Raw genomic sequence first — 72,089 nt, 5'->3', positions numbered from 1 at the left:
GTGCAATGATGTTTACTGTCTGCTATGACAGTCAGTAGACACGTGGCTGTTGAACACTGAAAATGTACTAGTGCAACTGAGAGACTGAATTTTTATTTTTAAATTTTAATTAACTTATATTTAAATACCCACAGGTGGCTAAGGATACTATTTTAGACAATATAGCCTTAGAGTTTCTTTTTGCTGCCTGGAGAGGGAACTATGAAGAGCAACAGTAACTAAGGGCACCTGTGATTTAGGGATGCTTTACCTAAGAGGAAAATCCAGCCAGCAAAGATAGAAAGGAACAGGAAAGCACAGTGTTGAGATCACTGTTGAAAGCCAGTGTGCCGGCGAACCCTGTATCTACCTCTTATCACCGTTAGTCACATCGTGGCTGGGTCTTCTGATAGGTAATGTAGGGAAAATGGCTATACTTATAGGGTATCAAGGAAACTAATATTTATAATGTCCTTTGAAAAAATGCCTGGCCCACAGCAAGTGCTAGTAAGAATTCAATAAATAAATCTATAAATAAAAAGTAAATTATAAAATAGGTATCTAAGGTTCTGGCTGACTATATAAATGCATATTATGCTGCTTACCTATCAGGATTGATATAGTTAGTTGTTTTTCTAACTTACAATTTGAGATTTCTGTTGTTTTTATTTTGTTGTCTTGTGTTTTATGGTACTGGGGATGGAACCCAGGGGCATTTGACCTCCGAGCTACGCCCCCAGTCCTATTTTATTATTCTTTATTTTGAAACAGGATCTCCCTGAGTTGCAAAGGGCCTCACTAAGTAGCTGAGATTGTCCAAGTACCACGATCCTCCTGTCTCAGCCTCCCAAATGCTAGGATTACAAGCCACCAGACCCGGCTCAAGATCTGTTTTCTTTTTCTTTTCTTGATAATGACAAATACCCACCTTTTTTCTTTCTTTCTTTTCTTTTTTTTTTTTTTTTTTAGCTTTACAACAAATACCCAGATGCTGTGGCTACATGGCTAAAGCCTGACCCATCTCAGAAGCAGAATGTCCTAGCACCACAGGTATTTTTAAATTTCTCAAAACTAAACAACAAAAATGTAGACATGAGACAGCTACAAGCAGTATACTCTCATAGGTTAAATGGATCTCATTCAGCTGTTGATAAATGTATGTTTAGGGCTCCAGTTGATATGCCATTTTGGCTTCTTCCCACCTTAAGGCATCCACCAATAAGGCTGAAAATTGAGACCTACTTTGGATCATAAAAACCAGCTTTGGAATAAAAAAAACTAAGCATGTATATGTCCACTAATCTATGCATTTTTTTCAGAATGCTGTGTCCTCTGAAGAAACTGACAACTCTAAACAAGAGGTAAGGGTAAGTTCTCACTTTTGCTCAGAAAACCATCACTGAGACATAGTAGAAGCCCTAGTCTGGGTTTTCTTCTGAGGAAATTCCATTAGCAAGTTTTCTGGTAAACCCCAGTCTAAAACTCTCTCAGAAATATGACACATATTTACTAAAAGTCAGAAACACAGGCTTCATCGGGTAAATTTAGTGTTGCAGAAAGTATCTACTAATACCTGTTATTTGAAACACTGAACTTCCTACAATTTATTTAATGTATTTTAACAATGTCTTATCTAACATCTGATATGCATATTATTAATGCCCATGAAAGCCAAGGTTTTGCCTTTAGACTGTTTCTGTTCCTCACATAATAATTGGTTTCATGATCCTTCTTTTTATGATGTTAATTTTTCACTGAGCACAGGATAAATTTATTTTCCATTAAGGTTCAACTTGTATATGCAAAAATCTCTAATAAGGAAAGTTAGATGAATTTCTCATTATATTTGTTGATTTGAAGTTTAATAAATATTGTTTAATTCAATGGACAGATTTTATCTGTAGTTAGTATGTATATATATAACAATCATCTTTTGATTATCTGTAATAACAAGGAGGTAGCTATAGATTTTTATTTACACTTTAAAATATGGATGTTCTGATGTCTTGAGAATTTTCATTTCAAAGAGAAAAATCAATCTCACAATTTTGTATCTGTGTCTATTCCATCATATTTAACTGTGTAAGGAAAAACATTACCAATATGAATGTTATAAATACATATTTGGCTTGAAAATACCTATGAAAAACATGTTTTTTGGAAAGCATGAAAAGTACCTCAGAATGTTATTTCACTTATCTCTGTGTCAAAAGAGAAGATGCTTACTTTAGCTCCTAAAAGCCATGAAGTATATCATAAGTGCAAAGTTATAGGTAACTAAATACAAGATATCAAATTACTAATGTCCTATAAAGGATAAAGGAAAATAAAACCCCAGAACTAATTTGTTGGGCTGTCTTATTTTTAGACCCTCCCAAGTACGTCCAATGAGAGCCATGACCACATGGATGACGACGATGATGGAGACCAGATGGACCGTCAGGCCTCTGTTGACTCAAACGACTCCGATGACGCTGATCAGCCTGATGATTCTCACCATTCTGACGAGTTTCACCATTCCAATGAGTCTGATGAAGTCAATGACCTTCTTACTACTGCTCCAGAACCTACAGATTTCTTTGAGACAAACCCCACAATAGAAACATACTATGATGGCCGAGGTGACAGTGTCTTTTATGGACTGAGGTCAAAGTCTAAGTTCCCCATTTCTGAAGTCCAGGTAAGTCTCTTAACAGACACATTCAATGGTTATGACTAACACTCAATTTCAAGAAGTTATTACTCAGCAAGCAAGAGAGCATTTATTAGTAATCTACTTTACGACCACTGAATACAATTGTTTTTCCTCTTGGTGGTTTTTAAGTTCACAATTTTTCTTCCTAATTTTGTCTCTCAAACACAATTCTATTTTTCCAAATTCTAACTCAAAAGCATTTGTTATAATTGCTTTTTTTTAGATAAAAAGACTTCAGAAAACTGCAGTTATTTGCAAAATATAATAGTCAAATCTTAAAAGTTAAATACCTAATAGGACAAAGGAGTAATGGAAGATCTGAAGTCAGGCTGAATTATACTAGGTCAATAGCCAAAATAATTTTTTAAAAAACTAAGAGGAATGTGGAGTCACAAATTATACTAAACCTGGAGACAAAGGATCTGAATTTGACTTTGCCTGGCCTTTTACTATTCATTTTATGTTTTAGCTTTCAACTTACTTTCTTTTATGTAAATCAGAGATAACCAGACTACCTCATGGATTTCATTCCATAGATAAGTGATATAATTATTAAATTAAAGATGATTTATGTGAAGGGGAGTAGTAAAGCACAAAATAACAATTAGTTTCCTTCAGCTAAATTTAGATAATATTCAATACTATTTGGCCTAAAAGCTAGAGACCTAAAAAGAATTATAATATTACCACCCCTGGCTGTTCATGTAACTCTTCTTCTGTTTGGGCTGTGGTTCAGCTTCCAGATGCTACTGAGGAGGACGTCACCTCACATGTGGAAAGCGAGGAGTTGGAAGAGGCACGCAAGGCTGTCCCTGTTGCCCGGCACCTGAAAGTGCCCTCTGTCTGGGACAGCCATGAAAACAGTCAGCTGGATGATCAGAGTGTGGAAACCCACAGCCAGGACCAATCCAAAGAATACAAGCGCGACGTCAGCCAGGAAAGCAGTGAGCATTCTGACGTGATTGACAATCAGGAAAGTCCCAAAGTCAGCCAGGAAGACCACAGCCAGGAATTTCATAGCCATGAAGGCAAACTAATTCAAGACTCTACCAGTAAAGAAGAAGGCAAACACCTGAAATTTCGTATCTCTCATGAAATAGAGAGCGTATCTTCTGAGGTCAACTAAAAAGAAAAAACAAAATACAATTTCTTACTTTGCTTTTAATAAAAAGAAAAAAATACATTATAGAGGGTCGGTAGAGAATACTAAATGCTTATTTCTCAGTTTAGTGGGAGAATGTATATGTATTCAGATCTGGAAATAGGTAATGTTTTCGATAATTAGTTTGTTGCTTCATGGTAACCCCCTTGTACCCTAAGAGCTTTGGCATTTTGTCTTTGTTCTTTCCTTAGAAAAACATGCAAACTATCACTGCATTTGAATGTTTGTTATTCTTTTATGAATAGAAAAGTATGTAGAAAAAAACTGCTTTTTCACACTTAAAAGAGAATATAACATTTTGTGTCACTATGATTAATCTTTTTTTTAAGTTAGTATATATTTTGTTGTGATTATTTTTGTTGGTGTGAATAAATCTTACATCTGGAATGTACTGAGAATGTGGTGGTGTCGGTTGTATTTCTTATTTGGTTTCCCACAGTTGTCTTGCAATTAATAAAATGTACCATTTTAATAAACCTGCTGGATTTAGGCGAGAGCTGTCTAGGGTTAACTGCAGATCAGTCATAGGGCTCTGTCTGAGCCTAAATTTCCAGTCAATGAAATAAGGATCAAATGGAAGTGGGTATTCCACTCAAAGTCTTCCAGCTATGCATGGTTCTCCAGAAGTGCCCTTTCTTAATTTTATGATAGATCAAACAAAAGGTGAATCGAAGCCCAGATGCAATCACAAATCCATCTTATCATTTTTAATCACTACCCATCAATTTGCTCAGAAAACTTGTTGCTTTTCTGCCCCTGATGAAACTTTATGTAGGTTTTAGAGCTATTGTGATCACTCTTAGATAAGAAATAGTCCCTTAATAATGGAAAAAGTTGAATGTCGTTTCAGGTGACACTCAAAATTCTCAATTTCATTCAAAACTGAAATATTTAGAAGACTAAAGTGGAACAAGCTTCTTAAATTCCATGGCTCATCTTCTGCTCTTTCTAAAGCTAGATATTCTGTGCAGAATTTTTTTTTCTTGGTACTAGAAGTTGAATTCAGGGGCATTCTACATCTGAGTTATATCTCCAGCTCTATTTTATTTTTTTATTTTGAAATAAGGTCTTGCTAAATTGCTGAGGCAGGCCCTGAACCTTCAGTCTTCTGATCTCAGCCTCTCAAGTACTGGGATTATAGATGTGTACTACAATGTCCAGCTCCATAAAGAACTTTAATTTTTTTCTATTTTCCCTTGGGACAGGAAGGAAGAAATAAAATTGTAAAATATCTAAAAAAGAAATATCAAAAACAAAATTAACAGAGTATGGTTAAACCAGTGATCACAGGAAAACCCATAGCCTTAAATATTTGCAGCAACAAAAGTAATAGAACAAAAATATGCAACCTGAGTTTAAAAATTAGAAAAGAACCCCAAAAGCAATGAGATAGAGAACAGGAAAAAGCAAAAGCCAATAAATCCAAATTTTGATTCTTTGTGAAAAAAGTCAACAAAATAGATATACCACTATCTAACCTAAAAAAGGACAAAGCATACAGCAACAAATAAGATGTAAAAGCAAGGAGATAAACAATGAAACAAAAGGACACTTTAAAAATTAAAAGAGACCACTTTGCACATTTGTATCCAAATAAAATGGAAAACCTAGATGACTTGGATAATTTTCTTAAATTTAAAATTCAATGTATAAATTCAACTAAATGTGTATAATTTTTGTACCATCATAAAGTTGAAAAACTTTAAGTCAAGCACTGTGAAACTTGGCACATGAATAGATAGATCCATGGAAGAAAACATTATTGCCGAAAATAGATTCAAATACATGTGAAAATTATATGAAAGATGACAACATTTTTCTTTTCTTTCTTTCTTTCTTTCTTTCTTTTTCTTTTTTTTTTTTTTTTTTTTTTTTTTTTTTTTTTTCAGTACTGGAGATGGAACCCAGAGGCATTTTACCTCTGAGCTGCACCTCCAGCCCTAGTTTTTATTCTTCATTTTAAAACCAGGTCTCACTGAGTTGCAAAGGGCCTCACTAAGTAGCTGAGTCTGTTCGTGAACTGCCATCCTCCCGTCTCAGCCTCCCGAATGCTGGGATTACAAGTGCATGCCACCACACCAAGCATCATTTTTCAATAAATTAGATAAATTTTTCAATAAATTAGGTCAACTTCCTGCATACCTGTTTGGACTAAGATCAAATTGGATCCATATCTTACACTATGCTTCAAAATAATACCAAGTAGACCAGGGATCTCAGTTTAAAAGGAAATTTTGAATACATTAGTCAAACATATGAGTTGTGTGACAGTCTTGGTATGGGGAAAGCTTTTCTACTATGAAAAGACAATCTCATTCCACAGTCCTGACAGACACCATCAGTCAAATACAGCAGCCTCTTAAGCTCCCATCTCTTCAGTCAATACAACATCACAATCAACCACAGATGATAGCTTGATGCATTGTATTATCTCCAAATGCCATAGAATGCAAGCATCTCATTTTCTCTTGGCACATGGCTCAGCAGTATGTTCAAATCCGAGGTCTGTCCAAGTTCATCCTGAAGTCTGATCTTTGAATAGTGGTACCATTCTAGGATGATTCCTGGAACTGCTTTTCTACCAGTCAGAGTTTAGTAAGAAGACAGAAAACACATGAGTCATTTGAGCAAAGAAACTTTAACATAAAGAATTATTAACTAGAAATGAGCTAACCAAAGATAATAAAAAAACAACTTTCATGATACCATAGGGCTGAGGGTACTCAAGTAAGAAATAGACTGCAAAGGGCCCTCTCTGCAAAGCTGAGATTCACACTTCATTGGAAAGGTATAACTGCAGCCTAGGGGATGGCAGAGAAGTTTGCTATGTTATCCCAGGCCAGATCTGGTCCACAGCTGGTGGGCTGAAGTTAGCAAACAGGATACATATCATAGGGGTGCCAATAGACTGTGGCTGGCAAGCAGAAGACCATGGTGCAGGGCAGAATGAGTGCCACTGGGTGTTGTGTGTATACAGTGCTGGGCAGCCCCACCTCAAGGAGAAAGCATAGACTGGGAGGCCAGTTCTGCAGTGTCCCTTCAGTGCCCTCTACTGACAGCGTGCCATTGTGCCAGCTGGCAAAGGAACCTCATTTGCAGGTCCAACTGCTGAATCACAAAGCTGAGCAGGCAGTGAATTTGGATCAGGCAGATAGTAAACTGATAGCTGAACAGGTTTATTGGAAAAAGGATAATTCCCGTCCTTGGCCAAAAGTGTACAAAATAAGCCCGGGACACCTTTTTATAATAGAATGAAAACAAGCACTCGAAGATGACATGGGGTCTTGTCCATGGGACAAGAGAGAAGACTTGAAGGGGACTTTTATTGGCCAAAAATAATAATAAAAAATGCCAACCAAAAAAGGAGTAAAAAGAATAATGGCAGCCAGATGTGGTGGTGTGCACTTGTAATCTCAGTACTTGGGATGCTGAGACAGGAGAAAGACAGGTTTGAGGCTGGCCTTGGAAACTTATCAAGACCCTGTTTCAAAATAAAAATAAAAAATAGACTGAGAGTATAGATCAGAGGCAGAATGTTCCTGGGTTCTATCCCTAGTACCACATGTTTTAGAGATTTTTATTGGAAGTTTTATTATGTAGGAATGGTTGAGTAAATCATTCACCAATGGTTACTAAACTCACTCCAAGCCCCCATACTCTCCCCAGAGGTCAGAAAGTGGGGCTAAAAGTTTCAGTCTTCTCATCACGGCTTGCTCTTTCTGGTTCCTTCTGGCTCCATCCTGAAGCTCTACAGAGACCCTAGCTACCACTCATCTCTTTAGCATGCAACACCAGACTTTTATCACTCTGGAGTGACCAAGTATTCTAGGAGCTGAGGACCAGGAACTGAGGAATCAAATCAATCTTTACTTCTATTACTATTCCATAGTAAAGAACTCTTATAAGCTAAATAGAAAGAGGGCAAATAATAACAGAGAGATTTAGAAGAATGTTTAAATAATGCTTTTGTTGTTGTTGTTAGTATTTTTGGTGCATTGCAATCATATGATTGATAAAGTTCAGAGTGATAGAGGCATATGTCCACACAGCACTCCTACAGCCCTTCTCCAGTTTCCATCCCACTCTGTCTTCCTCCCCACCTTCCTAGGCTCAGTACAGCAATTGACTTTGATAAGTTTGTGTATGTACATCATGATCATTGAGGTGTTTCCCTCTTTCCTCCTCCCATCTCGCTCAGTTAGATCCCCTTCTTTGCTCCACTAAAGTTTCTCCTCCTTTGTCTGGAATATCTGCTATGTTCCAGTTTCTAGCTTCTACATACAAGAGAGAACATATGACCCTTCACTTTCTGTGACTGACTAATCTCACTTAGCATAATATTCTCCACTTCCATCCATTTCCTTTCAAATGATGTAATTTTGTTCTTTTTATAGCTGAGTAGAATTCCATTGTGTATATATCTCATAATTTCATAATCCACTCATCTGTTGAGGGACATTTCAGTTGATTCCATGGTTTGGTGATTATGAACTGTGCAGCTACAAACATAAATATGCATGTACTGCTATGGTCATTGGTTTCATTTCTTTAGGGTAGATACCAAGAAGTGGTGTAGCTGAATCATATGGTAGGTTCATTCACATTCTTCTGAGGATCCTTCACACTGTTTTCCAAAGTGGTTGCACTAATTTGCAATCCAAGTGACAGTGTATTATATTTTTTCCTACTTCTCCACATCCTCGCCAGCATTTATTGTGTGTGTTTTAATGATTGCTTTTTCTAATTTGGGTTAGGTGGTTTCTCAGGGTAGTTTTGATTTGTATCTCTCTAAGTGCTCATGACATTGAACATTTTTTCACTTATTTATTGGTCATTTGTATTTTTTCTTTTATGAAGTATCTATTTAGTTGACTTGTCCATTTATTTATTGGGTTGTTTTTTGGCATTGAGTTTCTTGAGTTCTTGGTATATTCTAGGTATTAGCCAAAAACATACAATAAAGAATAGGGAAGATGGTGAACGAGTAAAGCAGCATCTATGAATACAGCTGATACATGAACTCCATGGCTTCAAAAATAATGCCTTACATAGCCAGAAAATGCTATCAACGGAGAAATAAAAGCTATAAATACAAGAGATAGAGAAAAAGAAGACTAGAAGAACAACCAGAAAGCAGAAAAGAAACTTGCCCACCTTACAGTGGCAGCCGCCATGTAGACACCATCTTGCCTCACAGATCCATATTCCAAAGATGAAAAGGAAAGGAGCTGAAGTGATCAGCTGTAGTCCAGCTGGTTGTAATTCAGCAGTTCTTTCAGCACAAAGACTGGCTAAAATTTTTAGCGGCCAAGCCCATCATGCCCTCCAGGGATACAGAGTGGTGCTCAAAAGCAGAAAAGAAATCTATCAGCCACACAGCCAAGGGCATGGCATTGGCGCTATATTGCCAGCAGCGGCAGCAAGTTGACCATTCCCATAAGAGTTTCAGTCCATCCCAGAGTGGACCACAATCATAAGTGAAATTGTGGCTTCTATAGGAGAAATCCCAATGCTGCATGCCCACAGACTTGTGCAGCTTTGATAAACTCTCTGGATCTGAGATTTTGCAAGTCAACCCAGTGAAGGACATGGGGTGGCAGAAATTACTATGCTTTAGTCGCAGCACCCTCAAGGTCTTGCACAGCTGCGACTAACTCCCTGGGTCTGAGACTTTGTGATACAACCTAGGGAAGGAGTGGTGGCGGCTGAGATTAACACACCCTCCAGAGATCCAGAGCACAATAAGTGAAATTGTGGTGATCTGGAAAAGAACCCAGAAAAGGTGGGAGTGGTATTAAACATAACAGAAGCTCAGACAGACTCAGGCTTTGATCAGTGGAAAGTGTGGAGGGAGTCTTACACTTAACAATAAACCTAATGAGTAGGATCTCCGGGAACACCACAGATATCCCAACTGTGGTGAACAGGCAGAAGTCAGACTAGCCCATCCCAAGCTGTGGAGAACAGAGACTCCTACACTGAGCTTGGTCTCAGAGGTATATGCTACCAACAGAGACAGGGAGAGACCTAGACTCCAAATCTGTGGAAAGTGTGGAGGGTAACCTTCACTCAATATTAAATTCAGCCCCACTGATATCAACCATCTGAATAGGCTGAGAAGACTCAGGTAACCAGACTCACAAAGGAAAAGGAAAAGGTCCCAGAGGAACCACATAAATATGTAGAGATGAAACACCACACTTCTGAATGAAGAATGGGTGGTAGAAGATGTAAGAGGTGAAATAAAGAAATTTCTAGAAACAAACAAAAGTAAAGATACAACATATCAAAACCTCTGGGACACTTTGAAGGCAGTATTAAGAGAAAAATTTATAGCACTGAGTGCTCACAGAAGAAAAATAGAAAATCATCAAATAAATAACCTAATGACACACCTCAAAGCCCTTGAAAAGCAGGAACAATTGAACCCCAAAGCCAGTAGAAGACAGGAAATTATTAAAATCAGAGCATAAATTAATGAAGTAGAGAAAAACAACAAAAACAAAACAATACAGAAAATCAACAAAACCAAAAGCTGGTTTCTCAAAAAAATTAACAAGATAGATAAACCATTAGCCAACCTAACTAAAAAAATGAGAGAATTTACACAAATTATGAAGATAAGAGATGAAAAAATAGATATTACTACTGACAGTGTAGAAATAGAAATCCAGAGGATTGTCAAAAACTACTTTGAAAAACTATACTCCAACAAAATGGAAAATTTGGAGGAAATTGACAACTTTCTAATAAATACAACCTTCCTAAACTGAGAAGAAGATATAGAACACTTAAACCAACCAATAACAATCAAAGAGATTCAAACAGCAATAAAGAGCCTACCATCAAAGAAAAGCCCAGGACCAGATGGTTTCCCAAGTGAATTCTATAAAACATTTATAGAAGAGCTAATCCCAATACTTTTCAATCTATTTCATGAAATAGAAGAAAAAAAAAAAAAGAAATTCTCCCAAACACATTCTATGAAGCTAGTATCACATTAATACCAAAATCAAATAAAGACAGTTCAAGGAAGGAGAACTACAGGCCTATGTCTTTGATGTATTTGGATGCAAAACTGCTAAACAAAATACTAGCAACACACACTCAAAACCACATAAAAAAATCATACACCATGACCAAATAGGGTTCATCCTAGGAATGCAAGGCTGGCTCAACATATAAAAATCAATCCATGTAATCCATCATATAAACAAAACCAAAGAGACTAATATCTAGAATGTTTAAAGAATTCTAAGCAGGAAAAAAAATAGTTTGAGTCAAGAATATAATGCCAGCCAGGCATGGTGGTGCACACTTGTAATCCCAGCATATGGGAGTCTGAGACAAAAGGATGGTGGTTCGTGGACAGCCTCAGATACTTAGTGAGGACTTTGTAACTCAGTGAGAACTTGTTTAAAATTAAGGAATAAAAAATAGGACTGGGATGTAGCTCGGAGGAGAATGCCCCTGGTCCCCATCCTTAGTACCGACAACAAAAAGGCATTCTTAATTTTGTACAGACTTTAGACATAATGGGGCATTAATGAGTTTTTCTTGAAAGAACTACCTAATAAAAATATACTCAAGAAGGATTGAATCAAGAGAAAAAGCTCAAGGAAGGGAAACACGTGTTTAAAAGTACTGTCTTTGAACAATAAAGATATTTAAATATAAAACAAATTATTATATGTATTGTTTTACAACAAAATGAATTTTATGGGGGAATACTTTACCTATGAACTGTAGCAGTTGCTAAGTGAATGAAGCCAATCTGAGCAGGATATATACTATGTGATTCTAACTTTGTGACTTCCTGGAAAAAGAATACTAAGGAGACAGTGGAAAGATCAATGGTTCCAGGAGTTAGTGGAGAGGGAAGAATGAATAGATGGAGCGCTGAAGATTTTTGAGTAGTGATATTTCTCTGTATATTATAACAGTAAATGCATGTCATAAATTTATTTAATCCCATAGAATATACAGAACCAACAGTGAACCCTAATGTAAACTGTTGATTCTGGGTAATAGTGATGTGTCAATGTAAGTTTGTCAATAATAATAGCTCTGCCACCTTTGGCAAGGAATGTGGATGATGAGGGAGCTGTGCATGTGTGGGACAATGTTTGGGAAATATCTATATATTTCACTTTATTTTTCTGTTAACCTAAAACTGCTTTAAAATAATCTATTTTTAAATAATCATTTGATTCATTTAAAAAACTGATAGCATACATTAAAATTTGCATTTATAAAAGATTTCTAAATGTCATTCAGGCAAAAGCCTAGCATGACTAATTAATGCTCACTGATAAACTAATAAGGAGCCCTTTATGGGTCAGAGCAAAGAAAGGACTGTAACCAGAAAGAGTCATTAAATAAAATTGAGCCATTAAAATTTACAAACTTAAGTCATCTTTTTAAATTTATTTATTTATTTATTTTTATTTATTTATTTATTTATTATTTTATTGTAGTACTGGGGATGAAACCCAGGGGCATTCTACCTCCGAGCTACATCCTGAGCCCTATATTTTTATTCTTTATTTTGAAACTGAGTCTCACTAAATTGCAGAGGGACTCAATTAAGTAGCTGAGGCTGGCTGGGAACCCTGCAATCCTCCTGTCTCAGCTTCCCAAGTACTGGGATTACAAGCATGCACCACCACACCCAGCCTAAATGACCTCTTTTAGATAGTAAATAACAGTGTGAGGAAAACTACAGTAACCAACCTTGAGTGGGGTTGATAAAAAGCTGAATATAAAGGAACAGAATGGAATATCCAGACATAGACATGCACACATATGTGGTTAGCTTAATTTCAATGATGGTACCTTCAAAGCTTTCCCTCATTCTTTGGTTATCTGCTTTGATGGCAAGTTGTCATACTCTGGAGATGGATTTGATATTGAGAATTGGCTAAAAGTCACTCACCAAATATAACTAATGACGTGTAACTATAAAATGACATTTTTCTGTGTGTTCATAAAATAACTCTGACTGTTACTTCTAATTTTCTTTATTCAGAAAGAGCTGGAATGTAGTCAGCATTTTTGGATTAAAGATAAAGTCACCCATGGTGACCCTTGAAAATAATATTTTTCTCCCTTTTATATTTTGATGTATTCATTAAAATTTTATTACTTAGTCTTTATACTTTTTGTTCATGATAGATGATATGACAAACCAGAATCATAATGATAAAAAATATGCTCCAGTAAATAATCTAAAGGTATCTTCTACCTTTAGGTCCACTGAGCATCACAAATTAATGCACTATTTTTCTCCTCTGATTAGAAGAGATGATTTGGGTTAACATGATGAGAGTTTTAAACAAGCAAGCACAAAAATGTATGTGTTTTTCTTCCACTGAAGTTGGGATGAAATCAACAAAGACTAGAGTGAGATATCTCATACCATTGAGACCATAGTATCCAGCCCAGGTCCTGCTCTAGGGCTCCACAGGTGTTGAAGCATCCAGGGCAACGAGGATATGGTTGTGTCTGATGCTGGTCAGCTCTCTGCTCTCATAGACTCGGCCACGGATAGAGAACCCACTTCCAGGCCAGGCCAGGCCAGCCACAGTGCCACTGGCATTCTTGCCCTGTGAAAGCATACGTGGATATCTCAAAGCTGCAGACCTAGTGCAGTGTAGCCCCGGCATCTCATTATGTAACTTACTGAAGCTGCCACAGGTGGCCCAGTCTTGGGTTGGTGCTCTGGTTGAGCATATTTCTTACCCAAACATACTTGAAACATATTCTCTCTATTTTGAAATGCATTCGAGTGGTATTTTATGATCCTTCTGGAATATTTCTTGGATCTCTATTCTTTTACACCTTATGCTCTTTGACAATCTGGATTCTCATTTGTCAACTACAACCCCCCACCCTCTTGCTTCCTTCCCTTTTTCTTGTCTTTTGGATTCTCTAGTATTCTCTCTATTCTACAATTCTGTACTCCAAGGGACTACACATCACCCAGTTAGCCCCTACCCGATCCCCACCCCATTCCCTCCCCATTCCTCCTTCCCATGCTTGGCTTAGTGGTTGACATCTAGTATTATAACAATTTATCCAAAATTAACAATGATAATCTCACATAACAGTTTCATTTCACATACCAAGCTTTTGTCGACTTAAAGATAACATTTCAATATTTCTTTTTGCTTTCTTTCTTACCAGATAGTATTTTTTAGGTGAAACTATCATACATTTATTTATTTATTTTTCAGAAAAAAATATATCCTAATATGGAATATGGACTCTAGATACCCAAAACGATCTCGAAAAAGAACAAAGCTAGAAGATGTATATTTTCTGATTTCAAACCTTATAAAGGTACAATAATTGAAACAGTGTAGTACTGTTGTAAAGGCAGATATATAAACCATTGGAGTTAAATAAACGCCTAGAGATAAATTCTTCCATATATTGTCAAGTTATTTTTGACAAATTTCCATGAACAATTGGTGGAGGAAATAATAATCTTTTAACTAAATATTGTTGAAAAATAATAATTACATGAAAAAAAATAAAATTGGACCCTTACCTAACTCCATATACAAATATTAACTCAAAATAGATAAAACACCTAAATATAAATCTTAAGACTATAAACTTTTAGAAGAAAATCTGGGTCATAAAACCTCACAACATTGAAATTGGCAGTGATTTCTTGGATATGATTTCAATGGCACAGGCAACAGAAGGGTAAACAAACTCCCTAAAAAATAAAAAAAATTGTATATCCAAAGACAATGTAAACAGAGTTAAAAGTTACTGATAGAATGGGATAAAATATTTCCAAATGCTTTATCTGAAGGTATATTAACTTTCCAAATAGAAATCCTAAAAATTAGCAACAATAAAAGCAAACAAAAATAGGTAAAAGACTAACATAAATAATGAATCTCCACAGATAACCAATCTTAGTTGTCTGTTGGATGGAAAATCTTGTTTCTCTGGTTCTGGTGTGTGTTACCTAATTCTTCTTTGTAGTTGATCTCTTTGAGTATTTTCTCTAGCGCTGGTTTTGAAGACATAAATTCCTTCAGTTTCTGTTTGTTGTGGAAGCTTCTTATTTCCCCATCTAATTTGATAGAAAGTTTTGCTGGGTAGGAAATTTTTGGCTGGAATTTGTTTTCTTTCAGAGTTTGGAATATGTTACTTCAAGCCCTTCTGGCTCTCATGACTTGGTTTGGGAAGTCTGGAGTGATTCTAATTGGTTTGCCTCTGAATGTCACTTGGCCCTTTGTTTTTGTTGCCTTTAAGATTCTCTGCTTGGCTTCCACATTGGTCATTTTGACAATTATGTGGCATGGGGATCCTCTTCTCCGATCCTGTCTAAAGGGAGTTCTATAAGTTTCCTGGACCTGTGTATCGACCTCTTGTCTATGTTTGGAAAATTTTCTACTATTACTTCCTTGAAGAGATTGTTGATCCCTTTGGTTTCACCTTCTTTTCCCTCCTCTATTCCAATTATTCTTAGGTTAGCTCTCTTAAAATGGGCCCATATTTCTTCAATGTCAGATTCCTGCTGTCAGATTTTTTTTTCTAAATTAGAAACTATGTGTTCATTTTTGGAGTGATCATCTTCTAGGAGCGAGATTCTATTCTCCATGTGGTCTAATCAGTTGTTTGTACTTTGAATTGAGGTCTTTACTTCATTAATTGCATCCTTTATCTCTTTTTGGCTCTCTCTGAATTCTTTTCGAAACACCTCTATTATTTCTACAGTTATTTTCCTGATTTGATCTTCTAGAAATCTCTGGATTTCTGTTTTATCAGGTTCTGATGTTGTGGGGTTGTGGGCATTCATTACTCCATTGTTATTCCTCTTTCCCATGATTTTGGAAGTTTGTGCCTTCTCTGGGTTCTTCCCTTGGGTCACTATGACTTCACTTAAGGTGCTCTGGATCTCAATTCTTTGGTATCTCAGTCACCACTAATCTTTTACTGGGTTGTATCACAAAGTCTCAGACCCAGGGAGTCAATCGAGGCTGCTTTAGACTATAGGGGTGCCAGGCTGGGTGTTCTCCTACGGGGAGCTGCAACTATGGTATGATATCTCTGCCACCGCCACTCCCCCACTGGGTCAAGTCCCTGGGAGTACAGTACTGGAATTTCTCTTCTAGGGGCCGCAATTTTACTCACTGTTGTTGAGCCGCAATTTGACTCACTGTTGTTGAGTGCGCTTATGGAGCTGTAGTAGACTCGTGAATTCGCTGCTGCTGCTGCTGCTGCCAGTGGCAATATGGCGCCACTGTCACGCCCTCGGCCGTGAGGCTGGCATATTTTCTTCTCTGTTTTTGAGCTCTGCTCTGAGTCTCTGCAGGGTGTGCTGAGTCCAGCCACTGGAAGCTTAAGATGCTCCCTGCGCCGAAAAATCTGCCTAATTCTGCCCGGCTGTTCCGCAGCCGCTCACTGCGGTTCGCTGTTCACCGCTCCTCTCTGGAGCCTGGTGAGCTGTTGAGTGCGTTGGTCTGGTGCCATCCAGTGAGCTCGTTGCTGCTGTCAGCAGTATGGCGCTGCTGCCACATCCTCGGCCATGAGGCCAGCGTATCTCCTCTCTGGCTCTGAGCTCCATTCTGATTCCCCTCCTCTCTGCAACCTGGTGCTGCAAGGAAAGTTGGCATCCACGTGGCTCTGTGCCGTGACTCCGGCCGAAGCACCACGGTCTGGTTTCTTTCTGGTGTCTCGTTTTTCCAGCCCTCTTTTTCTCTGTCCCTTGTATTTACATTTTTTGTTTGTCTGCTGATGGTGTTTTCTGGCTATGAAAGGCACTGATTTTGTGGTAATAGAGATTGGTTGTTAGTGGGGCTCGTAAACCCCGCTTTTCTCCATCGTCATCTTCGGAAAGACACTTTTAGAAGGGTCCTTTTTTATCTGAAATGATTTACTTATTTTATAAAATTTTAATCAAAAAAGAGAATAATATGCTTATTAGGTGGTAGATGTGCAAGCGTTACTATTTCTCTAGTATTAAAGTCAAAATATTTAAAGACATAAAATAGAAAACTGGGAAAATATTTAGAGTAAAAGAACAATCGAGGAAAAAACACAGAAAACTAGCATACAGCAATAAGATGTTTAAAATTGGTAAGCAGACTATATTCCCCAAGAAAAATGGAACAGCTGCCCATTTCTGTAATTAGTCCTGTCAGAAAATAGTTATGTCCATTTGCTTTCAGGATATTTCTTTACTTTTTCTTCTTTTCTTTCCTTTTCTCTCTTTCTTTTTCCTTTCTTTTTCTTTCTTTCTTTTTTTTTTTTTTTTTTTGGCACTGGGGATTGAACTCAGGGGTATTCCTCCTATGAGCTCCATCCCCAGCCCTGCTCTATTTCACATTTTCAAACAGGGTCTCACTAAGTTGCTGAGAATCTCATTAAGTTACTGAGGCTGGCCTTAAACTTATAATCCTCCTGTTCTAGCCTTCTGAGCACTGGGACTGTAGGTGTGCACCATTACACTGGGTTCTAGAAGGTTCTTTGGAATGTTATTTATAGCTAAGGTTTCAAAGTAATTTAATAAGATTTAAAAAAAAATTCAAGTTTGGCATCCCCCAACGTCTTTAACTTCCTAACCCATAAAGGGTGGGTGCTCCATGCCAGCCATGCCAAATGCCTTTTTTTAGCCCACTTAGCACAGACAAGGGCCCCAACTTTGTGTTCATATTGTCATATGCATATGACTAACCAGTCTGTATGATTCACTTCTATTCAAATCTATTATTTAGTATAATTTCATTTGCAAGAGATAGAACCCTAACTTAAATAAATTAACCAAAATGAGAATGTTTTGGCTCATGAAATGCAGAGTGAGATCTAACTTTAAGTAGTACTGACGCAGGGGCTCAAATGATCTCAACAAAGTCATTCTCCATCTTTTTGCTTTGCTCTCTTAAAATACATATTCATAGGTCCTGCATAAAACATAATGAATAAGAAACCCTAGCAGTTAGACCCCAGAATCTACACTTAAAGTGAAAAAGAACAAAAATCTCCTCAGAAAAGCATCACAAACTCTGATGTTTTAAATGTTTTATCTGTGTAAGCAAGCTAAGTACAAGCTTCTGGCAGGCAGGGACAAATTATTTTGCATCCTAATCATATCTAATAATGTGCTAGGTGGATGTAAAATAGGTATACTGTAAAGTCTGGCAGATCTGAGAACATTGTAAGCCTCCTTTATGTTGGCATCAATGTTTCCTTTTTTGAAAGGAAAAAGTCTATTAAGTTTCTGGAAAAATAATAGACTAGTCAAAGTACAGTTGGATTCAAAGGGTTTTGGTTTTTTTTTTTTTTTTTAACAGTTACACCCAAGTGGTATTAATGAATAAATTTGAATTATCAAAGAGAAAAGTCTCACACAATGTTCTAAAGAGTTTATTTCTGGTTCTTCCTTGTTCAAAATTCCTTTGAATTTGTGTGTGTGTGTGTGTGTGTGTGTGTGTGTGTGTGTGTATCTGCATCTGTAAAAACAAGGAGCCGGCACATGATAAAACCGTATAATGCACTTTAGTGTTGTGACCACCCAAACATTAGTTCAATTCTGTTATCCTTCTAGTCTTTACATTAAGTTTATGTTTTGGGAAAGTATTGTTGATTCCATTTCCCCCCTGTCAGCATTTTGGCTGTGTCAGCTTGACTGGACTTAAAATCCTTACAACTCCAAGTCTAATATAAAGAAACTCAGCCCTGCAACCCTTCCCCAGTTACTGGAAAATATCTCTGGCTTGATTTCCAATGAATAAAACTGGATGCCATAGTCACTGTTAAATACCATTCACAGGGGACAAGGGGACTCAATGTTCCGCCCATGTCTGAGTTCCACACTCCCCACGTGGAAGCTAATGGTGGCATCAGCCTCATCTGAGTCGCTTCAGAATAGGAAGGGAATACCCCCCAAAACTTGGTTACTGTTATCACTAGAAAGGAGACTGGTTGCTGAGCTGCTAAACAATAAAGTAAGCCTAGGTCCTTGCTCACCGTGGGCTCACATCATACCCAGGAAGACAACTGTGTGGACAGATACTCTTAGAATAGGGAGTAAATGTTGGGAAGAGGAGTTACAGGGTAGAAGGGCAAGAAAATTCAGGCTAGGGACTAAAATCATGGCTGAAGAAGATTCCAGGGGGAGTTGATGTTTGAGTGTAGAAGATTCATAAGTCTTTATGTAGCAAATGCAAGTGAATGTGGTATGAAGGTATTTCCAGGCAACCAGTTTATAAAATTTGATCCCCTTGAAGGTAATAAATCATGTCTTATCTTTTTCTCCCCAGAATCCAACATGGCATCTGGTATTTAGTAGACACGGGGTAAATCTTGTACAAATTTATTAATATTCCTTTATTAGTCCTCAACAAAACTTCCATGGGGAATTTGAAAAGTAAATATTTAATCCCGCTATTCAGAGAAAGAAACCAAGATAAAGAGGTTAGGTCATCCAGATCACAGTGCCAGCCAGTGATGAGCCAAGATAACCCCCACAGAGACAGGGACTCCTGCAGGCCAAACCAAACCAAATCCAGACATGAAGAATGCCACAAATCCTAGCCTTGTCTTATTACAGCAGCAAAATATGAAATAAAAGTTTTACTCTGGTTAGCACTTCTTTGTATAAGCCTACATTTTCTTCTAATGATTTCAGATGTCAAGTGGTAAAAATTTATTTTACAATGTTCTTGAATAAATAAGGATTGGAGTAAAAAATGAGGAAACATGTTTGTTTGGGTGGATTGCTAAGCAACACCACTAATGCCAGAAACTCCTCTTTGGATTTCCTTTTGAAGGTGGAGACAGAGAGACCAATGGGCACTTCAGTTCATGTCTGTTTCATCGGTTCTCGCTGAAAAGAAATGTAAAATAGGAAACAAACAGGCAAGTCTAGCACTACAGAAGTTAGAGAGGAGGAGACTACTAAGCATTAAACTTGAACAAAGTTTTTAAGGTTGCCTTTCAAAATGGTTTGAGTGTCCACTGTAGAACTAAGAAAGAGTGGGGTTTGTACAGCGGGTCCCCAGAACAACCTGCCACACGTTAAAACGAAACTAAATAGAATCCAGGCTATGCTATCCATCTCACACAATATTTTCCTCTGGATGGATTATTAAAAATTGTTATATGAAAATAAAATGGTGGCAATCAGATGAAAAATACAACCTTCTGCATTGTACTTACTTAATAAAGAAAAACTTGTGAGAAGTAGGGTGTAAAATGGAAATTAAAGGGAGAAATTCTGCAGATAGAGAAGGAAATTTATAACTTCAAGGCTGAGCAAAAAACTAGGCACTCTGCAGCAGGAAAATGGATTAAGGTAAACCATAAAAGGGAATGTTAGTAAGTTAGAAAGAATAAATAGATATTTGAGAAGGAAGCATATTGGATGACAGTTATTGGGCTTATGAAGTCAAGATTAAAATTAATAATGAAACTCCTGGAATGTAAGATTTAAGATGCAGTGGGCCAAATACTGTTCATGTTATATTACATAAAAATTTTTTAAATTACATGTTTTGTGATCATTTGTAAATAAAACTGCAGGTAAACACACATCTAAGTCTATATATGTGTGTAGACACATTTTTGATCAATCTGAAATTTTTTTTTTTTTGCAATACTGGGGAGGGAACCCAAGGGCATTTCTACTCTGAGATACATCCCCAGCCCTATTTTTTATTCTTTATTTTGGAACAGAGTCTCATTGAGTTAAAAGGGGCCTCACTAAGTAGTAACTGAGGCTGTCTGGAAACTGCAATTCTCCTGTCTCAGCCTCCCAAGTGCTGGGACTACAAACGTGCACCACCATGCTCAGCCTAATCTGAAATATTTTAAGAGTGAGGTTATTGTCTCAGAAGGAGATCATGTATTTTTTAAATAGTTGAAAAAATCCCAGATCTATTAAACATGCTATTAAATGTATTGTAAAATCTGTAGTCCTTGGCATTCATCTAAGGCCTTCCGTGATCTGTTCTTACTTTCCCTACCCACCACAGGCTAGGTATCTTTCTTCTGAACCCTGCCTTGTTTTGTGAGCCTTCACTATTGCCTTGGTGCATAATTAAATTCGCCCATCTAGTGTTATTTAGATTCAGAGTGTGTGTGTCTCAATGAGAATAAACCTCCCTGAAGGATCTGTCTAAATAGCATTTTATTCTGTTCATCCTAACCAAAACAATATAGTTCTTTTTTACTGTGCATAGAAAAGCAAAGAATTTGAACCCAATGAATAAGTTTCATTCCTACATATTATTGATTTTCTATCAACTCTCTTTCTTATGTATCTGGACTGCAGACTTGCCAGTAAGTCAGGGAGAAAAATGAGAAATGGACACACTAAGCAGTATTCTGCTATCTTCTAAACCTTCAACTGTGGGAAATGAAAACATTGTTGGAGAAAAATTATTGTCAAACTTAATATAACATTTTGAGCAGTGACTTTATGATAGCTTCACATGGGCATAACACATGCCAAGATCCTAGGGGCTCAGAGGGAAGGTGGTGGTACATAGAGGCTTAAGAGAGCCACATAAACCCTTAGGAAACCCCAGCTTTAGTCAAAGGTTTAGCTGTGTGACTTAGGATGATGGCGCCTGACTAGATTCATCCACTCACTTCATTCATTCCAGAGGTAAAATGTAAATAAATGTACATATTTAATGTTTCTTTCTCTCTCTCTCTCTCTCTCTCTCTCTCTCTCTCTCTCTCTCCCTTGTGTTGTTGAACACAGAACCTCTGTATTCAAAAATCTCATAGTCTAGTTGGGACAAAGATGATCAAATAAACACCTGCAGTAGATGAAAATAATTATTATTAAGAGTCAGTATAACTCTAATACTATTAGCATTTATCATGTGCCAGGCTTCTATATGTCTTGCTATTAAACCTCAATGTTTGTGTTTTCCCAAACATTGAAATCTTAACCTTCAATTTGATGGGATTAGGAGGTGGGCCCTTTGGGAATTAGGTCATGAGGATGGGACTTTCATAAAAGGAATTAGTGTTCTTATTTCCAAAGGCCAGGGAGCTTGTGCTAGTCAGCTTTCCATTGCTGTAACAAAATATTAGAGACAAATCAAGTTAAAAAGAGGAAAAGTTTATTTTGGTTCACAGTCAGAGATTTTAGTCCCTGGCCAGTTGGCTCTGTAGCCTTTGGGTCAATGGTGAGGCAGAACATCATGGCTAGGATTGTGTGGTGGAACAGAGCAGCTCACCTCATGTGGCTGGAAAGCAAAGAAAGAGACAGAGGCCAGGATCCCAACATTCCTTTCAAGGATATTTGCCTAATGATCTATCTCCCTTACACTGGGCCCCACCTTTTAAAGTTTCCACCACCTTCCAACAGTGCCACAGGCTTGTGACCAAGTCTTATTTAACACATGCTCCTCGGGGGAATGCTGAAGACTCAAACCACAATGGAGCTCTTTTTTCCCTTCCATCATGTGAGGACGTAGCTAGAAGTGCAATCTGACTCAGAAATTGGACCTTTTCAGATACCAAATCTGCTGGCGCCATAACCTTGAACTTCCCAGCTTCCAGAACTATGAGAAATAACCACCTAGTGTATGGCATTTTTTTTTCAGCAGCCTGAATAGATGGACTCAAGATACTTATATGTCTTAATTTACCTAATCCACACAACATCAATATGAAGTATTACTATAAAATTTTCATTTTTACAGGCATAAATGAAGTAACTTGTCCAACGTCACACAGCTAAGAAATGGACATCAAGATCTGAATGCAGGCAGTCTGCCTACAGCATCCTTCAGTGAATCAATCAATCTCCTGCAGGCACAACCAGAGTGTTGGTCTGACTCAAGGATCATGGAAGTTTCTTCCAGACCTGGGATTCTAGATGACACCGTCACTGGACACCAGGAAGCATAAGACTATGAAGGAAATGTTTATGAAAGCTGCTCTATTTGGAATATACTGGTGCTTCTCAAACTTAGAGTGCCCCAGAATCCTTTGAGCAGATTCAGAATTTCAGGTCTATAGTACTCGAGTTTCTGAACCAACAAGGTTGGAGTGGAGATCTGGAATCTGTATTTTTAACAAGTGCCTTGAGGGATGCTGGAGGTCTTCTGTTCATATTTTTAAACATTGTCCTAGACCTAAACTTTTTCTCCAGGAAATTCATTCAGATCAGATCCTTTTTTCTTTTTCTTTTCTTTCTCCCCCCCCCCCCCTTTGGTACTGGGGATGGAACCCAGGGACATTCTATCTCAAAGCTAAATCCCCAGCCCAATTGTTTTTTTTTTTAATTATTATTCTTTATTTTGAAACAGGGTCTCACTGAGTTGCAAAGGGCCTCACTAAGTAGTAGCTGAGGCTGTCCTCAAACCGCGATCCTCCTGTCTCAGCCTTCCAAATGCTGGGATTACAAGCATGATCCACCACACCCAGCTCCTCTTCTCATTTCATCTGTGGTTTTCCTCTGGCCATGTCTTTTAAGAATTTGAAGATGTAGTGCAGTTCTTGCTGCTCATTGCACTTCATTTTAAGAGCATCATAACCCATACCTGGGACAATAATTTTAGTGTTTTCTTATTTGATCTGTCTCCTTTGGGGACCATGGGCTTAATATGCCCAACTCCTAATTTGGAGTATAGGAAATGTCTATCTATAGAATGAATTGGTAATTAGTATGATCCAGGCCTGGACCCGCAACTCACTTGGCTTTGAGAAGCTCACAGTTAGGAAAAGGACACAGGCTCTTAGATAAACTGCAAGATCAGGTGATGGATAGCTGCAACTACTTCTTAAATATGATCAACACGTTATGAGTGCATTAAAAACCAATAGACAATACTGCACAGATAGATGTGCAATATGGAAGACCGTGCATAAAAAGTACTTTAGGAGCTGTTATGGGTCCTCTAAAAACTTATGTGCTTAAGTCCTAACCTCTAGTATCTCAGAATATGACTATACTTGGAGATCGTCTTCTAAAAAAAAAAGGCAATTACGTTAAAGTGAAAATCATTAGGGGAGTCCCTAATCCAATATAACTGGTGTCCTTAGAAGAAGATTGGAGAAAAGACCATCTGAGGACACATAGAAAATGGGCCATTCTCAAGCCAAGGACAGGGGCCTCGAGGAAAGCAACCAACATCGGGTGAGAAAATAAATTTCCATCGTTTCCATTGCAAATGAATACAGGAGATCATGAAAATTTACTAAAGCATATTGTAGAGATGAAATGCTATCATTTAAGCGGCTGGACGCCCATAGACCTAAGCACGATTGTGAGAAATAGCTGTGGTTCTGGAATCGATTTTAGAAACAGCGGAGACATTGACACGCAGACTGACAGAGATCTTTCGACCCAATGTCTACTCAAGCCGCGAAACAAGGCCAGCGGGAGTGAAAAGCAGAAAGCACAAGACTGGGAAAATAGGTGCAGACTAGAATATCAGGTAGAAGACCAGCCTGGAGAACCAGGAGAGCAGAGGCATGGGAAACCCCAATGGGATGGGGCAGGGGGTACAGGTCTAAAAGAAGAGATTTAAAAATTAAGTTTGGAGTAGGTCGAGTTTGAGACAACCGGCGGGGCATCAAGTTGGCAATGTCAGCCGAGTGAAAAGTAAAGGTCTAGACTTGGGGCCAGATGTGGGACTCCATCACTCAGGCCAATGCTAGCCAGCAGGGCAAGTCAAGGGGGAAGCTCCAGCGACCAGAGGGTCGCAGGGCCCGAACCCTGGGACCCCCACAACGTGTGGAGAGAGGAGGCTGAGGACGCGCCGCCGCTGCAGGGACCTAATGCACACCCTCCGAGCAAAGGGCCTCAGCCTCTCTCCCTCTTCCTGCACTCCGGCACCTCGAGGCTCGGGGCGGCGGCGGCGGCGGCCTCTCCCCGCGGCTCGGGCTCCGCTAGGGCGCGCTGCCTGGCTGGGCGGGCGGCCGGCGGGGCGGGCCGAGCCGAGGGGCGGGCGGGCGAGGCCCGGGAAGAAAGGAACATGGCTCCTGCGGCGGGCGGCGGCGAGAGCGGCGCGGCGCCGGGGCGCCAGTGACCGCCATGGTGAACCCCAGCCGTGTGCAGCCGCAGCAGCAGCCCGGGGCCGCGCCCCGAGCGCCGGGCCGGCGGGCGGCGGGCGCGCTGGCCATGGAGATGGAGATGGCGCGCATCCGCCAGGCCGCCGCGCGCGACCCCCCGGCCGGGGCCTCGGCCTCGCCGCCGCCGCCGCCGCTCGCGTCCTGCTCGCGGCAGGCGTGGAGCCGCGACAACCCGGGCTTCGAGGCCGAGGAGGAGGACGACGACGACGTGGAGGGCGAGGACGGCGGCATGGTGGTGGAGATGGACGTGGAGTGGCGCCCGGGCAGCCGCAGGTCGGCCGCCTCCGGCGCCGGGGGCTCGGCGGGCGCGCGCGGCCGCGGCCTGGGGGGCTACCCCGGCCCGCCGCCCCCCGGCCCGGCCGGCAGCGCGGACCCGCGGCACCGCCACCTCCCGCTGGACGCGCAGCCGCCCCGGGTGGCCTGGGCCGAGCGGCTGGCGCGCGGGCTGCGAGGTGAGCGCGGGCGGCGGCGGCGGGCGGCGGCGGCGGGCGGCGGGCTCCTGCGCGGCGGCCCGGGCTGCACTCCGCCGCCGCCTCGTCTGCTGATTCCGCTCCACTTCCGGTACCCAGCGCGCGGTCCCACCTAGCCCCCGGTGCTATTGGGTACCTCCCTCCTTAGGATAGGTCAGCATGGTTGGCTTTTTTTTTTTTTTTCAAATTAAGTGCACACCCTGGGAGGCTATATCTGGGTTTTTTTTGTCGAGGGAAAATATGAATAGTTCTTACAGTGCAACAGGTGATGTTTGCAACTGCACGTTTGCTAAATGTCACAGAATAGTTTTAGTTTTTTTTTGCGGGTCTGGGGGTGAAACTCAGGGGCATTCGGCCTCCGAGTTGCATTATTATTATTATTATTATTATTATTATTATTATTATTATTATTAGTGGTACTGGGGTTTAAACCCAGAGGCTTTCTACCTCTGGGCTCTCCTCCCAGAGTTAACAGGGTTTCACTGAGTTTCTGTGAGTCTCACTAAGTAGCTGAGGCTGGCTTCCAGCCTGTGCTATCCTCCTGTTTCAGCCTCCCAAGTGCGGGGATTACAAGCATGTGCCACCACGCCCAGTTTATCCATCTATCTATCTACCTATTTTTTGTGGTATTAGGGATGGAACCCAGGGACATTCTACCTCCGGGCTACACTCCCAGACCTATTTTGTATTTTGTTTGGAAACAAGGTCTCGCTAAGTAGCTGAGGCTGGCTTGGAACCTGTGCAATCCTCCTGTCTGTGCAATCCTCCAGTCTCAGCCTCCCAAGTGCTGGGATTACAAGCCTGAGCCACCACACCCAGCTTTATTCTTTATTTTGAAACAAGATCTCATTAAATTGGGAGGGCCTCATTAAGTAGCTGAGGCTGTCTGCGAACCGTTATCCTCTAGTCTCAGCCTCCCGGATGCTGGGATAGGCGTGCGCCACCACGCCAGACTAAAAATTATTTATATACTAGCACCCATACTGTTTGTTCCTCTGGCTTTGATGCTGACTATCCCGTGTTATCCTGAGCTCTGGGAGGGGTGTCATTAGGTTGCCACTGATGTTTGGTGATGTTGTGTTTGATTGTTTTGGGGAGGAGTTGTTGAGAACTCCATGAATAGAATAAAATAATGTCTGTAAAAACAGATGTTTGGCCATTTCTAATATTAGGTTTTTGTTTTTTCTAAAACAGTTGCAAAGAAAAGTTTGTATTGCTTTAAAAAATCTTGAAAGTATGTTTGTAAGTGATAATGTTCTTTGTAATTTCAACAAAGTGATGAAATCTCTGTATTCTAGCTAATAAATGTGTTAAGAGTTCAGTGCATCCAACTCACCAAAAGGGAGGACAGGAATTTTCAAATCTGCGAGAGCCTACTAAGAGAACACCAATTTTCCAGTAGCAAATGGGTCCTGTTTTTACAAAGTTTGCTCAGAGACCTCTTTGGAAAAATGTAGTATTGACTCTTACCCAACAGATTATTTTAATCTCCACTTTTAGGAGTTTCCATTCAGTTTTTTGGAGTTGTACCTGCCCTTCCCTTTCTCTCAGTTTTGAAAACCATTTGCAAAAACTATCAAGGTATTGTAGCAGCTGATCAAGACAGTCCCAGTTCTGCTCCTCATTGACTATATGACTTTGAACAAATTTATTTGACCTCTCTGACCCCTAAAATTTGCATCTATTAAAAAAGAAGAGATAATCATAATACCTCTTGGTTTATTAGAAAAGTTAAATAAGACGTCTAAAGTGGGTAGCAAGTCCTGCTATGCTGTGTTTCCTTGTAAGTTATAAAAGTATTTCTTTTACAATGCACACTTCTATACCTTAATTTGATTTAGAAAATGGTAGAGAGCAAATATCCTATTTGGATAACCTGAAGGAGTAGATTAGTAAAACACTAATCACAAAGTATATATTTTATACTGTGTAAAATGTGCTTTTAAAAATATTCATTGGCATGAGGGAGAAGTTTCATAAAGCAGTAAATAATGGTGAGTTGTATGATTCTTTTAACTTTCATTTGAGCATTTGATAACACACTTGACTTTATTTGACTAAACTCAATAATGGAGTATAACAAAATGAAATATGGTTTTATATGAGGACGTATACAGGTTTCTTTTGAAGAATAATTTGAGGATGCTTACGATGAATAAATTCATCATCATAAAACCTTTAGTCAAGTCACGTCAGTGGGCCAATGGCAACAAAGGATGGCTGAAAGATTTGGGAGGCTGAGACAGCAGGAAAGGGTTCATGGCCAGCCTCAGGTACTTAGTGAGGCCCTTTGCAACTCAGTGACACCCTGAGACTCTATTTCAAAATAAAGAATAAAAAAGAGGGCTGGGAGAGGGGTGTAACGCAGAGGTAGAATGAAAGATGGTGCTTCAGACTTAAGGTATCCCCAACAATCTTGTTTAATCTTTTTCTTTTTAAAGCAAACTCCTTAGAAAGGCAAATAGTGATATTCTCTTTGTTATCAAATTGTCTGAATTTCAGAAGCAAAATGTTTTATGTATGTATCAACTTGCTAAAGTCAGTTTCTGTTTGTTATGATGGGTTTTTTTGTTTGTTTCTAGAGAAATCACAAAATGTAGTGTTGAGTATCTCTTAATCTAAAATGCTTAGGATCGGAGTGTTTTGGATTTCTGATTTCGAATTATTTATTTCTACAACAAGCTATTTTGGGAATGGGACCCACAACTAAACATGAAATTCATTTACTTTTCATATATACCTTCTATCCATAGCCTGAACATAATTTTATATAGTATTTTTTTCTGTACCTGCATTTCAGCTGGGTCTTGTCACATGAAATTAGGTGTAGAGTTTTCTACCCTAGGAATCACTGGTGCTCAAAAAGGTTTTGTATTTTGGAGCCTTTTGGGTAGGGAATTTGCAACATGTACCAGCTGTATTGGTCAGAGTGGGCTAAGCTCTACGGCAAATAGATACCTCTCTTTCCATTGGTGCACTGAAGAAAGAAAGTTCTGGCTCACACAACAACTCTGGGATGGTATTCCAGGTTAGCAGCAGCCCTCTTCTATGGTTATTTGGAGACTTGGGCTCGAATGACCAAGGCTGGATATCCAGATTCTGGTGGGAAGAGTATGGAGAAGGCTTGCCATTGCTTTTCTTAAATGCCTCATTCTGGAAATGCTCCCCATCACTTCTATCCCTGTTCCATCGGTAGTTCTTAATCACAGGATCAAGAATACGTTCAAGGGAGGCTGGAAAAATATAAATGTTACCACATGGCCAGAAGTGTAGATTTGGTAGACAGCTAGGAATCTCTGCCCCATTAGTGGTAGGGCTCAAATGAAATACTGGGTCTGTTCTTATTTTTGTGGAAGTAAGCAGACCTTTACATCGAAATTGGTATACTGTTTGTATTTGATAAGTGACTTTGCCATATTCTATTTAACTTGCATTTTCTCTGCTTTCCCTTTCTTTAGGGAAGCATGTTCGGTTATTAGAAAGGTTAACTGAGACTTAAAAAAGATCTACTGGGCGTGGTGGCACAAGTTTGTGATCCCAGTACTTGGGAGGGTGAGACAGGAAGATCACAGGTTTGAAGCCAGCCTCAGGAAATTATTGAGACCCAGTTTAAAAAATAAAAAATAAAATAGGTTTGGGGGTTATCTTAGAAGTAGAAAGCCCCTGGGTTCAAATCTTAGTAGTAGGTACATACATTATACACAGACACATATACTACACACATACACCACATATCATTTTATCCACTTGGAAGGTGTAATTCAGTTGCATTTAAGTGCATTCAAAAAATAGTGACTGTACCTACCTTCTACTATTTATTTCCAGAATTTTTTCATTATCTAACACAGAAACCCTATGCTTATTAAACACTGACTCCTCAATTTATGCCCACTCCAGCTCCTGGTAATCTTTACTCTGTTTTCTATCTCTATAAATTTCCTAGTCAATATATAACATAAGTGAAATCAAACAGTATTTGTCCTTTCATGTTTGGCTACTGTGATTTTCCCCTCTATTCTTAATCCAAACATTATTCCATTATTTTTTTCCTTTTTTTTTTTTTACTTGCACCATGATTCTGAAGAAAGAATAGCTTGTCTCATTGCTATGGGGATTCTTTAGAGGGAGAGTTGCTACCATATGGGGGGTGTTATAATTATGCCTGTAATAGAATTTATGCAGTCAACAAGCATTTTTTTGTGTATCTCCTTTATGGTAGGTCTTTAGGATACAAAGGTAAATAACACAAAGCACTAACTTTCAAGAAGCTTTGTAGGAGAATTAGAGATGAAATCAAGTAATTTTAATGCTAGTTCCCGGATATGAGAGGAATCCAAGGAAGAGAGGACCAGCTCTGTCTGAGGATTCCAGAGGGAGTCAAACTTGTACTGCATTTTGAAAAAAAAGGGTGGAAATTTGGGTAGAGAACAGAGTAGGAAAAAGACCAAGCAAACCTGTATCCTGCATTATGGAACTGGCACTTTATCCTGTAGGCAGTTGGAGCTGGTGGGGGCTTCAACCAGCTATTACGATCACATGTAATTTGGAGAATATAGAGGATGGAGTGAGGTGGATGGTGCTGGTGGCTGGGACACTAGGTCAGGAAGGTGACCAGGGTGGCAACCAGGCATTCGAGCTCGGGTGGAAGGGAGCAAGATTAAAGAAAGAAACTATTAGAATCATGGAACCAACTCCATGCAAGAGGAGGGCCTATTTTGAGGTGAAATCCAAATTTCTGGCTTGATGCTATTAATCCAAACAGGAAGAATAGGTTTCTAGAGAAAGAAAAAGAAAAGCTTTATTCTGGTCATGTGAGTCTGAGTCCTCTATGGAATGTGCAGGTGGAATGCCCCCATTTTGTACAAGAGCACCATCCCCAACTGTTCTTACTCTGGTAAGCAGGGGAGTAATTGGCTGCAGGACAGTTATTTTTCATTTATGGATGTAGCCAACTCTCTCCCATCAGCACGTAAAACAGTCCTGTCTTCTAAGAGAGTCTATATACACACCTAGTGGGAAAAATGGGATTGCATTTTTGAAGCCCATATATATTTGAAGAAATAGGTAAAATACTTAAAAAAAAAGTAGATGCATAATAGATACTAAAAAAGTTAAGGGGGCTTATTTCCTTTTATTTAAAACATATTCAAAAGCTAGAGTTAAATTGCTATAGGCAGTTTTATTTTATTTAGCTTGAATAAACTTTGGTAGAAGTAATTTTTTTCCCATTTAAAGGTCAAGCAATACCATTTATAAATATTAAGACTCATTCTTATTTCTTTTGTATGTCTATCAGCCATGGGAAAGAATAAAATCCCTTACCAAGTGGGAGGCAACTGTCCTTCTGGATGGTAGGAGACTCAACCTCTACTTGCATGTGTATTTTAGGAGTGAGTTTCAAAAGAAATCTACCAGAAGAAATGGTGTGGTTGTATCCAGGGCTATTGAGGCCAATCTTTGGCTGTGTTATTCTGAGTTGTAATTTTCCATGTCATCTAAATTTGTAATAATTCTTTATTATGACAAAATTTCAATGGACAAACATTCTGCTTGCTGCATATCTTCAGAGTGAGTAATCTCCTGAGGGCTACCAGACCTTGGCAGAAGCAAACCTGGTCATAAGTTATGCTCCACTTCCAGAGTGGCGAAACCTACCCTGCGTAACACAGTGTCTGTGAATCCAGATGCCAGTTTTCCTAAAGGAAATTCGAGAAAAAGAAAAGGAAATGAAATACCCCAGTTGAACAGTAGAACTCATGTATTATTGCCAGATTTTAAAAAAAAACAAACAGTAATGATGAAATCATTTCTTAGAAATGACTCTATAGAATTTTTTTTCTTCTCTATTAGGGTTGATTATGTTTTAAGTGCTGTGAGTTTCAGTTACCGAAGGACATAAAAGTCTATAGAGTAAAAGTGTGAGGCAGAATGCAGGGGCCAGGTGAATTTCCACTAACAGCCAACCTAATCTAATGGAAAGAATTGAAAAGTTTTTGTCTTTTTTGGAAAAGATTGAGGCTCTTCCAAGGAACTAGAAATATGACTTGACCACACTGTTCATTAACAGGGGTTTGGATTGCTACCATGTCTGTCTGCTGGCAGAACCCAAAACTGTGGTAACTCTCTCCAGCAAGCTCACGGAGGGTTATGTCATCTTCACAGAGCCAGCCCAACACTTTTTCCATCTGCTAAAATGTTTCAGAACATAGTTGCTGATTTTACTTTTTCTTGAAGAGAGAGAAAAGAGGGAGAGAGAGAGAAAGAGAAGAAAAGAGAAAGGGAAAAGTTGGATGAGATGTTGCTTTCAGTTTAAAGAAAATATATTAATATATAAATATATAATAAATATAATATAAATATAATAAATATATAAATACTGTAAATTATAAACAGGCTTAGTGTAGTCCGTGGATTCCCAAACTGGGCAAAATAGAGATACATAAGAGAAAGCAAATTTATCATCTAATTTTTCTGTTTATATGCTTGAAAGAGCTGAGTAACTTTTTCTGAAAGGGGAGTGGTAAGCCAAATAAGTTTGAGAATCTATGGTATTCAGTGGATATGGAGTGTTTTTTTGTTTTGTTTTGTTTAGCGGTACTGGGGATGAAACCCAGGGATATTCTACCTCTGAACTACACCCCCAGCTCTATTTTCTAGTCTTTTTACTTTTTTGAAACAGGGTCTCACTGAGTTGTAAGGGGCCTCACTAAGTAGCTGAGGCTGTCCACTAACAGGTCTCTGCCTCTCGAATGTTGGATTACAAGCATGTGCCACCACGCCCATCTTCGACTTGGAGTTTTTAAAGGACAAAGATGTGGGCAGAGTAGCTTGTCTGCTGGCGAGGTAGAAATTTGATAGATATTTTCAAATAATATTATATGAGCCAGGACTTCTTATTATTAGGATGATCTCAAAGCTCATTTGCAATGCAGTCAGTTCATTTACTTAACTGGAATTAGTGGCAGGATACCCAGTTGCATCCTTTCTCAGATTGGAAGAGCTATGTATTGTCTACTGTTGTTTATCCTTTTTTAAAAAATTGCTCTCATTTCCTGTCCTTCCAAATTTCTACCAAGATATTTGCTAACGGTTGTGGGAGTTGAGAATATGATTGGATTATTGTCTTGTATTTTGAATGTTTAGGGGACCTTAGAGTTAATGCATTCTGAAATCAAACATTGTGTGTGTGTGTGTGTGTGTGTGTGTGTGTGTGTGTGTGTGTGTATACACCCACATATATAATTTCATCATGTACTATTTATTTTATGTTTTTCCTTTTTCCATTCATGAAATTTTTAAAATGAAATGACTTTTTTTTATTACTATTTTAAAGGTCTCTGGGGAACAAGGCTCATGGAGGAAAGCAACACAAATCGAGAAAAATACCTTAAAAGCGTTTTACGGGAACTGGTCACATACCTCCTTTTCCTCATAGTCTTGTGCATTTGTAAGTAAACTCTTTGATTCCACTAATGGAAAGGTTTTCAAAAATGTTTGAACTGTTACAATCATAATGAGAAGGAAGTGTGGTCTGGCACAGTGGTGCGCACCTGTGATCCCAATGACTCCAGAGGCTGAGGCAGGAGGATCACTGCCAGCCTGGGCAACATAACATCCTGTCTCAAATTTTTTTCAAAAAGGGGCTGAGACTATAGCTCACTGGTGAGATGCTCCTGGGTTCAATCCCTGTTTCCTAAACAAATAAATAAATACATACATAAATAATTGAAGTATGTGCACCAGAAGGTCTAGTCAGTAATTCTCTTCTCCGCTTTGTTTTCAGTTAGAATTTTGATAAAGCTTTCTTCTATCCCCTGGGAACCAATTAATTAGAAATCAGCGTTATCGGCTGGGTGAGGTGGCGCATCATGCTTGTATCCCAGGATTCAGGGGGCGGAAACTGGAGGATCGCAGTTTACAGACAGCCTCAGCTACTTAGAGAGGCCCTTTGCAACTCAGTGAGACCCTGTTAAGAAATAAAGGATAGCCGGGCGTGGTGGCGCACGCTTGTAATCCCCGCGCTTGGGAGGCAGAGACAGGAGGATCGCGCAGGTTCGAAGCCAGCCGCGCGCGCGCTGGCTTAGGAGACCCTGTTTCCAAATAAAAATGTAAAAATAGGTCTGGGAGTGTAGCCCCGAGGTAGACGGGCTTCCAGGAACCCCAGTACCACCAAAAAAAAAAAAAAAAAGAAAAAGAAAGAAAGAATAAAAAATAGGGCTGAGCCAGGCGTGGTGGCGCACGCTTGTAATCCCCGTGCTTGGGAGGCAGAGAAAGGAGGATCGCGCTGGTTCGGAGCCAGCCTCGCTGGCTTAAGAGACCCTGTTTCAAAAAAAAAAAAAAAAATAGGTCTGGGAGTGTAGCCCAGAGGTAGAAGGGCTTCCAGGAACCCCAGTACCACCAAAAAAAAAAAAAAAAAAGGGCCGGGGGTTAGCTTGGAGGTAGAATGTCCCTGGGTTCCATCGCCAGTACCACATAAAAAACATAGAGAGAGCTATCAGCATTATCTGACTGGCCAGTTTGTTGTATGTTGTGACAGTTTTCACTATGAGATGCACATGGCAACTTGCCAGTCACAGCGAACCCAAACAAAAGGATTTTCGAGTTCATAGCAATAAATACAATATCACCATGATGAGATCATCAGACAGGAAGTTAACAGATGACTTGCTTCTAGCAGAATGACTTTCTAAGTTTAACTTTCAGGAAACACATTGTCACCTAATATTGCTTTGGTTGGCATATATGTTTAAAAGTCCCTTTCTTTTTGGACATGTGTCAGTGCTTTCATCCTAGTTCATTATTTTGTTTACATTTTTGAGAATTGCTAGGCTTTCACTGCATAGGAAGCTTGTGTCTTCTGTGTTCCTCCTCTTTTCCTTCAAAGCATCTATACCTCCCCTGGAAGGAGAGTAGGGAGGAAAGCTTTAACCAGGCATTAGTCTCAGAAGCCATTTGCCTTTAACTTTAGAAAGCTCCAGGTGAAAGGATTTATCCTCTGAATCAAAGCCTGTTGGAGAGTGGGATTTTGCCATGTCCTCTCTAAAGGCTTTTGTGAGAGCTGCCAAGAAAGCAGATTTATGAGCTCCAAAATCTTATTACCAAACTCCTCTGAGGAGAAAGTTCATTCTTACAGTGTATACTTAGAAATGTTTTAAAACTGATACAGACCTTGGCAAAAGTTCCTTTTTTATATGTGAAGACAATCAATTCTTTAATATTATCATTCTTGTCATAACTGATGCCCTTTTGAATTTAATGCTAAAAACTTCCTTGAAGATAATTTTTAGAAATTTACTGGATTTATAAAAAATAAAAAATTGGAAGTTGAACATGAAAGATTATGAAAACACGTTTCTTTATTTGTAATTATACTAAATTGGATATTGATTTATTTAATACTCCTACACCGGTTTTTACTAGCTCTCAGTAAGCTTTACCAGAACATATCATCTTGTTACATTTCCGTAGACTTTTACTACCCAAGTGGAAACAAAAAAGGAAGTTGTGTAAGCCAAAAACTTACGTGTATATGAAAAACATCATCTTCTGGTTTTTTCTTACTGATTTCCTGAAATTTTATATGATTTTCTTAGGATAGAATATTTCATGATTTTAAAAATGGCATTGATTTTTTTTTAAAAGAAAACACATGATGTTCCTTTTAAAATAGCTTTATTGAGATGCAATTTATGATCCATATGTATCCAACTCATTTATTTTTATAAATATACAGAGTTGTGCAGTACTCACAATTCAGTTTTTGAACATGTTCTAAGTACCTACTAAATTTTACACTATTGGCTACATTTGGAAGTCAGTCTTTTCTACTCCAGATGTTTCTATCAGGCAGCACTTAGCTCTCAGTCCACAGCAATCTACTGACTTTTTGAAGGGCCTTGTTTGGATTTTTTTATCTTTTGATTTATACCTCCCAGTACCTGGTAACTACTACTTTGTTTCTGTGAGTTCGGCTAGGTTAGATTCCTCATATAAGTGATAAGGCATTATTTTGTAAAATATGTTATCTAAGACAGAAATATTACAAAGCTAGAAATGATCTATGAATTAAATAAAAAATTGCAAAGTATATATATGGGGTGTGTGTGTGTGTGTGTGTGTGTGTGTGTGTGTGTGTGTGTATGGTGCCGGAAATTAAATTAAACCTAGAGAAATTGTACTTCCAAGCTATACCATCAGCCCTGTTTTATTTTTTATTTTGAAACAGGGTCTCACTAAGTTGTTGAGATCCTCTCTAAATTGCTGAGGCTGGCTTTGAATCTGCAATCCTCCTGTCTCAGCTTCCTAAGTACTGAGATTACAGGCATGTGCCACCATGCCTGGATGAGATGACATATTTTTAAACTTTTAAGTTTTCAGCTTTTAGAGCTTAGGATACTGAGTTTGCTTTCTGCATAGAAATGGTGCTTAAATATTAATCTGCAGTGGTCTAAACATTAACAGGTTGATTAGACTTTATTAAACATTACATATACGTACATGTTTCTTATAAAAATAAGCTTCCCTTCTAAGTGATTCTAGAAATTCAGTGGTCCCCAAAACTGAGCATCAGGATCACCAAGAAAAAAAATTAAGAGCTTGCCCATATCTCTAACTTAGAGCTTCTAAGAAATGGCCAAGGGAACTGAGTTTTCAGATGTGCTAGTGAGTTTGAGAATCAGGCCAGATAAATAAACTGAAGACTGAGAGCTGAGGAACCAGTCCAAGGTCACTTAACAAATTAGTATTTTTTGTTTATTTTAGAATGGTTATGCTTTTTGTTCTTTTTCATATAAATCACATTTTTATATCAGTGTGTGTGTATTTTACCAAGTGTAATTTTATTTTTAGAATATAATAACATCTCTGGTTAACAAGTGATCTAACAATCATACAAACTCTCATTGAGTGTAAAAGGTCCCCTGGTGGTCATGCATGCTGTTTCTGATTGAGCAAGAGTCCCAGCTTAAAAGACTGACTTCTTTGAAATAGTTCATTTTATTTTTCTATAGCTAAGGAAGTTCTTCCTTCTATGAAGCCAAAGTCTCCCCCGTAACCGCTTTTGGTTCCACTCTCCAAATCCACTTAGACCACGTAGCTTTTCCATGTTGCTTCCAGTTCAGCACTGTGGAGGTTTGCAGGCAGACCGCTAATCTCCCCTAAATCTTCTCCAGGATAAATCTTTCTAGTTTCTTCAACTGTTGGCTCCATAACTAGATACATGATTCTAAGGAACTCACACCCCTGAAAACTGCCCCTGTGTGTGTTCTGTTCATGAGAGTCCCTCACTGTGCAGAGCAAAGCTGTGACCTCCCTCATTCAGATGCTTCTCTGGGTTCATGGCTCCTGCCATGGCCACGTTTGGAATGGTTCCTCATTCTCTCAAGTGTCCCTTAATCTTTTCACCAAAGCTGGTAAAGCTCTGAGTCCCCCAACCAGTATTTGAGCACTTTTGCCTGGATCAAAGCATAACAGAGGACTTCCTGTTCAGCCTCATTATATTTCATCTCATTAGCATCTGCTCATATTTCTGTTGAAATTATCCTGGACCTAGATTCATTCATCTCACATGTCAGCTTTTCCTCTCAACTTCAGCTTCACAGTGTTAACAGAGTTATCATTTATGTCCATATCCCTATATATTCGTAAGTAAAAAATAGTTGTTCTAAGAATATTAGCCCACATATCCAAATCCTTTGGATGGAGTTCACTTCATTATATTTGTCATTCAGCTGAGTGTTTTTGAAACAGGATGTTGGTAAAGACTTTTTAATACTGATCTGAATAACTATCATTCCTCTGATCTATCAGCTGCTGAATAAATTAAGAAGAAAGTGAGGATTACCAGGAATGATTGGCTCCTATAAAGCCTTACTTGCTCCTAGGGATTGAATTTCTTTCTCACTGCTCAGGAACCATCTGTTTTTGGTTTTGTTTTGTTTTGTTTCGGGTTTTTTGCAGGTCTGGAGATGGGACCCAGGGACATTCAACCTCTGAGCTACAGCCCCTGCCCTATTTTTTATTCTATATTTTGAAACAGCATCTTACTGAGTTACAGAGGGCCTCACCAAGTAACTGAGGCTGTCCATGAACCGTGATCCTCCTATCTCAGGCTCACGAATGCTGGGATTATAAGCATGCGCCACCAGTCCCAGCTAGGAACCATCTTTTAAATGATTAGTTCTAAAATCTTGCCAGCAATATCAATATCAAATGAGCAACAGTATATAAATTGTTACTCAGTGTGCAAATGAGATCATATGATTAACCCAACTTATGGCTTGCACATTTCCATGTTGGAAGCTCTAGATTTTAGTGATGAAGGTTGGATAAGGGGGGAGGAGCTGGGGTGATGGGTATAGGAGTTGGGTAAAGTGGAGGATATGATTAAGTTGAATAAGGATTTAAGTATAATAAGGTAGTATCTGATTGAGAATGAGAGCAGGTTAGATAGTAGGATTCTTATAGTTAGTTGAGTATTTAGGTATGGAGATATGAAATAGCTTGAATATAAAACAAGGAAATGCAGTAAGGGAAAAAACAGTTTTGAGAGAAGAGAGTAGATAGGCTAGAGTAAGGAAGTTTGTAAAAGGAATGGGGGAAAGGAGCAAACAAACATGAATAAAGTAACAAGTTACAAAAATTTAAAAAAAGAAAAAAGAACAAAAAGAACAACAACAGTATGAGAAACAAAAAACAAAACAAAACAAAACAAAAAAAACAGCATTCCTGCTAATTTACATACATAGGGCCCGGGCCCGTATAATATCTGTATGTCTGTTCACTATCGTAGATTCTGGAGTATATTCCAATGTCTCTCATTTGTTCCGTAACCTATTGTCAGCTTTGGACCCACTTTATGAATGTTTGTGCTCCGCATTGTCTGGTCCTGGCTCTGAGCTCTCTGCCCTGGGCTCTATGATCTCAGGCCTTGTGCTCTGCACCTTCCAGCCTTGGGCGGGCACCTCCCTACCTACACCGCCAGAGGGCGACCAGTGTGGTCTTGGAGCGACCCTCCGTGCCCTGTGCAGGCACCACGCCTTGAGCACCTTTCCATGTCTCTGGAGGTTCTAACTGGACTACCTCCAGGATGGGCCTCCAGATCTTAGCCTGTCAGGGTCCCACGGCTGCTCTGGGCAGTCTTCGCCTTTGCTGAGTACCGAATAACACAAGCATTTACCTGGCTGTCCTGCCAGGTTTCTGGAGTGCACAGTGCACCACTGCGGGTGCTGCCTCTGGTAAGCACATGGGCTTTCGGATCTTTTTCTGCATCCCTGAAGCATGCTGGTTGCTTAAGGTGCTGGGGCTCTGTGGGCACTTTCTGCACTTCATGTTCTTGGATTATTAGTCAGGATTGCTTGGGGCTGCAGCGCCAGAGGTGGCAGTGCCGATGCTGGCAATCATGGTTCGGGCCAGCAGCCAGAGAGGGCGCAGCCACCACACCAGGTCAGTTACACGCTTGGGCTTTTTGTAGTGGATCTTGCATTCAGAGAACTGGACTTCCTCCTGACGTGATTCCCTGTGATATCTTCCGCAGCTTTGTTTATTTCATTTGTCAAGATGCTGCTTTCTCGGTAGTTGAACTTTATTTGTTCCAGCTACTGAGATTTGCTGCGTCCCACAGTCAGCATTTGAATCTCCTCTTGGAAGCTCTAGATATCAAGTAGTTAGGGCACTGCAAGGCAGCTTTTATTAGAAAATAACTTTTTTTTTTCTTCAGAAAGATCTGAATTCAAATCCCAGCTCTACCACTGACTTGCCAGGTATACTTGAAGCAAATAATTTAATCTTTCTGAGGGTTTGCTTCCTCATCTGCAAAATATTTATTTTGAAAGATTGTTGTGAAGTAGATCTTGGAATACCATCATCATATAACAGTAATAAGGAGTAAATCTTCTCCCAAACTATTGGCAGGGTCTGAATTACCTCATCAGTGGGTTCTAAGAACTATAGATGGTATTGCTTGGGCCCAACCTCCGATTCCTTTGGAGTAGATAAATGTACATTAAGAGCTTGTTTTTAATCTGACCATGTTAGTTTTGCCCCTCTCTCTTTTAAAAATCAAACTATTTTGCCAAGAGAATAAAACATAACATGTAAATTAAGTAATCCTACTTTCTTTCTGATTTAGGAATTATTCTTACTTGAAATATGTACTTATTAACATACATGGTTTACTGTTACAAGTAGCCAGTGGTATTTCTATTGTGTGAGTTAGATTCTGAAGTTAAAAAAAGAAATAAAGAGTACTTTAGAAAATCATTGAAAAAAGTAAAAGGCAGTGTTTGGTGAATCTGTAGTGAGAATACATGTACCTTTTCATTTTTCTGTGCTCTATACTCATTCTATAAAGTTGCTTAAGCCTTTTATGTGTAAACACAGTAGTGGAAATCATAAAATATCAGTATAATAGAAATGTAGTTTTTTTGTTGGTTAAAGCCATAGGCAGGATCAAAAGGCAGAAAAATCTACATAGACTGTGTTTAAGAAATATCACAGAGGATTGATATTTTAACACATTTTAAAGTCAGAAATCACTAGGATAAATTATAGACTTTTTGTAAAATATTTTACAGAGAAGAAACTTTTTTTTTCCACGGAGTAGAACATATAATTCATTAGTGTGGGCAAGTATTTAACTATAAACTCACTTGTATGCAAAGAAGTAGTGAAAATAGAGAGGCGAATACCAAAATCGCAACACAATGTTATAGGTCCTAAGAGGAGCCCTTTTAAGAAGAAATCTGTCTCCACTTCTTTCTCTAGAAGGAGAGTTTTCTATGCATTCTAAAACAGGGAAGGAATATTTTACTTGCAAAAATATGTAAGAGTGCTAGTGTACAGGTAAAGTTCCCCCATTTGCCAGTGAATCCATGCAGATTAAATTGCTGTAACAAGATTCATTGAAGTAAAAGTAGTGGTTTATCTTTGCACCTGTAGGGAGCTAATTCCATTTCCTGTGACAAACATCCTGACAGCTCCCCACATAGCTTGCACAACAAACAGCTTGAGTCTGAAGATCACAGGTCACAGTCCTTGGGAAGAAACTGTTAAAGCTTTTGACTGTGGCTGCAGAACTCTTTGTCCTTTCTGATAAATTAACCAGGCAAAAACTCAATTTTATACTGACAAGAAAAAGAAAAGATATAGAATTCATTTTAAACAGGAACTTTATTCTTACATAACATTTTTGTCTTCATGGTAACATACATGTAAATATTTAAAAATCTTTCTTTTTCTTAAAATAAAGCAAAAAAAGAAGTCGAGCGTGGTGGCGCACACTTGTAGTCCCAGCATTTGGGAGGCTGGGACCGGAGGATCACGGTTCGTGAACAGCCTCATCTTAGTGAGGCCCTCTGCAACTCAGTGAGACCCGGTTTCGAAATAAAAAGTAAAAAATAGGGCTGGGGGTATAGCTTGGAGGTTGAACGTCCCTGGGTTCCAACCCCAGTACTGCCATAAATAAATAAATAAATAAATAAATAAATAAATAAATAAATAAATAAATAAATAAAGCAAGCAAGCAAGCAAGCAAGCAAGCAAGCAAAAAAAGTGCTAGTTCAACACAGACATTCTCAAGGTATTGTGTCAACAGCTTCTATCTCTTAAAGATTTCTGTCACAACTGGTTACCATTTTGTTTGAAATTTTGACCAAAACTGGATTAAATTGTGTAGGTTTTTAAAATAACTACTTCATAAACTCCCCAGTTGATTTCTAATTCTCTTTTCCATACCTCCTAACGGCCCTCACCAGCATCACTGGGCATCTCTTTATTCTCCAGTTCTGTGAGCTGTTTTCAGCCTCTATGGCATTTGGTCTCATAGCATTTGGCGTTCTTGAAACCTCTTCTTTGTCTTCTATAATTCTCTCCTCTGTGTTCCTCCTTGTCCTGTTCACTTTCTTAGCTTTCTTCTTTTGGAACATGTGTAGACAGATCACATAGACTCTTCAGCTATCTCTAAGGTGATCTTTCTCACAGCGGAGGTTTATCTACTACCACTGGGTGGTGACTCTGAAGTTTCTCTCTCTAGCTTCAGACCTCTCTCATGAGCCAGACCCTGTACCAACTTCTGGACATCATAATGGGATGTCTCACAGAACTCTCATCCCCAACAGTCTACCCCTGCCTCATGCATCCACCATCCAACATGTTTTGGTCATGTTCACCACCTGGATGACGGTCACCATCACTCACATGAATGCCAGAGCCCGAGTGACATGTGGCATGCCTCCCCTCACCCTTCTTATGCTGTCCTTTTGCCTCTTTATAGGTAGTGCCTCAAAACTTTTTTTTTCCTGATACACTGCTTTTATCCCTATTTAAGCCCTTATCATCTTTCTCCTGCATTATTTATGTTTTCATTTGTGTGACTGTTCAGTAGCTTAATTCAAAGTAGATTTAGCCCCTGACCATAAGTGTGGCAAGTTATGTGAAAGGACACCATGTGAAAGGTAAGGATTCTCCTGTAGGGTCAGCCTCTGTGGAGCCTGGGGCAAGAGTGGGAGCCAGTCAGATGAAGACAGAACTGCTGGAATGAAGGTTCTAAGGCAAAATATACTCAGAACGTTTCGGAAGTTGAGTGAGGCCAGTTACCAGATAGTACCATCAAATGACGAAGGCAAGGTGGTCAGAGGCCAAATTCTGTAAGTCCACTGGACACTGATAAGGGGCTTAACAGTGGGAAGCCAGGGGTTTAAGCAAGATAGTGACACTATTCATTTAAGATGGCTCTGAATGCCATGTGGACCACAGGCTGGACAGGAGCCTTTCTTCCTGTGTTTCCCAGGTGCTGCCTCCAGACACGACTGCTTGTGAAGCCAGATTAAGGAGGTTGCTCTTCTATGCTGTGATCACCTTCAAGATAAACTTTAAAATCTTTAGAAAATGGACTGCCATCACACCATATGGCCTTTGCTTACCTCTCTGACTGCCTCTTCTCATAAACACCTAGTACTTGAACCTCATCAAACCAATTTGATTCTCAAAAAAGCTTCTGAATATAATGTTCCTTTTCTGTTAACCTCGTTTCTGCTTTTGAAGAAAAAAATATATTGAACAATGTTTGTTAAGGCACAGTTAGGTATTCAGGGCCATCAAGATAGTTGTATAGGGAGCCGGGTGTGGTGGCACACGCTTGTAATTCCAGCATTTGGGGGGCTGAGACAGGAGGACGGCAGTTCGTGGACAGCCTCAGCTCCTTGTTTGTTCATCTATGGTTTCTCCTCCTTAGTCTAGAGTTCTTCCTAATGACCCTTTTCCTCCCTAGCTTCCACATATTAGGGAAATCATCCAATTTCTTACTTTTTGTGACTAATATCACTTAGCATAATGTTCTGCAGTTCCATCCATTTCCCTGTAAATGATGTACTTTTGTTTGAGTGAAGATCTAGTACGTTAATAATCCTTCAGACCTAGAAGCTAGGGGTGTTCTTTCCATGTCTGTCCAGCAGGTGGGGCCGCACAACCGAGAGAATCTGTTGCTCCTTTTTGCTGAAACCTTTAGAGCCAGTACAAATACTGTGAATATCAAAAGCCAAAGGCAATATTGATTCTGAGCACAGTAGAAAAATAAGTTCCTAAATCAATAGTTACAATACTTATGTTTACATATGTATATATAACTACAGTATATATGGAAATAAAAATTTTTGAATACTTAATCAAAATTCCATTTCAAGAACAATGAACATATAGGTAAAAACAAAAACAAAAAACTCCAGAATGGTCTGGATTAATTAATCCATCCAAAATGCATCCAAATTTCACATTAATTGGAAGCAATGAACTTAATTGTTTAGATGGCTTTGGGAAGGAAGGCTTTGTTCCTGCCACAGAAGGCCTCCTCTGGGTGCATGGTTCCTGTGTCCACCCCTGGAGGGAGGAGGGCAGGAGCCATAGCTCTCACAAGGACACCATGAACTCCTCCTCTAGAGCAGGTCACCTCTTGTTCATCTTCACATTCGGTACCTGTTTTGTGAATGTGAATGGTTTACAATTCTTACCCTTTATCTAGGGTCCAGTACAGTTTGAAAGAGAGCAGGTCATGTAATACTTGAAAAATTCTAACTACTTTGGATCATAGAATGACAGGTGGGGGCCTAGCAAAGGGGACCAGAAAATATTGAGACCCCTCTTGATATAAAAGTACAAACTAGTTGTATTTATAACTTAGTTGATTGCTTGAAATAAACTCCCTCACACACTGGTGTTTGATTGCCATTTGCTGTTACCCACTCCTCTTCTTAAATATTCTTAACTTTCTGTATGCTTAAAAAGGAGAAGAGGACTATATGGCTGAGATTTACTAAATAACATTTATTCCTCCAAATAATTTATGACAGGGTTTAATATGGATGTTCTGATGCCTGGATATTATTACAGAATAAGGCATTTTTTAATCACCTGCTGGTGTGTGATCAAGAGACATAGAAAACACACTTCTCCTTGAAGCTCTTTATCAGCAAATTATAGGAATATTATGCCCATAAAAATTAGAACCTAGTATAAGACAGTAATTGTTAAAGTGCTGAAGTTTGTAATAGATAAGTTGTATCAGTTACAGAGGAAGAGGTATCATTCTTGAATACTTGTTAAGTGCTAGATATATTTTACTTTTATTTAAACACAACACACACACACACACACACACACACACACACACACACACACACCTTACGGGGCAGCTAATTGTCCCATATTTCAAAAGAGGAAAATGAAGTATGTAAAGTTTAAGCCACCTGCCCAGGTGACATAGGTTGTAGCTATCAGGGCCCTGATCGAAACCTGATTCCATTTGATGGACTAAGCTTATAAATTGTCTTCCTGCCTCTTCAAGTCCATTCAGCATGATCAGCGGGTGTTCGTTGCAGGGGAGGAGCTTGGGTTGGAGGCATAGCACTCTGGTAGGTGACAGGCAGACATGTCTCTATCAATCAGCCTCCCAGAAGGAAAGAGATGGTGAGTCAAGTGGCAGTAAAAGAAAGTGGAATGAAGGCTCGATGGCAGGAATGTGGCAGGGCTGGGGAGCCAGGTGAGGCCATCATCAGTGCTGTTACCACCTCCACGCTTGAGGGGACTCAGGGAGGGATGGCATGGCGGGAACCTGGTACCACTGGGGGAAGAGGGATTTTTCCCAGCAGCCGTGGCTAAGATTAGAAGATCTGCTGCCACACTGCATCCAGACGAGAAGGGCATGGAGTATAGAGGTAGTGGGAACCAACCCCACCCTCTTCCTCCTCTGGCCATACAGCCAAAAGTTTCTGGGATGGTAGAGTCCATAGAAGTCACCCTCAGCAGGAAGAAGGGAAGGAAGAATCCATTTGTCTTTGGAGGGAGAGGAAGCAGCCTATCCATGGGACTAGGCACTCGCCCCACCCTGGCTGGGGCTATGCACATCATTCTCACCCACCTGTGGTGTCCCATCTGGGAGACAGTGGGATAAAGACACTGAATGGGTGTGTCAGAAGTCCCACGTGTAAAGGTATCTGATTTTATTTTGAGTCTCAGTAGCCAATTTTATTTCACATAGGTCAGTAATAATGTATTATATTTCTTCTACGAGCTGGAGAGATTAGAAAATTCCAGAAGAATGATGAAGGAAGACTGTATGGATCTTTATCCATCCAGAATGCCCGTCCACCCGGAGTAGCCCCTCTCAGAGGGAGGGTGGTGCAGGCTGTGTGCAAGCTCCGAGTGGGTTTATTGGCTCTTTCTGTGTTCCAGTGACCTACGGCATGATGACCCCCAATGTGTACTACTACACCCGGACAATGGCACAGCTCTTCCTAGACACCCCCGTGTCCAAAGCAGAGAAAACGAATTTTAAAACTCTTTCTTCAATGGAGGACTTTTGGAAGGTTTGTGCAAATGACTTTGAAAGTACCACTTTTCCCTAAAAATGTTTGCTTGGCATCGTAAGGTCAATGCAGGAATATCTTAAGCACTTGTAAGGCGGTCACTGCAGTGTGATATTGTAAATTCTTTTGATTTCTTCAAAGTTCCTGTTTCTACCCTCAAATGGGTAATGTAACATTTATGGTACCTTGTACTCGGCTCGTTTTCTTGTACCTTACCTTATTTAGTCTCCAGGGTGACCTTAAAAGGTAAGTACTGAGACTGTGCCACAGTTTGTAAATGAGACAAATGAGATTCAGGAAGCTTAAGTGAGATTCAGGATGCAAGGGCAAATGAGATTCAAGATGTTTAAATGAGATTCAAGAGGCAAGATCAAATGGCTAGGGAATAAGAAAAAGGGACTTTTTCTAGTTGTAGCCACTTCTTCATTCTAATTTATTATTCACTCAGTCACTTGTGCTTCAATAAATATCGACTGAGAATCTTCTAGGATGTGCGGTTCAGAAGGCACTTTGCTGTTCTCTGTTGCTTTAATTTTTCTGTTTTGTGTCTCTGTCGACAAGTCATGTATCCTCAGCTCTGAGGACACTGCCTGAGAGGAGGCACATTCAAAGGTCTGCTAATGTAAAATTCAACCTGATTCCATCCCTGGTTGCCACAAATCCAATATCATAGCAGAATGGAAGCAATGAGCGATATATTAAACCAGTTCGCATGATCATGGTGCTCAGGATCTAAGAAAACTGAAAGGGAGATGGAAAGGAAATAATTTTTTCTGTCTCCTGAGATAATTTAAAATTGTTGCTAAAACCTGGGGTCAGAGCTATTGCTTTTAAGCATAAAGAAAACTGTGTCACGGAAACCTATTAACAAGTAACAGAACTTGGCATCCCAAACAGCACGTGTACAATATTAGCCCTTCCCCACCTTGGACAGTTTCGAATATCTCTATTGATAGTCTGATAGAGATAACACACTGAGAAGTGGCTAGGCCTGTCCTCCCTAGAGGCATAGCTCTTTGTGCAAACTAACCCAAGACTTCTTACACACCATGATAATAAATGTCAAGCTGGAAAGAGATGAGGATGGATTGAATGGATTGCCACATAGTAAAAAAAAGTCCAGGCCAAAAAAAAAAAAAAATTCACTAGATGGCAGACTGCTGATCAACACTCTTTGCCTTTTTTGCTCTAGACAAGTTCAGAACCATGACTAGAGGCTGCTGTTTTCATAACAGACACTGGAGTTGATCCTGGTCATGGACTTAACGCCCCCTACCCCACTTAGTTCCTGAACAGAAATAAGAATTGCTGCTTACTAAGCACACGCTCTATCCAGGTACACTAAGCACATGAAGATGGGCCTCCCCGATGCCGGAATCCTGGCTCAGAGGATCCTGCTCAAAGCTTCAAAACTGCCAAGAGAGGGAACAAGATCCAAACCCAAAACTCTATGACAAGGAAACCCGCTCTTTTTAAACTGTGTGTTTTGTAATTTTACATTATATTGGGGTATCAAGTGTCAGAAAAATATAGTGTCAAAGTGTCAAAAGTCAAAGTGTCAAAAATACAACTCTTGCTGCCCTCCCCAGCCACCGGGTCTACCCTCACCCTCACTGCAAGTCTTTGATATTGGAACTGACAGTTTTGTATACATTCGTAACATTTCTACTGTTGCATTCTTTATGACTCTGTTCCCCACCAGTCCCCTTCAGTCACTCCCCTGGAGCCTCTGCTCATCTATCTTATGTTGCTGTTATTTCTGATTGTCTCTAGCTTCCACATATAAAAGAACATACGTCTACTTGTTCTTTGAGACTGGCTGCACTCTATTTTGTTCAGAGTTGCTAAAGTCATGGCCATGCAATCCTAGGCAGGAAGAAGACAGCCTCTGAGCATGGAGCCAGCCTACCTGCCTTCCTTCCTTTTATCCCTCCTTCCTTCCTCTCTTTCCTTCCTCCCTTCTTTCCTTTTCTTCTTTTTTTTTTTTTTAAATATGCCTTTACCGATCTTGATTAATGAGGGTCTACACCTGAACATGTGTAAAATTATGAATAAGACATGGTTAACCTGGACAACCATTGGTGGGGGGGGGGGGAGAAAACGGGGGCAGGGGGGGAGAGGGCACCAAATATAGTGTAAATGTATACTACTTATGTTCAATAAAAAATTGTTAAAAAAATATGCCTTTATTGGTGTGTTGTAGTTTCACATTATAATGGAGTTCAGAGTGAGAGGGACATACATGCTCACAGCACTTGGTGCATTTCCTTTGCTTTCAGTTCACAGAAGGCTCCTTACTGGATGGACTATACTGGGAGATGCAGCCCAGCAACCAGACAGAAGCTGACAACCGGAGCTTCATTTTCTATGAGAACCTGCTGTTAGGAGTACCTCGTATACGGCAACTCAAAGTCAGAAATGGGTCCTGCTCCATTCCTCATGACTTGAGAGATGAAATTAAAGAGTGCTATGATGTCTACTCTGTCAGCAGTGAAGACAGGGCTCCATTTGGTCCACGGAATGGAACTGCGTAAGTGTCTGTGACTCATGCCACTCAGTGACATCCATGTATTCTTTGACCTCCCAGTGACATTCATTCATTCTCTGACAGCTTCAGCAGTTAGAAGATGCCTTCAGTGACTCTTCAGTGCTTATGTGTAAGTCTGTGCCAACTTGACCTTTCCTGTCTCAAGTTTCATCCACCTTTAGAACCCCTTTGAGTTTCTATACACATGCTTCCAAAATGCTGTATTTTTTACTATAAAGCCCATAAAAAATTATCTAAACCTTTTGAATTTTTCTTTAAGGTGCATGGGTCCTATTAATATAGGTCTGATAACACTGTTCACTAGGTTATTTAGTAGAAAGTTTTTTGATATAGAAATTTTTTTAGTAGCTTAACAAATAGATTTTTGTTCAGAATGCAGTTATTTAAAGTATAGTTGTTTTTATTGACATTTAGGAGTTTTTCATATTGATAGGTGCATTAGAATAATTTGAGCCCAGCGTGGTGGCATATGCTTGTAATTTCAGCATTTGGGAGGCCGAGACAGGAGGATCGCAGTTCGTGGACAGCCTCAGCTACTATGTAGTGAGGCCCTCTGCAACTCAGTGAGACCCTGTTTCAAAATAAAAAATAAAATATAGGGCTAGGGGTATGGCTCGGAGGTAGATGCCTGTGTGTTCCATCCCCAGTACCACACACACAAAAAAGAATAATTTGATAAATGCTTGCAATGTGTAGTGTTTAAATCAGGGTAATTACCTTTTTCATCCCCTCAAACATTAATCATTTCTCTGTGTTGGGAGCCTTCAATCATTTCTTGAAATTTTGAGATGTATCATAACTTGTTGAATACAGTTATCTTATGTGATGTGTAGCACAGAAGTCTTTCCTCCAGTGGACTATGTTTTGGTGCCTCTTACCTGATCAGTTCTCATCCCCAGTGCCCCATACCTCTCCTAATTTCCAGTGGCCGTTCTTCTGTTTTTCATGTTATTGATATTTTTCTTTAGTTTTCACATATAAGTAAGTCAAATATGCTGGATTTGTCCTTCTGAGCTTGGCCTTTTTCACTTAACATGTTTTCCAGGTCTAGCCATTTTGATGAAAAAGATAGGATCTCTTGCTTTATTGCTAAACAGTATCCTGCTACGTGGATCACCCATGCTTTTGTCTTTGTTTTATCCATTATTAGTCTATGGACACTTTGGTTGAGTCCCCATTTGGATTATTATGGACAGTGCTGTAATAAGCAGGGAGTGCAGAGGTCTCCTGATATGCTGTTTTTATTTCCTTTGGATAAACCCACTAGTGAGATTGTTGGTTCGGATGGTAGTTCTAGCCTTAATTTTAATTCTGTCAAGTCATCTAGTTCCTTTTCTTGGAACTAAGTCACCCAGAATACACATTCGTTAGAATGCAAAGGGACAAGCACCTTTTTGATGATCAGATTCTTTGTCTGTCATGCACTGTACACTCACCTTAGTATCAGGGACCATAAGAAAAAACTTTAATGAAAATCAGGAGATTTACAGCAAAAGAATTGAATAGTCTTAAAAGATTTTCTTTTCCAGTTATGGAAGTAATTATACTTTGTGTGCTTCTCTTTCTGGTCCTTTTAAAACATCAGTATGCTTTTAATCTGGGGAATTTTATCTCACCATCATTAAGAGAAAGGGAAATCGGGCGTGGTGGCAGAGGCTTTTAATCCCAGCATTTGGGAGGCTGAGACAGGAGGATCGTGATTTGAAGACAGCCTCAGCTACTTAGTGAGGCCCTTTGCAACTCAGTGAGACTCTGTTTCAAAATAAAGAATAAAAAATAGGGCTGGGGGTGTAGCTCAGAGATAGAATGCCCCTGGGTTCCATCCCCAGTACTGCCAAAGAGAGAGAGAGAGAGAGAGAGAGAGAGAGAGAGAGAGAGAGAGAGAGAGAGAGAGAGAGAGAGAAGTTATATAGCCATTTCTCTGTGGTCGATCTTATTCAGAGATGTGTAATCTCATCTCTCCCTCACAGAACACTTCTAAGATAGGTATTATCTCCCTTTTGTGTGGGAAAGTGGAGGTTGAATAGTGAGGAGCCTGGTTGACTTTCTCTCTTTGGCCTGTAGTGTTCACTGGGGTCCTCGCATCACATAGCTCCTGAGGACAGATGGTTTCCAGGGAAGGCAGCCATGCACACTCAGGCTGATGACACAAGTTCTGTGGACAGTCAGCCCTGGTGTGAGTTTCTGACTGCCCTCGGAAGCTTTGAGCCAGGAAGGGTGGCACATGCCTGTAATCCCAGTTCTTGGGAGGTTAAGACAGGATGATTACTGGTTTGAAGTCAATCTTATCAACTTAGTGAGACCCTGTTTAAAAATCAAACAAACAAAAATAATTAAAAGAACTGGGCGGGGGTATACTTTGGAGGTAGAATGTCCCTGGCTTTAATACTCATATCCACAAAATAATAAAATCTTTGGACTAAGAAGTCTTAGGGCCTTTGTTCCGAAGCTGGGGCTCAACAAGGAAACACTTAGGAAGCACCATGAGAAGTGCATCACCCAGTTTGCTAAGACTTACTGATGACATATTTTATCTTACTAGGAACCAAGTATCTTTGCAATTGTCATAGGTATTCTACCGGTTTTACCTATTTTTTTAGGAATATACTTTTATTGGTGCATTGTAGTTGTACATCATAATGAGGTTCTGAGTGATGGAAACATACATGCACACGGCACGGGTGTGTTTCGCTCTGGGTCCCTCCCCACCCCTCCCCTTCCCTGAATGTATTATTGATATCTAGTGTTGATAACTGCATATATGTACATAGTATTATTTGAATTGTTTCCTTCATCAAGTTTTCTTTTCCCCATCTTCACTTCTCTTTTGTTTCCTCCCTTCCTTTCTCCCTCCCCAAATCCCCTTCCACTGTTCTACTGGTCACTCTCCTCATTTTTCTGAAGTCCCTTTGTTTCCCAGATTATTTCTATATTTCACATATGAGTGAAAGCATACAGCCTTTCACTTTCTGAGACTGGCTGGTCTCACTTAGCACAGTATTCTCTAGTTACATTTATTTTCCTGCAAATGATGTGATTTTGTTCTTTAGAGCTAAGTTAAATTCCTTTGTGTATCTATACCACACTTTATAACCCATTATCTGTTTGAGTTTTTTGTTTCTTGTTTTTGTTTTTTAATTAGTTGGATCTACACAAGTGAAAAGGACTTGAATGGGAGCAGCTACTGGGGAATAATTGCAACTTACAGTGGAGCTGGCTATTACCTGGATTTATCACGAACCAGAGAGGAAACAGCTGCTCAGATTGCTTTCCTCAGGAAGAATGTCTGGTTGGACCGAGGAACCAGGGCAACTTTTATTGATTTTTCAGTGTACAATGCCAACATTAACCTGTTCTGTGTGGTCAGGTGTGTACTGAAGATGCAGTCTGAATATCCTCTTCTGGAGATAGGCCAGAGACCCTTGCCTACAACTGGCTTAATGTGGGAATGTGGGTGATAGCAAGACAGAGTGAAAATTAAAGGCTTAATGCATAAGGATATTTGGGGGGAAAAGTTAGTATTCTAGAATATTTGGTTTTGAAAAGAACCTTATGTCAGTCTAAGTTTATCCCAATTCTGGAATCTTTCCAGAAAAAAAAAAAAAAAACTTCATTTTTTCAACAGCTATCCTCAGTTGTTATAAGGATGATGAGAACTATATACTCCCTCACCAAAACCCCTGCCTTTCAAAGCTCGGCCCTTTCAAAGAGTTTCCCATTATTAGATGATGCCCAAGATACTAGACACGAGTACAGGAGTGAAGGGCCATTCCTGATGGATGCCTGGTATCTGCTCATGCCTGAGACTCATCAAGGCATATAAAGTGAGTTCCTCCTGATGGCTGCAGTGAAGCGTGGAGGAGGAGGATGCCAGGCAGAACTCTGACAAAGCTTCTACTTCTAGGATGTCTTCAGTCTGTCTTTCACTTCCACCGTAGACTTCAAGGATGGTCCCCATCCAGGCAGTTACTTAATTTCTCTGCACTTGTTTTCTACATTTATGGACATGGTTGACAAAGCAGGGCCAGAATGGGCCAGAGAGAGAGATGACTTGACAGAGGTCACTTCCTCCCCTGCCAGTGTATGCCGAGGCTGTAGGTCTTTGCTATCATTATTACTTTCCTATGATTTTGGTTCTCACTGCTACTTTCTAGCACCTCAGATACAAATGAATGAACAGGAAAACTGGCCAAGATGAGGAAGGGTTCCTTCCACAGTTCCCACCTTTACTTGGTTATTGCTTGAGTACGTGTGGGTCCTAGAAGCTGAAGCACCACATGTTGCCACCCCTCCTGTGATGTCAAAAAGTGAAGAGTTTAAAAAGCTAAAATTAGAGCTAGAGATTCTATTTCTGGTTTGATAGCAAGAAATACCATTAAGTGAAGCATTTAGTTGTTCAATGTGACACCTCTGAAATGGAAATTTGGCATGAACAATACTCAGCTCAATATGGGAAAGTACTAAAGATCAGTGCCGTCAGAATGAATGTAAAAGGTGTATATTACCACAGGAATTTGTTTAGTACCTGTGAACTGTAAGGCTCTGGAATGAGAAGAAAACATCCCTACAGAGGCCAGCCTCAGTGATGATTAGGTGACACCCACCTACCTACGTACTGAATGGATGGATGGATGGATGAGAGGCTCAGTATTTTCTTTATGAATTGCAAAATAGAGATCCTCCTCTCCACCAGATTATATATGTTTTAAGTATAAGGCTTGTGATTCTTTTTGTTCTTCATATTGCCTATAGAACTATGTGCATGCATTTAATAGAAATCCTAGAAAGATAACTTTCCGTTTTTAAAAATATGCATATTTGGTACAGTATAAATATCAGAAGAATAGAAAAAAGCTTGAGGAGGAAGGAATCCTTTGGGCTGGGAGGCCTCTGAAAATCTCATTACTTTTATAGTTTAAGATTCTGCAAGTATGGAGGTGTTGGTCATGATCAGCATTGTTTGCCATTAGCCTGGGGTGACTTGGGTAGAAGTTTTGTTACCTTATAATCATCAGACAGAAGAAATAGACACCCTCCCCTGTCTACATCCATGTGTTGTTGTTTAATCGTGCTTGTTGCAATGCAGGTTATTGGTTGAATTCCCAGCAACAGGCGGAGTGGTTCCTTCTTGGCAGTTTCAGCCAGTAAAGCTGATCCGCTATGTCACCACTTTTGATTTCTTCCTGGCTGCCTGTGAGATCATCTTTTGTTTCTTTATCCTTTACTACATGGTGGAAGAGATATTGGAAATTCGCATTCACAAATTGCACTACTTCAAGAGTTTCTGGAATTGTCTGGATGTTATGATCGTTGTGGTAGGTTAATGAGCAACAACAAACTTCATACTCTTTTGAAAAAGTATGTTAAATACAGCCTCTGATTCACTCATCACCGTGCAGCTTGATATTCCCAGGAGAAAATCTAAAAATTCATTCCTATTATATCTATTTCTTTGTTACAACTTATCTTCTTTTTTTTTTTTTTTTTTTTTTGGTTGTATTGGGCTTCCTGGAAGCCCTTCTACCTCCGGGCTACACTCCCAGACCTATTTTTACATTTTTACTTGGAAACAGGGTCTCCTAAGCCAATGCGCGTGGCTGGCTTCGAACCTGCGCGATCCTCCTGTCTCTGCCTCCCAAGCACGGGGATTACAAGCGTGCGCCACCACGCCTGGCTATAACTTATCTTCTTATTTTGCATGAGAAGCCTTTGTGACATTTTTAGTAAACTCTTGGTTAAACACACTAATAATGAGAATTACTCAGTAATTCACATTTACATTTGGCTTAAGCCTTCTATGTGGGATTTAGGGGGTAAAATGATTGATTTTGTGTTTTGCTTTATAAATGACCACCTGTTCCATACTTTTTTATGAACATTTGTCCTGTGAAGAGTAAAATTATCCGACTGGATGGCAAATTGTATCTCACAAGATATAGATAAAAGGTTATTGTTGTATTCACTCAACCAACCCATCTTCTTTATTCTTCTCAACTGAGTCCATGTAGAAAACATGCTCAGTGTATCTCAGTGAGTTCTAAGAAAATTCTCGATCAGCTAATAAAGTCTCCCTGTATTTAAAAACAAAAAGGGGGGGAGATGGTGAGCCTGCCTTTTTAGGTCAGCATCAGACAGGTCTTTGTTGTGATAATCACCTGGGCCCTCCCTGGTCAGAACAGCTCTCTCAGGAAGGGTAATGAAGTGGTCCTTGGTCACCATCCAGAAGAAAAGAGGAAGTGGACAGACTCCACACCAGGACAAGGTTATTATGATCGACCTCTAGCACTCTCCTCATGCATATGAGTACGGTGGTGACTGAAGACAAGTAGGGCCAGTGTCCCCTCAGATCTGACTGTATAGCCCAGACCCAAGGCTTACTGGCTTTTCCAGTAAGTGGTAAGGAAAGAGACAGACGAGGTCCCACATATTCCCTCCACAAGCCTTTTGGAGATCCTCATGTTATGTCCATCATTTCCAGCATCTTTAAGACTAACTGTGTCTCTCATCTTATGAGCACCACTTGTCAGTGCATTGAGTGTCTCCCTTTACCTTGTGTGGCAGATGCCAACTTGAAGTCATTTTTTAAAATATTTAGCTTTGTATTTTAACCTTGTGTTTCTTGAGGGCAGGGTTCAGATTCACTTCTATTTAGCTCTCTTGGTCTCTCACACAATGCTGTGTACATAGATGTCTGCTATGTATTTGGTGGAGGGAGGAATGAATGAGCAGTTGGAAATTGGAGAATAAAGAGAGAAACCAGAATTTTTTAATTTTAATTTTAAAACTACGAAGAAAAAGAAATCAGTGAGGCAGGTGAAGCAAAGGGGTAAAGGTGACCTGTGCGAGGGTGGCAGGAGGAGGAGGCACGCCTTGAATCTGTTGTAGTGTTGTCTCTCGTGTACACGTGTGCCTGGGTGTGCACAAACTATGTGTGCATGCACTCATTGGATTTCTAATCCTACCTCAGGAAAGGCAAGCAGTATGCTGTTTACACATTTTTAGCAGTGACAAGCACCTCCCGTTCAAGTGAGTGGCTTTTATGAATGGCGTGGAGAGAGTATAGTGGTCAGCTCTGGCAGCCACTTCCATATGTTGGTGAAGGAAAACCAGTCATTGCAGGTAACTTATTTCTAAAGCATTGTAAATAAACATGAATCTTTTGTTTTCCAGCTATCAGTGGTAGCTATAGGAATTAACATATACCAGACGTCAAATGTGGATGGTCTACTACACTTTTTGGACAATGAAAATACTTTTCCCAACTTTGAGCATCTGGCATACTGCCAAATACAATTCAACAATATAGCCGCAGTCACAGTATTTTTTGTTTGGATTAAGGTAATTATACCTCATGTTCTGGGTTTTTAATAATGCTTTTAGTTTCTTTTCATTAGCATGACTCACACGTAATGTTGGAGGGCTGGAATTTGCCTTTGTGGCCAACGTCAAGTGGCTAGCCAAACTGCTTCATTACTTACATGAAGCAGTACCAGTTGGCACAAGGACCATTCCTCCCACTCTGGATGGGGCCACTTCTGCTACCAAAATTCTTGCAAGATCTAGCTAGCCCTATAGGTTTCATTTTATATCTGCAATCAGAAGCCTTTTCAATGGCCCAGGATGCTCTAACACAGGGGCAGAAGTCTCACCTGCTAAGCTTCGACCAAGTGAGGAGAAGGACCTTGAAAAAGAGGAGTCAGTGCAGGGTTTGGGTGGGGAGGCTGCTCCGCCTGCCAGTGCCTGAGCAGGATCATCTCTTGTCCAGCAGAGGGCAGAGGGAACTTTCTTTAGAACTGAGGTTGGGACAGATGCTTCCTTCACAGAGCTCCCTACTCACTCATTCTCTTTCCTTAAGGTGTACTGTGTATCTCCAAGTGTGAAAGGTCAGGGCAATCTGTGTACAACAAGCATCAACTCTGGAGATGCAGGGAATCCTGAGGTAGCTGCTGACCTGCCCCAGCTCAGGTTCTGTGATCCTGCTGCCCAGACAGTATACTTCAGTTTACTTCATTAAGATTAAATCCAGTTCCTCAATCATTCCAGCCACATGTTACATGCTCAGTGTCTCTGTGACGGGAAATGGAAATAATCAAATATTTCTGTCTTGGAAGGTCCTCGTCACACCTGTTCTGGAAGGACTTGCCACAGCCCTGTGTTTTCCTGAATCAGTGTTTACACCTGGAGGCTTGAGGCACATCAGAGGCACAGGCTCATTTTGCGTGTCTCATACCAATTACTTAGCTATGCATATGACCAAGAGAAGCCATCAATAATGTACCAAACCTTTATCTTAAAATAGTGATAATAGCCAGGCATGGTCACACACACTTGTAAACCCAGTACTTGGGAGGCCGAGACAGAAGGATCGCAGGTTCATGGCCAGCTTCAGCTACTTGGTGAGGTCCTCCGCAACTTAGTGAGATCCTGTTTCAAAATAAAGAATAAAAAATAGGAATGGGGGTGTAGCTCGGAGGCAGAATGCTCCCGTGTTCAACCCCCGTACTGAAAAAGAAAATAAGAATAATGAAAATAGCCAATATCTCAGGTCTCAAATGAGTAGAAATTGTATTGTCATGTTAAATTAACACCAGCCCTCAAAAAAAATTTCCTCTTTGCCAGAAACCATTTATAAAAGACTATTAAGTAAAATTCTAGAAGTTTCCTTCCATTGTGTGCCTCTGGCTCTTATATCTCATTTATTGCTCCACTTCCCAAAACTTCACCACTGAGTTCTTTAAGATGGGGATGTTGACTCTACCGCTCACAATTAATTCCATGGACTCCTCCACTGGGGCTTTGCCCAGAGCTGCAGGATTGTCCTTGCACCCCTGGGCCACCTGCGGGTGCCCTGTCCACAGCCATACCCAGTGTGGCTTAGCAGTGTGCCTAGCGAGGTCACCCCTGGCTTCCAGCCCAGCCAACTTCTGGGAATCACAGTATTTCAGTTGTTGAGGAGATTGAAGTCAGCTACATAAAGCCATCCTTACCTAGGAGGAGCATAGTAAATGATAGTAATTCACAGTGAGAGCTGAGTGTGATGGTACAAACCTGTAACCCAGTACTTAGGAGGCTGAGACAGAAGGATTGCAGGTTGAAGGCCAGCCTTAGCAACTTAATGAAGCCCTCAGCCACTTAGTGAGACTGTTTCAAAATAAAACATTAAAATAGGGCTGGGGATATAGCTCAGAGGTAGGATGCCTCTGGTCATCCCAAGTACCGTAGACACACACACACACACACACCCTATTTTTTGTATTGGTTTTTATTTGTAAGGTTTTTCCTTTTAATTTTTTGAGGAGCAATACCATGAGTTATTTTAATTATAATGAATCTTGTTTTCATTGTGTTTTATCATCGTGTAAAATGTAAGCAGCAGGAGGCAGAAGCTTGGTTCTGTTCACTGCTGATCTCCAGCTCCAGGAGCAGCCTGGCACGGGCAGGCACTCCACAAACACTTTTTCAAGTGAGAGGAGGATAGTAGTTGCTGGGTTTTGAAAAAAAACAAAACAAAGAAAAGTGATTCTCTTTTTTTTTTCCTATTGTGTGGTAAATATATATGTATGTATGTATGTATGCATGTATGTATGCATGTATGTATGTAAAGCATTTCATCATGTCAAGTGTGTAATTCAGTGGCAGGAAGTACATTCACAATGATGAGTAACTGTCAACACTGTGCATGACCAGAATGGGTAGGGCTGGGGGTATAGCTCAGAGGTAGAGTGTTTGTGCGTCACTACCCAGTAACACACACACATGCACACATACACAACACACATTAAAAAAAATACATTCAACACATTAACTTCCCATGTCCCTCCTCATCCCAGCCCTGGTATGCTCTAGTCTAGTTTCTGTTTTGGGGTGTGACTACTCTGAGAATCTCATATTGTCATAGGCAACATGATAACTTCTATGGGTTCTTGGCTTCCATGGTGAAAAGAATTTCAATACGTGCCAGTCAGAAATAAAGGCAGAGGTTTTAATTCAAGTAAAGTGAAGATACATGTTCAGGGCAAATGCTGGCCATCTCCAGAGCATGAGAGCCACTGCAAGGAGAGAGGGACAAGAGCTGAAAAGCTGCCCCAGAGCTGCCCCCAGAATGACCCAAAATGGCTCAAATCTCCCCAAATGGCAAATAACTCCTCACAGCTATACTTCTATGACATAAGAGCCCTCTAAGAGGGGTTGCCCAGGGCACATGGGATGGTGGCCATTGTTGAAGCTTTCTGGTTCACAAAAGGTGGGATTTCCTTTTGGGACTGGACTCCTCAGGAGTGGAGACCAGAAGCCAGGGTGCAGGACTCTTTTAACAAAGGTATAACTTTTGGGGGTGATCTTTCTGTAGGCAAATAAAAGGTAAGCTCTCAGGCTTTATTGCCTCAGGAATTTCCTGAGCCAGCCCATTATGATTTAAAAGTATGGGCCTGGATTTTTAAGAATAACCAAACTCTGTTAAAATGAAGATTTCAGATATAAAAACCATATCTTACTTCCTTCCCAATGTGTCTTCTTTCTACCTAAAATTTTCTTCTGTTCTACCTCATAAACACTAGTGGAATTATATAGTCTTTATCCTTTGTGTCATACTTATTCCACTTGGATAATGTTTTCAAGAATCAAGTCACAGCATGTATCAAAATTTTATTTCTTTCATAGATGAATAACATTCTATTGTGTGTGTGTATGTGTATATGTATATACCAAATTGCATGCATAGACACATTATATCTGATGATGCCTTCCCTTTCTTTTGCAGCTCTTCAAATTCATCAATTTTAACAGGACCATGAGTCAGCTCTCCACAACTATGTCTCGGTGTGCCAAAGATCTCTTTGGCTTTGCAATTATGTTCTTCATCATTTTCTTAGCATATGCTCAGTTGGCATACCTTGTCTTTGGCACTCAGGTTGATGACTTCAGTACTTTCCAAGAATGTATGTAAGTATATATGAAGTTAAGAAAAATTTAATCAGAGGTGTTACTTCCTACTCACGTATAAAGAATAGTGGGTAATTTTTGACAAGAAAGTAGTTTTTTCAATATAAGAATGTATTACATTTTCCAAAACATTCACTCACCAATGCAGAGATGACAAGATGTTCTGAAGTGCTGATGCTTGCAGCCCTCATGTAGTGAGACAGAGTCGAACAGGCATAAAAATCAGCAGGATTCCAAGTGCAAGGCCTTAGCCCCCAGTGCAGATGGGAGCCTCTGAAGGGTCCTTGCACATATTTTTTCCCTTGAATATTATTACTACATGTTGAACTCAAGTTATTTTATAAGGAAAAGTACTATTTCTAGTATTCTAGGATCAAATTAGAATTATACAGGAATTTTTTTTCAGTGCTTTTCCAAATAAACTAAAACCAACAGCAAGCAAGAAAAAAAGTACCCAGTATCAGATTTTTGTGCCATTTACAAAGAAGTTTGTAGTTAGGAAAGGAGATAAAGGTGTACTAATGCAAGTTGATAGGGCTTTGTGCAACGGGATCCCTAATTCATCTTGCTGTTTGACAAAAGTCAAGAATGGAAATGGATCCAGCCTGGCAGCACTCCGCCACTTTGACCTTACTTTGAGTGGAGATGAGAATATGGGCACTTTGAATACATACAATTCTTGATATCTTTCAAAACTTCTTTTTCTTTAAGAGATTTTAACTTTAGATCAAGAGTGATCATTGTGCAGATATGGAACCCAGATTATGTATTGGATTCTTATAACCAATTACTATATTAGTCATCTAATAATAATGATAATTAATGGCAACCAAATAGAAATAACCTGGGTACCTATGTAGTATTAAAAAATATTCTAGAAGGCTTCAATCACTGGTATATGTAGCAAGACTTTTCCAAAAAAATCAGCATTTGTCTAATATTTGGCAGCACGTCCCAATATCCATGAGTCCAAAAATGTGAACTAACCTTTAAGAAATGTTGCATCAACTGTTGGGCACTCTTTGGTTTTATATTGTGTTGTGCTGTTTTTTTGTTTGTTTGTTCTGTTTTTATAGTTTCACTCAGTTCCGTATCATTTTGGGAGATATCAACTTTACGGAGATTGAGGAAGCTAATCGAATTCTGGGACCACTGTATTTTACTACTTTTGTGTTTTTTATGTTCTTCATTCTTTTGGTATGTACACCTTTGTTTATAGTGAGGTGATTTAAACTTTGTGTTCATAAATCACCATCTTCTCTCTTTTTACTCTATTCCCCATCATTTCAAATAAAGACCCAGAAAGTAGGACAAATGCTGATTATAGAAAATTTATTTTACTTTTTGGAATTTTAAGCATTAACCAAATATCTTTACCATAGTCTTTCATTTATTCACATATATGCGTCTATTCAATGCAAAATAAATGAGAACAATTGCTGATTTTCAGAGTTACTTAAGAAGGTTTCACCTCAAAAGTAGAATCTGATCACGTGCTTTCCTAACACAGATGTCAGTACTTTCGCAGTGAAATGCTGGCATGACTTTTCATTTCACGCTTGAATTGAGTGAGTTATTGCATTTGAGGAAATTATTGCGTGTCAAGATTAAGTACTCTGTTTTAACTTATTCATATGTCACAGTTTATGGGCTTTTAGGGACTGCCTACAGAAATATGCATATATTAAGTTTAAAATGAAATCCAACTATGAATGTAAATTACTTTAAAATTATCTTTAAAAATAAAGTTTTTGGTGCCAAATATGGTGGCACAAGCCTGTCATCTGAGTACTTGGGATGCTGAGACAGGAGAATCACAGGTTAAAGGTCAGCCTCAGCAACTGCAAGACTATTAGCAACCTAGCAAGAGCCTGTTTCAAAATAAAAATAATAATGGAGCATTGTGGTACATGCTTGTAATCCCAGTACTTTGGAGGCTGAGACAGGAGGATCCTGGGTTCCAGACCAGCCTCAGCATTTTAACCTTGAAAGACTCTGTTTTGAAATAGAAAGGGCTGAGGGCGTAGCTCATAGGTAGAATGCCCCCAGTTTTAATCTCCAGTCCACAATAAATAAAGAAATAAGCAAACAAATAAATCAAATAATTTCTAAAAAAAATTGTTGGGGATATTGCTCAAAGATAGAATGTTCCTGGTTCCAATACTCAGAGCTACTACTACTACTAATAATAATAATAACTTTTTTTATTCTTTTGATTTGGTACGAAATTAATACTGTTAACATTTTTGCCATGTTAAGTAAGATGTTGTTGAAGGTTTATTTTTCTTTGTATTAACATTTGTATATTCATTTTGTCCACTGAGAAGTGTTAACTTAGGCAATGGACATTTTTCATCTAAACACAAACATTTAACACTTTTTTTTTTTGCTCCACCATACCTGGCAGGAGAATACCTTCAGTATAAACTTGTCTTTTAGGGTTGCCTGAGCTGGCTTCCTGGTGTGAGTTGACTTCCTGGTGTTAATTCATTGTCTATACTTTTAAAAAAGTTCACAGTGGTGTGAAGTAGCTCATCTAAGCCAGGAAGTCTCTAGTGCCCACACACATGTAGGGAAAGACTTCCTAGAGCAGAGGCCCATCTGATAGTTAGGGGACATTCTGAGGCGGGCTGGGGAGGCTGAAGGTGAACGTCCTCTCCACTCAGGCACTGCCTACTTTTGAAAATCTCCTAAGAGGACCCACCCTTTAGTCCATTTCCATAGACTTGTGCAGGCACCAGCTAGCCATTTGTAGCCAAAACAGAGTGTCAGATGCCTGGGTTGGAGAGAGAAGGTGAAAGACATTCCTACGGAAGGGGCTGAATGGAGCTTTTGGCTGGGAATTAACTGGCTTTCTGTGATCTGTTCTCATCTCTGCTACAGAATCTTCATACTCCCCCTAATTGATAGAACCTTAGTAACCCTCTAACATAAAAGAGGCTTCTTTGTTCATTCATCAATCTAATAGATTTTTACTCTACCATTACATATGTACATATATCTATACATATATATGTATATTATAGTTTTTAGTGTAACATAACATAATATATATTATAGTTTTTAGCATGAGGTACACAGTATATTCTGAGGACACTGTGGCAAGGAAAACAGAGTAGGACCCCACTCTGATGGGAGATTGCATGAGCTTGTGGGGGAAAAAACCACATAATTGAATACACTACTCCATAGTTACAAACCAGTTACATGCTAAAAAGGAAGAGCATGTGAAAGCGGTACTTAATCTATAAGGTACAATGTTTCCGGAAAGTCTGTTGAAAACAGATGTTACAAATACAACTCATTCCCACCAGGGAAGGAGAAGTGAGGAGAGTGAGCCAGCCCCACCAAGCAACAGGTATAAATGAGGCAGCACTGAGCCTGCCTTAGGGCCCGCCCTGAGCACTTTGCCTGGACTCCACTAACTCACGCTCTCAGTATGTAAGAGAGGTACTATTACTTTTCCCATCTTAAAAATAAAAAACAAATCCTTAGCAGGAGGCTTAACAAAGTTAAGTGATACAGTCTTGGCAGTGGCAAGATTGAAATCCAAGTTTGCTTAACTCATGGTCTTCATCTTTTCCAGAAATTGCACTTTACTATCTTTCTTGTAAGCCAACTATATTACTATTTGCAGAAGTCTTTTTAACTTTTTAAAATAAGTTGTGTAAATCTGAAATGTGATTATATAGTAAAATTTAGTGTAAACATAGAACTGTACCTATTTGTGTTGACTATTAAAATGTAAAGAGTTTTTAAAAGTTGTATACCCATAGTAATATAAGTAAACTTTTTTGCATCTAGAAAATATAGATATAAAAACGTGATAAAATAATTTCACTATTCCTAGGTAAACACACTTATATTTTCTTGCACTTTAGTATTTTTTTGTACAAAGCCTATCATAGTATATGGTTTTATAAGTGAGTATATTTTCTTTTGTTATAATGTAATGGAGAAAATAGCCTTTTCAAAGAACATGGTAGTAAAGCTATTACTTTATGTCGTCATAAAGCATTCAGATTAGGGGAAAGAGAGATGAACAAAAAGAATTTTAGATTGATGTTACAAAATATATTTGTGTTTTTTCCCCTTTTACTTTCCTCTGATTTACAAACAGAATATGTTTTTGGCTATCATCAATGATACTTACTCTGAAGTGAAATCTGACTTGGCCCAGCAGAAAGCTGAAATGGAGCTCTCAGATCTTATCAGAAAGGTAGGATAACACCAATTCCCAGAATCCCTGCACAAAATGAACCTTGAAGTCAAATTTCCATCTCAACATGAATACATTGAGTTTGTACTAATATTAATAAGGTATAGGCTGCTATATCATAGGAATAATTTAAATGTTCTTCTTTTTGGAGGCTTGATAGAGATGCTGCTGGCCCGGACTTAAGCTCTGTGAACCCTTTTAGGCCCCAGAATTCAATTCTCCAAAATATTTTTTGACTCATAAGAGCTGAGCTCTTTTATATGTTTTGACACTGCCTCTACTTGGCTCCAACCATCCAGATCCTGAGTTCAGAATAAACTGGAAGTCATGATTATGTAAAGAAGCTTTCAGCTCTTCCATCTCATCATTTTAAAGAAGAGAGGGTTTTAAGAGTCTTTTACCCTTTGCCCTTGACTTCCCAAAGCACGTGTAAACTAGTCAAAGTTCTATGAATTGAAGCCACAAGCCTGGGCCTGAAAACTGCTTCCACACCTTCTCGAGAAATGATAAGTTGCTATACAGGAGATGGGGTAGGGAAGCGGGGCAGCTCTGCTCTTCTTAGCACGGCTTCTGTATTTGGCTGAAGGAATAACATGTAAAAACAAAGACACTTATGGTGCATGTCTTGTCTTCTTGTCCTTAGTGAGAGAGGGAGCTCCTTCTCCACCTTGGGACCACATTGTTTCTGTATCTTAATTTTGTATCACAGCTACTTTCATTTTAGCAAATCTTCAGTGTGTATATGAGCAGTACACACTGCACACTGTCTTGTTACTCAAAAGATCAGGTATCACAGGGATGTTTGTTTGTTTGTTTGTTTGTTTTTGGTTCCAGGGATGGAACCCAGGGCCTCAAACATGCTAGGCAAGCTCTCCACCACTGAGCTACATCCTCAGCTGGAGATAGCCCAGTTTTGTTACATGACTATAAGTCTTCAAAAACTTGGTTCAAATTTGAGTTATCATTCTATCAACTGTGAAGAAAAGCACAAAGTACACACTCCATCATCAGCTCTTCAGTCCAGAGGGCATTACCTAAGTCATATTACCTAAGTCACGCTCAGGGCCCAGGCGTGATGCTGCGTTCATTCTGCTGCTGATTGGTCACTGGACTTGTGCTGCAAAGTTCAGCCAAGTTCACCCAGCAACACAGTGTGGCTTTACTTCCTTGTCTCCTGGCAATTAACACTTTACGGAAATGCATAATTGAAAAAAGAGAATGGCCCGACAGAAATGAAATGACACTTTACTGGATGTGAAACCAAGACAAATGTCTTAGATTTCTCAAAGAAATAGCTGTGATGGGAATGTTGACGCTGCCCCCTTTGGAGTGATGTGGGTAGACTGCCAGAAGAACTTAGTGAAGGCCAGTTCATCGGTGTAAATAAGGAAAGTGTTTGTGATGGAAAGAACAAAGATGTGGTGGAAGAAGTGATCCCGGCAAAATACTTCACATTGATGGAAGACTCCTTAGAGATACTTCACAGCAATGAAACTGCAGAAGAATTATGTCAGAAGGACATCCATGTTTTTTTTTTTTTTTTTTTTTTTTTTTTGGTAGGGGGGTGTTGTTTGTTTGGTTGTTTCTTTTTTGGTGGTACTGGGGTTCCTCGAAGCCCTTCTACCTCCGGGCTACACTCCCAGACCTATTTTATACTTTTTTATTTTTGGAAACAAGGTCTCTTAAGCTAGCATGGCTGGCTTCGAACCTGTGTGATCCTCCTGTCTCAGCCTCCCAAGTGTGGGGATTATAAACGTGCGCGACCATGCCTGGCAAGGAGATCCATGTTTTAAAAGGGATATGACAGTTCACCAATGCATAGAAAATACATCCAGTTCACGTTGTAAGGGACATGATGAAACATTATGCAAGAAGAAGACCCAATTGCTGTTCAAACTACTCTGGGTACATGTTTTACAAAGAAATGAAACTTCTCAATGTTTCTAATGTTTTAAATGCCACATTACTAAATAAGTGTTCATTTTACTTTTTATGTCTTTACAAACTTATAACTGACACTAAGGAAATTTTTAATGTTTTCAGCATTTTAAGCTTATGAAATTTGTCCTATTAATTACATAGTCCACTTTGCACATTTTCTGCCTACGTGGAGGCTTTTATAGTCCTTCACTAATATGCAAAGCCAAGTCTGCCTCCATCTGGTTGGTTAAGATGTTTACTTGTTCTTGTGGTGCCAGGAGCCAGTCAAGGGACTTAATATGATAGGCAAGTGCGCTACCACCCTGCTGTATCTCCAGCCTAGCCACTAATTTATTAGTGAAAAATTCTCATCCATATTTCACTTTTCTACATACTGAATTTGTATAAATATATAAGAAAATTATGTATTATGAGATAATAGAAAAGTAAATCATTTATAAGTCAGGTTTCTTGGAATTCTCAAAAACTATTGCATATTGCTGTATACTGGGGCAGTAGGAAGCCAGACATGTGTGCAGCTATGGACTGTGTAGTGAGTTTTATTTCTGTCTGCTAAGCTGAATACTAACTCTTTCCATATAACTCTTCTACAAAAATTTTATGGAAAATAAGGATATGTTCATTATTTACTCAACACATACTGGCTAAGTGGCTGGCATCCACAGGCACTGAGTTTATAGTAGTTACAACTACAAATACATGATAAATCAAATGGAGAAGCAGAATAAATTAAAGCAAGTCTTTCTCTTCTTTTTTTGTTCTTTTTTTATTATTCCAACAGGGCTACCATAAAACACTGGTCAAACTAAAGCTGAAAAAAAATGCAGTAGACGACATTTCAGAGAGTCTGCGGCAAGGGGGAGGCAAGTTAAACTTTGATGAACTTCGGCAAGATCTCAAAGGGTAAGAGTCACACACTGGGGACCTGTCAAGTTTCTGCTTCCATAGATAAATTTTTGGTGACGAGGGTGTTTCTGGCCCAGGTACTCATAAAAAGACGTTTTTTTTTTGTTTTGTTTTGTTTTTTTCGTTTTTTTTCCCCAGAGGCAGTTGTCTTTCTAGAACACTGAAGGGTTGGTCTTCACTTAGCCATTTCCATTTTCCTCCAGAATTTTGATGACTCTGGGGTTAATCCTGTACAAGAATGAGTTTATCTTTATCCTCTTAATGATTTCAGGAAGGGTCATACTGATGCAGAGATTGAAGCAATATTCACCAAATATGACCAAGATGGAGATCAAGAACTGACTGAACATGAGCATCAGCAGATGAGAGATGACTTGGAAAAAGAGAGGGTGAGTCTATTTTAGTAGAATAAGATTTGATTAAGTACTCACCATGCATCAAACACAACACTAAGTGGAGAACTACTGAGAATTCCTCCCCCCACCTCTCAATCAACTTATGTATTAGTACACTGCTTATTCAAACAGTAAAAAAAAAAAAATACTATAAAATAGCAATAATTTAAGAAGTTTTGAAGTGAAGAGTGAAGCAAAACAAAAGTGAAAATAATAGGTTATTATGAAGCTGAAAATTACATTCTGTAACTACAAATATAATTGTAAAACTGGGCTACAACTTTGGCCTACTTAGCCTGAAACTTCCTAGTATTAGCTTAAAAAGAGAAACCTGATTAGTTGCATAGTTCACAATGTCCATGAGACATTGTGAGAGGAAAATAAAATAAAAAAGAATACCTAAATGAGTGATGTGTGCATGTATGTGCTATCATCTTATACTCTATTAAGATGTATGACTGCAATGCTCCAATAAAAAATTTTGAAAAAAATAGAACCAGTTATTAGGAGATATAAAATTATTCTGGCTAGTTAGTTATACTTTAAATTATTAACATTTATAGTAAAATAAAATAACATATGCTTTCTATTTAAATGCTTATTACAAAGTAGTTGCAAGTAAACACAACTGCCAGGTGTGGTGCTGTACACTTCTAATCCTAGCTACTCAGCAGGCTGTAACAGGAGGATCACTTGAACTCAGATGTTTTTAGGCCAGCTTGGGCTACAGAGTAAGACCTTCATCTCAAATAAATAAATGAACAAACAAAATTAAATCGAAATGAGCTTATCTAATCAGAAAATAATTAAAAGCTTTACCATTAACCATCACATATAAATTTTAAACAAACAAACAAAAAGAAACTGAGGCACAGATAACACAGATGAGTGCAACACAGAGAAGCCATTTTCCTAAGAGGAAAAGTCTAGAATAGTGGTTCCTAAACACTGCTCCACAGAACAGCGCCAATAAGCGACTAGTTTCATCTGTCATAGTGAAATGTTAGCACAAAGGGATTAAATTTCACAAGTCTCTATTAATCAAAATTCTTCTGAGATTACAGCCCTACTACTCGAGAGCTATTAAATTTGTCTCTTATGTAGAGAGTGTAATAAATATATTCTTTCATTTTCTTTTAGTTGTGTTGTTACATTTTTTGATGTTCTGTCTTGTTTAAATAAAAAATTAGCAACTCCTTGCCAGTTTGAAAATTTGTCAATCCACAAAATTAAAACATGTGGAAATCCCAGTGTGGCACACATCCATTTATTTCCTACTTGCCCAACACCATGGTAAAATTTGTGCGGGGTCTTGGTGTGCCTGCTCCTCACTCGATGACCTCATGTTCTCCAGGAGGACCTGGACTTGGATCACAGCTCTTTACCACGTCCCATGAGCAGCCGAAGTTTCCCAAGAAGCCTGGATGACTCTGAGGAGGAGGATGATGAAGACAGTGGACACAGCTCCAGAAGGAGGGGCAGCATCTCCAGTGGAGTTTCCTATGAAGAGTTTCAAGTGTAAGTGTAAAGGAATTGTCAGAATTGGATTTACCAGAGTCTAAATGAGATGAGCTAGCTTCCCTGCTCTTTCTAAATTCACTCTTTTTCATTTTTCATTTTTTTCTTTAATATTTTTTATTGGTGCATTGTAGTCATACATTTTAATGGGATAAAAGACTTGTATAGACATACATGCACACATCACCCAGTTAGCCCCTACCTGATCCCCACCCCATTCCCTCCCCATCCATCCTTCCCATGCTTGGCTTAGTGATTGACTTTGATACATTTAAGTACATCATGTGCTTTAGAGAATTTTCCCCTCTCCCATCCCCTCAGGTCGCCTTATTTGCTCCTCTATAGGATCTCTGAATTCAAGATAATTTAAAAGTTTGAGATTTTCTTTTAAATCTCAATAGTTACAGTTGTTTCACTGGTGGAAAAGTTACAGAACTCACATACCATCATTCCTGAAGTTGTCTTTAGTTCACATGTTTTTAGGGCATTATACAGCTATTTTTTTTAGTCAGATAATGGGATTGTGCATAGCGTACTGTAGTCTAACTACATTATTTACTTAGTATATGATAAAATTAATTCTATGCTATTAAGTATATTCTATTCAATATAATTTCTTTTGGTTACCTTTGAATTTCATTGTATAGATAAGCAATATTTATTTGAGGGGGTTAGTACTAGGGGTGAAACTCATTGGCCCTCTACCACTGATCTGCACCCTTTAGCCCTTTTTATTTTTTATTTTGAAACAGGGTCTCATTCAGTTGCAGAGCTGGCCTCAAACTTTCGATCCTTCTTTTTCAGCCTCCCAAGTACTAGGATTATTGTTTTGTGCCACCATGCCCAGCATAAATAATAAAAAATCTCCTATCCATTATTTAATGTAACCATTTTCATTAGTAGGTAACAGCCTACTTTGTAGCCAAAATTTTTAGATGTAAAACCTTACTTTGAAAATTTTCTAAAACTGAATAAAAAGATGGGCATAAATTTTTAAGAGTTCAGATACAATATTGACTGGCAGGAAAGTTGAGCCAGTTAGGATTCAACTTTTGTCTTCAAAGCTTGAAACCACTTAGCAAGTGGTTTCAGGGTGGGATGTAGCTCAGTTGTAGAGGGCTTGCCTAGCATGTGCAGTCCTGTTTTCATCCCTCACATTTGAAAAAATAAATTCAAGTGTATTTCAGATTATAGTATAGTTTAAGGGGAAAAAAATCCCTTAGCACTTTATTAGAAAAAATGAGTGACCTGCAGAGACAGTAATGGTGGCTTTGGCCCTGTGCACTGTGGCCCCATAGCCTGGTGAGACGTGTGGACCGCATGGAGCACTCCATTGGCAGCATTGTGTCCAAGATTGACGCTGTGATTGTGAAGCTGGAGGTCATGGAGCAGGCCAAAGTGAAGAGACGGGAGGTGCTAGGGAGGCTGCTGGATGGGGTGGCTGAGGTAAGTGACAGTGGGCTGGGAAACACTTCTAGGCACATTGTTGATGCTATTTTGTAGCTGAAGTAGTGAGGGAGGATTTTGTATGTATGTATGTATGTATGTATGTATGTATGTATGTATGTATACTTATATTTACACTCAAAATGTAGTCTCTGAAATTTTTCCTCTGAAACAGAAATACTTCATGACTAGATGAACTATCAAAGTGGTCACGTTCTGTACCCTTTACCTGCGATGCTTGTTCTCCTCTCTGAGTGCAGATATATTGAGACTCTGGAGGAGGGACAACAGTCCACACACTGAAGGTCCTGCCTGCACAAGTGGTGCAATGAAGTGATCACTTATTCCCGGGGCTTTGTGAATTGCTATTATTTGCTGTGACTCTCCAACATTACCTAACTGTAAACGGATTATTTGGCTCTGGATATCCTAAGACAGTTTCTATGTCAGAGCGTATGCATCACCCCTCCAGCAACAGCCTGATTTCTTTTCCCTTGTTAGGATGAAAGACTGGGTCGTGACAGTGAAATCCACAGGGATCAGATGGAGCGGCTGGTGCGGGAAGAGCTGGAACGCTGGGAATCTGATGATGCTGCTTCCCAAACGGGCCATGGGCTTGGTGCAGCAGGGGGACTCAATGGCCAGCCTCGCCCCAGGAGCTCCCGCCCTTCCTCCTCCCAGTCTGCAGAAGGCGTGGAAGGTGGAGGTGGAAACGGAAGTGCCAATATGCATGTATAATATATGTGTTAGTGTGTTTTCCTGGTAGGTGAGAAGGCAGCTGTCTCCAATTGCCATAACAAATGCACTATTTATACACCCTGGTTACCATATGATGCTGATCTTTGTGACCAACTGTTAATCTTCTGCACTTTAATTTATTTTACATAAGCCTTACCATGGATTCATGAAGATTTTTCTTATATGGGTAATCCAGATGTAAATATTGAGTTCATGAAAAAGATTTTGAAAAGTATGTCAAGTTGTATGCGTAGTTGCCGCCCTGCCTAAATCTTCTCAGTTGACAATGAAGTAGCCTTTTAAAGCTAGAAGAGAACTGTCAAAGGGCTTCTGAGTTTCTCTTCTAGTGACAAAAATCAGTCTTGTCACTGTTGTCCAGTGTGTGAAGAGAACTGGGCATTCCCTTCTGCTCAGTTGTAACAAGTAAGCTGAATACATCACTTTCTTTTAAGAAAGGAGTTTTTATTTCAACTACCTTCCTGGAGTGTACTTTTCTCAAAAATGAAATAGAAAAGAACTCCAAGCCTTAGAATGGGTATGAATCATTATGCTAGAATCGGTATGAATGATTAAGATAAATGTTAAGTACTATGCTTTTATTCTCATTTCCTCATATAAATGCCTGTGGGACCAAGTTTATCACTTAATGTTCATATTATTTTAGCTCTTATTTGAAATGAGCTGACAAAACCACCAAAGATCAGTAATAATATAAAATTGTGTCTCTGTGCATCATAGAATTAAAAGAAACCTTAAATTATCACTGTGACTTTTTAATTTGTTTAGCATAAAGATTTGTTCATTATTCTCTTTCCCATGAGCCTCAAATAATTTGCAACTGAATTTAGTTTCATACTGATCTAGTAGGACCACTTGCTAAAATTTTTTAGTATTCACTGAAGGTTTTAGAAAGTATATTCATTTTAAGAAAGATTTTAAGGAAGTTTTGAAATTCATAAAGCTTTATAAAACCTAAGATTTGGTTTTATAAGCTGTTTCGAGAATATAGTTTTTAAATAATCTGCTCATTTATTTCTACACTAGAATTTATAATACAAATGATATTCAAGTTAATAAAAAGGACTTTGATATTGAAAGTTCATCTATTATCAGAGAATATCAGATACTAGGTTAGGAGCAGTTGTTTTTATTCCTGAAAGAATCTCACTAAATTCAAGGAGAAAATCTGGTTTTCAATTAAAAATTAAAATGTTATTTTTCAAAAGTGTTGCATCACATGCCTTTTGAGAAGTAATGGGAAAAAGCAAGAGATGTTGCAATGTTGGTGAGTAACTCTTAGTTGGAGAACCACTAGAAGACTGGTTTTAATGTCATAGCTTAACTTCTTAAGTTGTTCATTAAATTGATAAAAGATGCCAGTCAAATCTTTAATGAACATACATGGCTTTGCAGGTTAGCTTCTATAGAAGTGAAACATTTTAATAATAATAGTCTTTCCCATGATTTCATTTCTATCTCTATACTTTCTTTTGAAAATGCAACACAAAGTTCTTTATTTCTAGGTACTTAAGTTTGCATCTCAGAAGTTTTGAGTGTATGTATTTATGTCTGTGTACTTTGTTGTAACATGTAAACAAACTTCAATTTGAAGTGCAATCATTATGTGGTATCCATGTGTATCGACCATGTGCCATATATTAATTATGGTCATCAGAGAGCCTTTTTATAATTATATATTTTATTATTATGCTGTTTTTCACTTGTAAATTTTTGCAGAATTCTTTCTTTATATCTGTAAGCTTCATTTTTCTTTTTTAATTATAGAGAATTCAGTTCTTACCCCTTCCCTATCATCTTCTCTGTGGTGGTATAATTAAAATTTTATATTTGTGAGTCTCTCTCAACAATCAAGAATTTCATAATTGTGTATTACCGAGCACTTTACTTCTTAATAAAGACTTGATATAAAAATAGACATAAGAACTGTGTTTTCTGTATAGATATGCTTGGAAATTTACTCTTTACCAGGAGATAATTAGTAGAGGCTTAGAATAAAAAAAAAATTCAACTTATTCTATGTCCAAAAACAATATAATTGACATATTTCTTTCTTTTTTTTTTCTTGGTGGTACTGGGGTTCCTGGAAACCCTTCTACCTCTGGGCTACACTCCCAGACCTATTTTATATTTTTAGTCTCTTAAGCCATCAAGGCTGGCTTTGAACCTGCGGGATCCTCCTGTCTCCGCCTCGCAA

The 72,089-nt window shown here is 39.2% G+C and overlaps 2 protein-coding genes across 2 annotated transcripts in view; both read left to right on the top strand.

Moving 5' to 3' along the window:
* The window catches only part of SPP1 (secreted phosphoprotein 1), a gene marked incomplete at both ends in the record, with an annotated part of 5,116 nt that extends 1,316 nt beyond the window's left edge, over positions 1 to 3,800 (top strand). The window contains 4 exon segments of the mRNA XM_080697840.1: positions 949 to 1,029; positions 1,299 to 1,340; positions 2,348 to 2,659; positions 3,411 to 3,800. Of these exon segments, the coding sequence (XP_080553966.1) occupies positions 949 to 1,029; positions 1,299 to 1,340; positions 2,348 to 2,659; positions 3,411 to 3,800 (825 nt within the window).
* Positions 3,801 to 24,858: 21,058 nt separating this feature from the next.
* On the top strand, positions 24,859 to 69,874 carry PKD2 (polycystin 2, transient receptor potential cation channel; the record flags this gene model as incomplete). The annotated part of the gene is made up of 15 exons (XM_080697549.1): positions 24,859 to 25,348; positions 32,700 to 32,813; positions 45,089 to 45,222; positions 47,502 to 47,752; positions 50,913 to 51,137; positions 52,857 to 53,085; positions 54,941 to 55,108; positions 58,530 to 58,711; positions 59,788 to 59,908; positions 62,832 to 62,930; positions 65,653 to 65,774; positions 66,049 to 66,166; positions 67,527 to 67,690; positions 68,989 to 69,136; positions 69,638 to 69,874. 15 exons carry the CDS (start codon positions 24,859 to 24,861, stop codon positions 69,872 to 69,874), a joined length of 2,802 nt encoding a protein of 933 aa, XP_080553675.1.
* Between the last annotated feature and the right edge of the window lie 2,215 nt (positions 69,875 to 72,089).

This window comes from Muscardinus avellanarius (genome assembly GCF_963383645.1).
Source record: "Muscardinus avellanarius genome assembly, chromosome: 6".
NCBI lineage: Eukaryota > Metazoa > Chordata > Mammalia > Rodentia > Gliridae > Muscardinus > Muscardinus avellanarius.
Note: the sequence above shows the minus strand (reverse complement) of the source record. Positions and strands in the feature narration are given on the sequence as shown.